Here is a 72089-nt window from a genome sequence, read left to right as displayed (position 1 = left end):
TGTCTTAGTATATCACGCTCTCCTTTTGGTTTCTTGTTTTAGTTAATGTAATTCAGCGGTTAGTGTATAATATGAGACGCGTTCTGAATAAACGGGGCTTAATGCATGTGCGTTAAGTGTCATCCAAGATTAGTCGTGCAGTCCGCACAGGCTAACCAGGGACGACACTTTTCGCTTTTATGGTATTTTTTGTTTAAATGAAGTCTCTTCTACACGAAAATCCAGTTTAGGCGGAAAGTGTGCGGACTGCACAGGCTAATCTGGAACGACACTTTACGCACATGCATTAAGCCCAGTTTTCTCAGAACGCGACTCATATAAGAAAGTTGCATTATTAGAATTAATACTTACGCTCGTCCGTAAATAATACTTACGCTCGTCCGTATTTTAGCAATTCCCAACTATACCCATCTCATATCTAGATATTTTCTATCAGAAAAGTTGTTATCATTAATAGTAATTATTTTAACATATTAAAGCAAAATTAATCAATTATTATTTTGCGTAATTTAAACAATAATAGTTTAATTTACAAAATTAAAATAAAATGTTAATCAATTTTGATTTTTTTGCAATTTAAACAAGTTGTACATTTTTTGTAAGAGTGTTCTTGTACATTTTTTACACTTTTTTTATATTTACAGAGTAGCTTAAAAAATATATTTCTTAAGATTTGAGTAGATCTATTACTATAATAAACTTTCATGAGGTATATCATGTCAATTAACATTCCCATTCTAATTTATACAATACTCTAACACTTGCACATATTAATGATAATTATCAACAGTATGTGGTCTTATCATCTAATCAGTCAATAAATCACTGATACTGCACTCGATTTTGCCCGCAGAACGGCCGCATTTAGCGCCGCAGATACAGGGCCGGATTAAGCTGTTTTGGGGCCCAAGGCTGCATATGTTTCGGGGGCCCCCTTCCCTCTAGCCCCTTCTGTATATTGAAAACCATACTTGATACTACAACTACAAAGATCATAAAACTTGAATTTGTATATATAGCAAAACAACATTGACAATATAAAAACTATTTTATTAACTGAACTTGTTATGTTACATGTAACAGATTCCAGCCTATAAGTTTCTTTTACGACAGCTGTGTAACGTCTAGTTCTCGGAGGACTTGACATTCAGTAGACAGTAGCCCAATGCTGTAACATTTCCTGAATCATGGTGTTCCGTAGATAGTTTTTCACGCGTGATTATGTTGAAAATGACTAGCTTGACAGTTATCAACTGGAATTATTCGTAAAGCGATTGCAAAGTTGTCTGTAATTTACCGCCATCTAACTTCAACAGTTCACTTATTTGGGTGATGGTTCTGTCTTGGTCCGCTTCTGAGATGGTTTTGAATGAACGAGCCCGTCAACAAAAGACGCCTCAATGTCATCTGGATTAGATTCCAATAGATGCGTTGCACATTCTCGCAGATCATCCAAGGTGAGAGACTCAAACTATGTCATGAAACTAAACAGTTTGTCAAGACCAGAATATGCGCTCAACCGCTTGGAAAGTTCAACAATTAATGAGACAATCAACTATGCATGTCGTATGTGTGAATTAAAAAATTTTCGCGTGCACTTACTCCAAATTTGCATCTGGTGTCGAACTCTTGTCCCGAAATAGTTTCCGCCGTTTCTTATGCGTATTCGCATCCTACTATTCGTTGATTGCAACAGACGCTTTGGTCTTCTCTTCAATGTCGTCAAACGTGTCCAGATGTTGGCATGACCATACGGGCAAGTCGTATACTAAACAGAGCAACTAATGGTTCTTAATGGATATACAACACAGAAAAAAAACTGATGGCAAAGTTAATCAAACATAACTAAACGGTAACAATTCGACATACATCGGGAAACTTGTAAAATTACACAGAAAATTTCTACTGCATTCCCTTCAGAGTCGTTCAATGGCATAATAAAGAACGACTATACATTGGGAAACTAGTCTGCCGTTAGGGGCCCCTTTAAAATCGGGGGCCCAAGGCTGCAGCCTTGTTAGCCTAGTGGTTAATCCGGCCCTGCGCAGATATGGCCGCAATGGCCGCAGAATAGTGATGTCCGAGTAAAAACCAATTAGACCGCTCGGCCATCCTGCCAAGTATGTATGGATTACGTATTTTATACTTTATATAAGCAATCTTCGTAGTTTCACAAAATTAAACGACAACAACAGAACTCTCCAAATGATTCAATCGTTTCGCGTTGAAACGCTTTATAATTTTCAGGTTTTTAAATCGTCAAAAGATGCATATAATGGCTATATTAGACCATGGTAAATGTTCAATATTACTGTTTCCTCACAAATATCATAACTAAACCGAAAATTTGCGAATCTGAAACATTTTTTTTTCAATTTTGTCAATTTACCAAAACGTGAAAAGATCCCTTTAAAGACGAACTTCATAAAATGCAGCAAAGACAAATTAGCGTCCCGAGCCGATTGTGACGAACATATTTTCTTACAATAACCGAAGCATTCGTCTTTTTATTAGGACCAGAGTTATTGTTCGTGTGTCGTTTGAATATATATCGTTGCAGGAATTTAAAATGAACCGTAAAACTAAGTTTAGATTCACATCGTACATGCATGTTATACATGCTGGCGAATTCGACTGTACAGCCGTTTTCGATTTCAGAATTAAATATCTGGCTTATTTCGCATTTTCGACACATGTTCTTCTGAACTTTTATTTTATATTGAAATATATATATATATATATATATATATATATATATATATATATATATATATATATATATATATATATATATATATATATATATATATATATATATATAGATCTATAATAAGTTTTTATATAAATTCATTAATATTTGACAAAATCGTATAATCTCGCTTTAACCTATTATTAAAAAGTTTATGATAACAACAAAAACAGTGTAGGTCTGCTTAGTAAATCAAAACTTATATTTACAACACTTTCATGCAGTGATCATTTAAAAAATAAGTATTAACAATGCCGTCTAACCAAAGATATATTAGTAAATTTATTTACATATTGTAGCATGTTACTACCGACACATGTTAAATTGCAAACACTAACAAGTAGGATGTGAAGCAAACTTACTGCTGAACATAATTGACTATTTGACAGCAATTTAATTCTTTAATACAAACGTTATTGGGTGGATACTTGCACATACGCCATTATATTTAGTATAAACGTATTTTCTAGGAGTCATGTTCCATTAGAACCACTATACTAGCTCTATACTGCTCTGGTATTCAATTCGTTGTTCTAAGTCTCTCCGCGTCTACAAGACCTCACTCGGAGAGAACTTCCTTCTTTAGTTATTTAGATGTCAAATATGAAGGTATCATGTACTATTATACAGAAAATACTTAACATTGTTAATATAATAATTTAGAACCCGAACCCGTCATTACGGTTTACTGTGTTACGGTGACGTATACGCTTTGTATTGAACCAGGTTATGTTTTATGCTTTTTTATTGTTTGGAGCAGATTGGAAGATGTAGTCGAACTCTCTGCTCAACCCAGCTATCAAAGTTTATTTCGTCTTGCTTCAGTTCCCAGCACGTAGTCCCCCCCTCTCCCATGCAAGAGAACCCACGCCGACCAAGTCGGAACCCGCGCATCCCGGGAAATAATCTTGATAATGATAATGAATGACATGTATTGTTATTTTGTTATGGAGCAGCTATCGAGAGTAGGAATATAAATTGTATTTTATTAACCCATTTATGCCTAGCGTCTAGGAAAAAGGCCTTGGCAAACAGCGTAAACCAAGATGAGACGCCGCATGATGCGGCGTCTCATCTGGGTCTGCGCTGTTTGCTTAAAGGAATTTCTGTAAGAAATATTCTAAATATAGAAATAGATATACTAGGCTTCCCTAATTTAGGACATAAATTGATCCAATTTAGTAGGATGGGAGAGTCCACTAGGCATAAATGGGTTGTATTTACCGGTATATAACATGTTTATGCGGCAGGATGCGTCTTTATGTTGATCTTTATTTTGCGCCTATATTTGCTGCTTAGCGGAATTTCGTTTGCAGTTATAGGTAACTGAGTGTTTGAGGCGCTATACTTCTTATTAGCTACGTTTATTGCAAATAAATAATCGATGCATTTGTGCTTTCTTCAATTGGTTTGCGATCTAAGTCGGTAGACGTCGTTTCGCCGAGTCAGTCGGTTGTTAAGGAATGGCGGACATGGGGAATATATATTCTGTTAAGATTGCTTTCTTTGGTGACAGCTAAACGGTCCGGTGACCGAAGTGGGGTAGGATTCCTAAGCGTTTTTTGTCATGCTATGTTATTGCGTTATCAGAAACATCATATTAAATTCCTTTATATACATATGGTTACATAGTAGAAACAAATAAATAATATTAAGTTACCCGCTGTCTCAGCCGCGAAATTTTCTGCTCACCGCTGTCTCAACCGCAGACAGGCCCCGCCTGTTTTTCGGAGATTCTTACAGGCTAGATTGTTTTCTCATGGTGTTTTCTTTTACTGAAAAACTTTTACAAACAATTATTAACGATTCCAGTCTCGCTGGACCAAATTCTTTATGGTCCTTATCCCGCCCCGCAGGGAAGGAACCAGGTGCAAGGCGCACAGACGGTCCCTTGCGTAGGTTCTTTCCCTGCGGCGCGGGTTATATAACGACCACTGCGTATGCTTTTGTCATTACAATTTCATTGCTTTTATAGCTCACCTGAGCACAAAGTGCTCATGGTGAGCTTTTGGGATCGCCTTTTGTCCGTCGTCCGTCGTCAACATTTTGCCTTGTGAACACTCTAGAGGCCACATTATTCCCAGATCTTCATGAATCTTGGTCAGAACATTTGTCCCAACGATACCTCGACTGAGTTCGAAACTGGGTCATGCTGGATCAAAAACTAGGTCACTAGGTCAAACAAAAGAAAAACCTTGTGAACACTGTAGAAGTCACATTTGATGCCCAATCTTCATGTAACTTTGTCAAAATGTTTGTCTTAATGATATGTTGGTTGAGTTCAAAAATTGTTCCGGTCCGTTGAAAAACATGGCCGCCAGGGGGCGGGGCAGTATTCCTTAAATGGCTATAGAGAAACCTTGTGAACACTCTAGAAGTCACCATTTTTGCCCAATCATCATGAAACTTGGTCAAAACATTGGTTTCATTGATATCTCGGATGAGTTCGAAAATGGTCCAGATCGGTGAAAAACATGGCCGCCAGGGGGGCGGGGCAGTTTTCTCAATATGTATATAGTGAAAACATGTGAACACTCTAGAAGTCACATTTTTGGTCTAATCTTCATGAAATTTGGTCAGAACATTTGTTTCTTGGATACGACGGTTGAGTTCGAAAATGGTTTGGAACGGTTAAAAAACATGGCCGCCAGGGGGAGGGGGTCTTTTTCCTTATATTTATATAGTAAAATAGCTTGTGAACACTCTAGAAGTCACATTTTTTGCCTAATCATCATGAAATTTTGTCAAAACATTGGTTATGTGGATAACTTGGACGAGTTTGAAAATAGTCGTGAACATTTGAAAAACATGGCCACCAGGGGGTGGGGCAGTTTTCTCTATATGTATATAGTGAAAACATGTGAACAGTCTATAAAACACATTGTTTTCCCAATCTTTATGAAATTTGGTCAGAACATTTGTTTCCTTGCTACGACGGTTGAGTTCAAAAATGGTTCGGATCGGTAAAAAAACATGGTCGCCAAGGGGGGGTCTTTTTCCTTATATTTGTATAGTAAAAAAAGCTCGTGAACACTCTAGAAGTCAAATTTTTTGTCCAATCATCATGAAACTTAGTCAAAACATTGGTTTTATGGATATCTTGTTATGATATTTAGGCCGAGTTCCTTAATGGTTGCGGTCTGTTGAAAAACATGGCTTTAAATGGCTTATAGTGTAACCTTGTTTACACTTAACTATGAAATAACCAATGTACATGTTGAATGAAATTTATGCATATTATGATATTCATGATCTCCATGCAGTCATCTGAATATTAATTCTGCTGATAAGATATACAGTAAAATTGACAATTTTATTTTTATTTTATTTTTGTTCCTTTCTGAAGAGGATTATTTATGTTTATGATTGGTTGGGGATGAAGTGCAACAAACATATTTTTGCCATCTGAAAACCCTTTATTAAATATTCTCAAAATGTTAAGTAGTTATATTGATTTCACAGAAAATTACTTAGGGGAGAAACAACTGTATATAACTTGAATTCTGTTTGACCTCCAATCATGAATGCATGGCTTGTCAGGAATGCACTCTTATTTCTCCATTGATCCCATTCATCCACCTTCAGCAACTAATTAATTCTCTATTGACTGTGCCTGAATTGTTCATGTGATGTAACAGGCTTGCAGCTTAAAAGCCCTTAGTCCCTAGAAATAGGCCCCAGCTGGGAACTCACATCAAAGACCTTCAGACTGATAAGAGTGGAACACAAATTGTTATGGCACACAGTTTATTGATGTCAGGTCGGTAGTTTTGGTGTGATTATCAAAGATTTGTGTTTTAAAAAGGGTTGATTGTTGTTTTAATTGGAAATATCATTGCAAGGTGAGTCTGAAAATAGTTCCAGTTTGTTTAAAAGCAAGGCCCTGAGGTGGGTGGCAGATTTCTTTTTATTGCTATAGTGAAACATTGTGAACTCTCTATAAGTCACATATTAGTTCAATCTTAATGAAACATGCTGAGAACATATGTTCCTATAATATCTTGATTTTCTTTAAAAATGGCTCCGGTGCTCTGAAGAGCATGATTTCCAGGGGCGAGCGAATTTCTTCTTGTGAACCTTATGATGATATTTATGTTTCATGAAGTACTTTTATTATTTTGAACTCCACCTTCCCAGAATAGTTTAGTTCCTTTGGGTCTCAGTTGAGCGCCTTAGGGCCCATGGCCCTCTTGCTTCAAAAACATCGCATACAATGTATTTTTATTTACGTGTGTGTTTAAAGTAGAAATAAATAAATACTATAATATAATTATATAAATATAACATACATGTATATAAAAACAGGAATCATACATTCCTGTGTTTTTACTGTAGAAATTGTGAACTCCCCCATCTGTGTTTACACGGGCTTTGGACCGTTCCGTGCGAACAAAGCGTTCGATAGTTCACAGGAAGCTACATTCAACAGGGACGCCTCGCCTGCTCCTCACCCTCAAACCGAAATGCTGCTTTCGGTCCGGGGGTGTCTTCGCCTTCTTTGTTGGACCGCTCTGTCTTCCCCGGACAGCTACCTACCAATCGTCTGATTTTGGTCGATACCTACTTATTTGGGTCACGGAACCACTACCGTTGGTAACCTTGCGTCTAAGGCTCCTTTCCCGGACTCCAGCTTCACGGAAACCTACCTAACTACTTACTCGTTAGGGTCTCTCCTCCATCTGTGTTTTCACGGGCTTTGGACTTGTCCCTGCGGGCAGTTCGCAGGAAGCCACATAACGGAGAGACCCCATTCTTCGTCTCCCTACCCTCGAACCGAAATGCTGCGTTCGGTTTGAGGGTGTCTTCACCGCCGCCGCCGCCGTTAGACTTACACAGCTGACTTACCTCCTGTGTCAAGATCAAAGACATCAAGATGCATCTGCTGCACCTCTGCACGAAGTATTGCCTTCTTCAGCTGTTTTAGTTTTTTAAGTCGCCTGCGGCTCCACAGGAAAATGCCAACCGCAACGACGAGTAGACCGATGAAGAACCCCGCAAAATTACAGAACAAGATCGTGAACGTATTCATTTTCTCACTTTGCAAGTACAACACACTGTAAAGTAGCTGTTCGGACAATGTTTGTCGTTCGACTGACGAGTCCCGGTTAGGGTCCAGTATATATGCGCAGACTGAGCCGATGTCTACTCAGTCTCAATAAGTGCAATTAGTGAGCAATCGTCTCTCAGCGAAAAGACGGACAAATTAGCGACAATCAATGCCAAAGCGATCTTAGTCAGTGTTACCAGCTGATCAGACCGGGATATCAATAAGTGTCAACACGTTCTCAATCAGACGGGACGATCAGGCGGAGGTCAATCAACGAGTACAGTCAAAATAGAAGCGCAAGAAACAACTGATTTATCGGTACACATCATTTCGTCTTTTAACATTGAAATAATTATAGATTAGGAAAAAATTTGAATGTGTTATTTTTAAGTCATAATCGCAAAGATTATTATTATTATTGTTATTGTTATATTTAATATTATTATTATCATCCTTATTATTATTATTATTATTATTAGTAGTAGTAGTAGTAGTAATAGTAGTAGTAGTAGTAGTAGTAGTAGTAGTAGTAGTAGTAGTAGTAGTAGTAGTAGTAGTAGTAGTAGTAGTAGTAGTAGTAGTAGTAGTAGTATTAAAAGTAGTAGTAGTAGTAGTAGTAGTAGTAGTAGTAGTAGTAGTAGTAGTAGTAGTAGTAGTAGTAGTAGTAGTAGTAGTAGTAGTAGTAGTAGTAGTAGTATCATCTTTATTATTATTATTGTTGTTTTTGTTATTGTTATTATTATTATTATTATTATTATTACTATTATTATTATTATTATTATTATTATTATTATTATTATTATTATTATTATTATTATTATTATTATTATTATAATCATCCTTATTATTATTATTATTATTATTATTATTATTATTATTATTATTATTATTATTATTATTATTATTATTATTAATTATATGTATTATAAGCATTATAAGTATTATGTATAAGTATTAAAAGTATTATGAGTATTATGAGTAGTATTAGTATCTGTTTATTGTTATTAATATAATAATCCTCCTTCTCATTGTATTAATATTACTGAATAAACAGAATTTATACATAAATACATCGTTTTTAATACATATAATTATAAATAAAGTGATGTCAAGTGTCAGTAGTATATTGTAAGTAACCAAACTAATATTACGGTGTATATATGTAAGTAGTTAATTGACATTTCATAACAAAATTCAATGAAATTTCCAAAAAATAAGAACATAGAACAATAACGATTTCAAACAGGAGAAAAATAGTAATTTTAAAGGCAGTAAAGACAAACTATTACGTTTAATTTACTTTGTTTTTTATAATAATAATAATTCAAATACATTCAGTGACTGCAAAGTGATACATAAACTTCTTTTAAAAATAGTATTTCGTACATTTAAAGCTTCCTTTACATTTGTACACAAGTTTAATATTTCAAATTTACTTGTTGAGGTTAATAAACTATGGAACTTAACAAAAGATGGATTCATGTAAGAAAAACGTTTAATATATTTTTGCTGTACAAAACAGTAACACGAACAAACACAAATAAAATCTTCACGGGAGATATTGTTGCGTGCATATCTTCCGGTCTGAATTCTCAATGGAGGGGCAGAAGCCCTTAGTTTCACAAGGTCTAAACGTAGACTCTTGGGCAATAAATCTAAGTAGTTCTCATATTGCTTGAATGTATGTATTCAAATTGTATTGCCATTTATTTTATTTTCAGATTTAAAATATTTCCAAAATTCATTTTGCTTTTTACTTGTTAAACTTTCAATTTCAATCATTTTTTGTTTAAATGCACCCCTTTTATTTTTGTTAATTAACTGCGTATAATGACTCTTCTTTTCACACAACGTTTTTCTATTGAAATCAGACTTAATACGATTAAAACAACAACAACAACAACAACAACATTTATTAGCTTTCAAGCATAACAATTGCTTTTTAGACATATGCAAAATACACAAGTGCGATGACATGGATGATGATAATTATGAAAATTAATAACGTTCTTTTAACATCGATAATGACATTTTCTAATAAAAATAATGAGATAAAGAATACACTGTTTTACATCAAATTCTGAGAAAAATAGTATACTTAGATGAATTAATTTGTTTCTAAATTGTTTCTTAAACAATTCGCATTGTATATAGTCATTATATTTTTCGAAAGATTAATTATTTCTTTTTTATTTTGTGCTCTCATTAACATGTCAAACTTATTTAATGTTGATTTTGAATATGTTTTTCTGATATCTTTGTATATTGGGCATATTAAAAAGAAATGGTATTCTTAAAACATCGTAAAGCGTCTTGGTATTGATTTCGAGCAATTATACACTCGCTGTCGGTAAAGTTTGCTAACAAATGAAAATTGCTTTCTTTCGTTAACAGATTCGTCTATTCTAATCCCCGGTGATAAAAACACTTCAAATTTCATAAATATTATGTAATATCATTTTCTATAATATCAAATAGAATCCACATTAATTGTAAGTAAGTAAGTAAATTGTTATTATAGTGACATGTGTAATATGACAAAACATCATATTAATATACATGTATATACAGATTGTATAGTAGACTGGTGAGTCCTCTCCCCATATATAGCTTCCACATATGTAAATATCACGAGTCGTATTAAAAAGCGCATGATCTAATTTTATTTCAAAAATAGTGTCATAATAATTCCGTATAATTTCAATTGCATTTTTAAATGATCTGTTATATAAATAGCAATACCACCGCTACATCTTCGAGCGCTTCTATGTTGAAATTTTCTAACGAAATTAAAAGATAGATAACCGTCATCAGTAATGTTACTAGATACCTTTGTCCATGTTTAAAATCAAAGTACTGAAAGTACTGGTTTGACGATGCTTTTGAAGAGGATGGATATATAGAGGATATTTATTGGATTCGGTGGCATATCGATTTTCCCAGAAAAAATGCAAAAAATATCGATATTTTCACTGTTATTTTTCACTGTTTAAAACAGTGAAATACCAGTTTATTTCACTGATATTTCTGTATAAATCACCGGAAAGCATAAAATAAATAAGCATCCATTTAAGTTAATCTACATCACCGCAATTGTGTAATTTGTATTGCTTGTCATTTATCCGCAGGTCAATAGTTAATGGTTGTGGTGCAATCGTTTTCGTTCTTGGACACTGCATCTCTTCAATGAACTTTATTTACCTAAATATCTCATATTTGAACTTAAAATTCTTTTGGGAGTAATAGTCCAGACAACTGGGTAAAACAGCTACAATATGCTAACCCATTATTTTTCGAGGAACATAATTGAGAATTCCTGTGCTAGCCCCCAATCACAGTATGTTGGGGTATAATAATAATCAAACTTTGTTTTTCTTCTCAAAAGATTGTCGTAGATTATAAGTTGATGAATATATCATCCAAGACTACAAGTTTAAGAAAGCCATTTTTTTTCATTTATTTTTATTGATAAACAAGGTTTTGTAACAATCTATACTATACATAGATAGCTTTAACAGCACAACGTGGCTCACTTGAAACTGATTGTTTGCTAGTGGTGTTTACTAATTTTTCATGAAGATCTAGAAAAAAAGGCATTGTGAGTATGAACAAACTATTTGCGTCTATTCGATCTCGTTGAGTCTTGTTACCGAGATCCTACTTTTATTTATTTGAACATTCTGATCAACTGCCATGAAGATCAGGTAAAAAATGTAAGTTTTAACATGGATTTAAATGATTTTAGTTATTGATCAAATGCTTTGAAGCACATGACCCACTTTAGAACGTGACCTGTTAATCACTGAGACTAGACCTTGTGACCTAAATGTTAAATATGCTACTTTTATGCTTGACTTTGAAATCATTTAAAATAATGTTCTAACCAATTTACAAGTGGATCAGAGAGAGAATGTGACCACTAAAGTATTAACAGACCTTTTCTTATATTTGACCTAGTTCCCTAATTTTTGATAGAATTTTAAACCAAAAATGACATAGAGGTGACTAGTTTCATAAGAATCTGGCAAAGAGGTGACACCCAAATTTAAACATTGTAAAATGATATCTTATGTGTTCACAATAAACTTTGGATAAAATACAACAAAGAGTGATAACAAAGCTCACCTTGTCATATCATAACAAGTGAGCAAAATAACCAAAACTATGACATCATATAATTGCTCAGTTACTTCCAATAACAATAAAATGTTACTTTTGAAACAAATACAATACCTTCCCTTTCTTACTACAGCTGTTCTAAAACAAGATAGCCCTGTATCGCTCACCCAAAACTCCTTCTATAGTGTCAAAAACTTATGTATGATTTGACTAAGTTGTAACCTAGCTTTAGCCTGCCAGGACCAACTTGCAAATTCAGCTTTTGATTTGATTAAGATGGACATTGTGAGCAATTTTCATGAAAATCGGGAAGATAATGTGACCTGTAGAAAGGTAAAGGAAGTTTTCTATATTTTGAACTTATGACGTAGTTTTTGACAAACTACCAACTTTCAAACTGAAACTTTATTTCATCGAGATAGCATTCAATTCTGTCCAATTTTCATGAAGATCTGGAAGTGTTCGCTAACCTTTTCTGTGATTTGGTTTGTTGACCTAGTTTGGACCACATATGACCTACTTTCAAACTTAACCTAGAATTGACAGAGATGAACATTTACCAACATAAGACAAACAAGGGCTGTTTGTAAAACATGCATGCCCCCCATATGGGCTGTCAGTTGTAGTGGTAGCCATTGTGTGAATACATTTTTTGTCACTGTGACCTTGACATTTGACCTAGTGACCTGAAAATCAATAGGGATTATCTGCCAGTCATGATCAATTTATCTATGAAGTTTCATGATCCTAGGCCTTGCTTTTCTTGAGTTATCATCAGGAAACCTTTTTACTGTTATGAGTCACTGTGACCTTGACCTTTGACCAAGTGATCTGAAAATCAATAAGGGTTATATACCAGTCATGATCAATGTACCTATGAAGTTTAATGGTCCTAGGCGTAAGCATTTTTTAGATATCATCTGGATACTATTTTACTGCTTTGAATCACTATGACCTTGACCTTTGACCTAGTTACCTAAACATCAATAGGGGTAATCTGCAAGTCATGATCAATGTACCTATGAAGTTCCATGATCCTAGACGTAAGCATTCTTGAGTTATCATCTGGAAATCATTAAACTGTTTTGACTCACTGTGACCTTGACCTTTGACCTAATGACCTGAACATCAATAGGGGTCATCTGCGAGTCATGATCAATGTACCTATGAAGTTTCATGATCCTATGCGTAAGCTTTCTTGTGTTATCATCCGGAAACCATTTTACTGAGTCAAGTCATCGTGACCTTGACCTTTGACCTAGTGACCTGAAAGTCAATAGGGGTCATCTGCGAGTCATGATCAATGTACCTAAGAAGTTTCATGATCATAGGCGTAAGCATTCTTGACTTATCATTTGGAAACCATTTTTCAAAGTTAAGTCACTGTGACCTTGACCTTTGACCTGGTGACCTGAAAATCATTAGGGGTCATCTGCGAGTCATGATCAATGTACCTATATAGTTTCATGATCCTAGGCATAAACGTTCTTGAGTTATCATCCTGAAACCATTTTACTATTTCGGGTCACCGTCACCTTGACCTTTGACATAGTGACCTGAAAATCAATAGGGGTCATTACACATCAATTTTGACTTCCATTGCAACCAAATTTAGGTTCGATGATGACAGCCAGATATTGCTCTCTATTAATTGAATGTTTGAAAAATTCGTTAGACCAGTATCATGCGAAAATGGATCTTATTTAATTGAGGTGCCCTCATTGAACTTATATTGTCTGTCGACTTTTAGAATAATGTGTAAGAAATAAATGTATTGCTTCAGATTCACGAGCTTTTTTTTAAGAAATGAAATATGCAAATGTATGTTATATATATTTTTTTTCTGTTTCTTAAACGTATCTTATTTATTTTGGACTACGTGCTTATTTTTTTTAAGAAATGAGAGATTCAAATGTGTCTAATTTATCTTTTATCCATGTCTTAAATGTGTTTTATTTATATAAGACTACATTCTATACTGCCAGTGTCATGCGAAAATGGATCTTATTTCTTAATATCCACCTTCACACTTTATTCTTTATTAGCGCCGTCTTTCATTAGGCTATCACTATTTAAAGAACAGATTACTGTGAAATTAATTAAAATGTGCAACGGTGATATTGATCCATTCTCGTTGTTAATTTAAAATGTACACAACAGTTTAGCAATAAATGAAATCAGTTATTTTGGCAGTTCATCCTTTTTTCCAGTACGGTAGCCAGGTGCCTGTGTATTGAGCTGACAAGATAGGGATCATCACAGCAGGTTGCTAATACACAGTGTAGACTTCCCCTGTTTTATTATTGTATTTGTTATTTACCTGATTGGAATAAATGAGGTGTATTCAATCGGGTCTGCTGGCGTTATGTTCAAGGTCATTTTATGTGAAAAGCTGGGTTTCGGACATAATTTCAATCGTTTTGCTTTTATACACAATTTTTGAAATAATGAATATATTGGCGCGATGAAACGTGATTTATAAATCAAGCTGACAGAATAGTTTCAGTTCTTAATTATGTGTACGGTAATTTAATTCCCATCTCTCGCTTAACTTAACGTTCAATGGCACGCGCACTTAATCGGAATTTGACCTTTAATTTGATGCAATCCACACAACAAAAATTAGCGGCCAAGCGCAGTATTCTGCGCTCGGCCGCTGATGGTGTATTGTAATATATACAATTATGATAAGAAACAGTAGCAGACAACAGGCATCTGGTTGATAAGAAGAACTGATGAATTTATTGGACGTGAATAACATTGCCAACTAAAAATGTTTTGAAATAATAAATTTGCCCAGAATAATTGTATAACATTATTCATCTAGCGGCCAAGTGCATTAATCTGTTTTACTGTTTAGTAATACCATCATTTTTAAACTGATAACGGAAATAAAGAAATATCGTGTTTTTTTGTTAAGTGTAAGTGCTTGAGTTAATTATTGTATTACATGTGCCGCATTTAAAGATACTACATCCGCACATCAGACCAAGATAGATATATTTGACATAAGACCACACCACAGTGGGGCGTTATGAGAGACAGTAACGATAAGGCTGATAGGTGACATTGACGCACAGACTGAACAAAGTTCATGTTATGTTATGTACGAACGAAAGGCCGCACGAACGTACGGACCGACGGACGAATGAACGAATGGACGGACGTACGAAGGAACGAACGAACGGACGGATTAGCGAATTGACGAATGAACAGACGGACGGATTAGGCCGGGTTTCCATGCATCCGTGTCCGCGCTCCGGGTCCGCGTTCCGTGTCCGCGTTCCGTATACGGACACGGAGTATCGTTTCCATGCATCCGCTTATTATTTAAGCCTTTCCGTGTAAAAAGCTCATTCCAAACGTGGTGGTACTTGGATTAGGATGACGTTATTAGAAGAGCACACATTTTTTATGCTGCGGCAGCACTGCAAGTTAGTAGACGGAAACGCAGACATAGGTACTTGTCACGTGCCATCATAAGAAACCGTCAAAATTACGGTACATACTACCATCTTATTAGAGACTTAGAGCTGAACGATGAAGAGTTTAGGACCTTGGTAAGTTATTCATAATTATTAACAAAATATTTAAATACTGTTATAACCCAAGGTATACAAAAATCCTAAATATCTCAATGTTTCATACCGCTATCAGCTAATTTCTCCAACACCACAGTACAGAAAGCCGAAACTAGCTGATAAGCCACTCTGGACAGGCTGAATTAATGACAATTAGCATAGTTAGATTGATAAACATTACTGATTATTCGTATTACAGACTTTAAAACTTGAATGTGAACCCGCATAGACAAAAAAGAACATAAATAGCGACTTCTTACAGCGTTATATCTTGTTTGAAATATATACTGTGTCTTTTGAAAAGCGATTATAGAGTGTAGACGATATATATTCGAATTGTTTGATGCAATGTCTTTGTCTTTGTATTCTTTCTTACGTTGGTTGTATATTTCAGTGATCCCTTACTAAATATATTATTTTTTCACTAATATTTATGCTTGAAAGTCGACCATTCATGCTCACTTCCGTCCGTGTACTGAGTCCGCGTCCGTGAAAAATCGCTCACCGAGCGATTTTTCACGGACGCAATTCGCGGACGAAAAATGCGGACGCGGAACGCGGATACATGGAATCGCTCCAACAGATTTCAACCAGTTCGTTTTTTTCGCGGACACGGACACACGGACACGGAATGCGGGCGCGGAGACATGGAAACCCGGCCTTAACGAAGAAGGGACGGACGGACGCATGTATTCAATGCGCTTTCGGTAATTCTTTTGCGCTTTCGGTACCGATACCGAAAGCGCGCGCTTTCGTTTAATCTAGTAACCCCACTTGTCACTCACTCACAGCTTCTTTCGCATATTCAGTCCATCAATCCCATTCTTACAGTAAGTCGCTTAGTGAGTTTCCTCCGGCTCAATATTTTCATTAGCCGAATTTACGGTAGATCACATACATTCTTTACATTCTATCAGTTTTATGGCGTTTGATGAAAAAAGTTATAGCCAAATTATTCAATCAGTGTAACTGTATTTCAATCGCGCACTTGTAAACTCGCACTGTCAGTAAATCGCATGTTCATTCGCGGAGTGAGTCCGTCCCTCAAACATTCTTACAGTCAGTCACTCGCTTACATAAACAGTCGCGCAGTCAGTCGATCACACCGTCGAAAAGTAAATCGCATAATTAGTCAATCACTCACTGTGAAACTCAAAGAGGATGCAAAAATCAAAATATTCATACTTAAAGAGGATGCAAAAATCCTAAAGCGTGCAACAAATGTCCTTCCTCAGACAACATATCGCAAAATCATGAATTGGCAATAGTAATTGTATAAGTGTATATAGAATGTGATAATATTGTATATGTAGTATACATGTTCTTAAACGACAAAGAACTACTTATTTTGTTATAATATAAAACTATATCTGAAACCCCAAAATCATTTAGAAGTTACCTTACAGTAAAATACACATGAATCCCAGTTCGAAAGACCCATTTTGCAATCTTCAATAGCTATGCAGTTCATAGTTACAACAATAATGTACTTTATTTGGTTCACTACTGGCCCCAATCCTGTGTATTATCCCCGTTCATTGATATCCTGCTGTGGTCACAGAGCAGCGATCATTATCGGTGATCAAAACTAACAGGTGCACAGGAAAAAAATGCATTAACCCAGTGGTAGGTCCGTTGAGAGCTTATGAGGATTATACGCATAATGTGGATATGCTGGGGTCTGTCATTTATTGACGCTGTATTTTTCAATGAACGGAGATAATACACAGGATTGATACTTTATTAATTAACTCTTTTTGCTGATATATATATAAAGGCAAATAAAAGCATTTGTAAAGTATATCAACTGACAGGAATATGTTATACATCTTCATTCTGATTTAAATCACACAGCTTTACATTACTTTAATATTTTTATAAAATATTTGATGATATGTAAATCACGTAAGAATGCTTAAAGAATCGATATTACCATTGCGTCTGATCTTCAAATTGTATTTTTGAAAACTGATTAACACGATAAGTTAATAAAGTATGTCCGTCTCTCTTATATTAAATACATTGTAAACAAGTGGTTTTATAACAACAACAACCACAACATCAAAAGTGGTATTACATAAATGGAGAATGAAATATCTTTACCAAATATACAATTTTAATTACATTTCTATATTTCTTTTTTTTGCTCATTTTCAAATGAATAATATAATGAGAATTTTATTCCGTGTATTTAAAAAATCGAATTTGGCGTGTAAACGCTTATACAAAAATCTACCAATTTTATTTTAATAGTTTGCTGACTCCTTTATCAAATAATAAATACAATCAACTGAACCAGAGGTATATTTATAGAACGGAACAGAATATATTTTAATTTGTTTCACAGGCCACATAAAACAGTACATAAGTTGTAACAGCATTTAGCTCACAAAATTTTATTTCTCAAAACAACAATTACAGAATTATTTAGGGAAGGCGATCAGTGAGTTTACTTTTTGATTTTTGTAGCATTATCAATCAGTATTTTTTTCCATTACGGAATATATCTAAAAACAGACATTTACTATTGTATGCTAGAAGCTTTATTGTAAGCTTCATTGCTGAAATAAATGTTGTTGTTGAATTTGATAGATCTCCTGCTTATTTATCTGTCTTCTTTAAAAACGCTGTGTCTATTTTTGATACATATCGGGTATTAAAATAGTATTAAAATAATACAAGACACTAGATACATATCGTTTAAGGTTGTATCAAAATAAGGTACATGAAAATTACTTTTGCCACAATTATTGGTAATTACTTTTACTATTACACACTAAAACTTTATATACATATATCAAATGGTAACATTTACGTTTATAATAAGTTTAATACACATAAAGTATTACATTTGCAAATTAGACAGATAAAACATTATTTCTAGTGAACCCTAAAAACCATCAATTATCACTAATTTTACGAGGAGTATAAGAGGTTAGCAAGTTACTGGTTCCCCAACGAACCCCAAAGTTTATTTTGGTATTCCATGTTAAGTTTTCATCATTTTTGCTTATTACACTTAATTAACCAGCTGTATATTTTGCGATCATATTATCTAAATTTAATAATTGTAATTTGCCAACAAGTGACGAAAGAGATTATACAGAGATTTGAAAGTTGAATTCATGTCATTTGTATATTAATAAATAATTCTTATTCAATTGAATAGTAAAACAAGCTAACGACCTATCTCTCCTACTTTTTGTCTATGTAAGTGGAAATTAATGACATTGATTGGCCTAAATACCCATCAGAATTTCTACGAATTGTCGGAATAGTTCTATAATATAGATGTTTGTTTAATTTTATAAAACTTTTTCTATCATAAAGAGTTGTACACATTAGCGTTTAGCAATTTTATGAACTTAATTCGATAAAACGTATAATCGTACTATTTAATCGCTTAAAAGTTTCTCTACGGTTACCTTCCCAAACTTTCGATGGGCGAGTACCCTATTTATAGTATGGGGACCTACGTACGTTCAATCATACTACACTTTTGAAACGGATATTGCAATAGTTTTTAATCACTACACAAGTGCATGTGCATGTATGTATTGTACATAGGAAATGCCATAGCGTGTAAAATAAACTGAATTTGTAGACTTATGACTTAGGTACCACCCCTAATGTTCAGTGTTATCGTACTATTTGCCCTTCCTAGCTGTATAATCATCACTATCATTATCACCGTGATTGATATAATCATCATTATTAGTATTATCATTATCACTATCATAATCCCACCTTTATGTTACCTACCCTATACTGGAGATTTTTCATGTAACAACTCTTTTTCACAATATACGATGATTTATCGTATAGACTACTGTTTGTTTGATATTTGTGACATTCTCTTATAAGTAAGCTCACAAGTTATTACAAATTGTTATTGTTTTGTAAACTGTGAACACTAATAAGATACTGTTCTATCAAGTTATTATTTAATTATCTCATTTTTACATAAAAGTTTACACCAAATGCTTAACGTTTTAAAGTAGATACATGAAGAAAATTTTTTACCATTTCGAGTATGCCCTTATTCAATTAGTTACCATGTTAACTAACAGCTTGCCTATATACTTTGAAAACTTTGAATTATATTTATTATTCCATATGAGCAACAGGAAAATGCACATTCGAAACATTTGAAATAAATATTAGCAAATACATAATGAGCCCTGCTCTGTGAAAATGAGTTTAAATGCATGTGCGTACAGATTCGTCCCAGATTAGTCTGTGGAGTCCGCACAGTCTAATCAGGGACGACACTTTCCGCATTTAAGACATTTTTCGTTTAACGAAAGTCTCTTCTAAGCAAAAGTCGAGTTTATGTGGAAAGTGTCGTCCCTAATTAGCCTGTGCGGACAGCACAATCTATTCTAGGACGACACTTTACGCACATGTACATTAAACCCCTTTTCACAGATCGAGTCTCTAGTATTTTATTCCAACGTTCTAATATTGTTTCATTAAATAAATATATATTGACTGTCGTTTTAAATGTGCGGGGTAAGAACTATACTGCTAAAAATGTTATATTATATTATACATATATCTTATAACATATAGCACATTATGCTCTAACTGGAATTTAAATTCTCGTAGCTGTTCTGTTGTTTTATAGTCCTAGGTGCTCGGATTCTTACCACATATTTTTTTTTAAACAAATAAATCATATTGTACGGTCATTACACACTTCCGAACAGACGGCACTTCTCTTTTTGTGTTAAAATTTTATTTTTAGTGGCTGTAAATCTAACCAATTATTTTGTTGACAGATAAATGTTATTGTGTGTGTATACATAATGAGAAGATGTATAAGCAATGTACATCTAACTTATTCCCGTCGGCGAGTAATATACAAAATTCATTTATGTTCTTATTTAAATAATAAATACAATGATTTACAGTTATTTATACATTTAAACTCTGTTCTTAGATACAAATCGAGTTGTTAAAAAACGACAGCATTTGTAACACATTCTAGATTATCGTCACATCAAACTGATAATTGTTGCGGAAATTGATGGATATTAATTAGCATGGGGTGTCTTAACTCGAATACTACGGAGTCCACCTGCCAGCTCTGCTGACACTTAACTTGTGTATAAAGGGAAAAAAGTGGGGAAAAAAAATTTTGCTATAAAAACACAAGTACTGCAGAGTAAGTATATTCTACACTTCTGCTATGGTGTCGCGCAGGGGGATTGTGGATATTTTTCGAGACCAGTATAGAAAATGTTAACACCTGTTGGAGCCATATGACACGTGTGACCGGATATTAATCATTAAGTTAGATGTTTTGTGTTGTTTTTCTTAGAACATGGATTGTGTGCGTTAATTCTTTAAAAAAAGTGGAAATATATATTAGTTTTTAGCGTTCTCTATATCGTCTGCGTGTCATTTATATAAAAACGCAGAAATACCTATACATTTCCGGTCTTTTTTAATTGTATATGAAATTGCAAAGAAAAAAAAAACACCGAAAAATTACACCCGTAACATATTACCCACGGACTTCAACCGGTTTTAAATATTTTCTTGTTGATTAAACTATCGGTACTATGGATAATAATGGATAATAATGCTACTATATTTAATAAAATATCACATTTACAAGTGTTGCGCATCTTAGTGACGTGTAAATAATGATTTAAATCCATTTTATTAAAGCCCGTCTGCATTTTCCTTCTTTGTCCATATCGTATGCAATTTCCTTCTTTGTTCATATCGTATGCAGTTTTCAACGTTATCTATATTGTATGCATAATCCGTAAGCGTTTTAGTGACGGCCTTAGCGGCCGGGCGATGATCGCCTGATCGGACGATCAACGCACGGTTATCGCCCAACATCGGATTCGTTGTACGTATATTTTGAAGAGCTCCGTCCGGCGTCCGTCAGTCATTGTGCGGAGGCCCTAAGGCAATCAGACGGTCGCCGGCCGATGTATATGTCCCAGGGAAACACTTTGATTTTTGCCGATACACGTATAATTAATCCGATGTCGGTCGATCGCCGGGCGATAACCGTGCGTTGATCGTCCGATCTTTTTTCGATCTCAACTCGTTTCCTCCCTTCACTAAAATTTTAAGTGAGCCTTAAAATTAATCCGGACGCCTCCCGATGCTACAAAATGACCCGGTGTCCGTGCGATCATCGGCCGGGCGCCAGCCCGATGAGCGGAAAAATACGTCGTCCGCTGATCGGTCTCTATTTGTGACCGAGGTATTAGCCACGTAGCTCACACAACAAACATCAGGTTAATATTTTAATCATTTCGGTTAGTCCGTAAAATGGAATGCCGGACAGTCAGGAAGTCGTTCGGACGGACAGTGCGACTGGTATATACCACCCTTCCGGGGGCATAAAAACAGAATGATTTGAACAAATTTCATAAGAAGACAAGCCTAGCGGTTCAGATGTTGCTTGATGAAAACGTTTGCGGACGCACGCACGAATGGACGGCATCCCAATAACTCACCTAGAGTACATTGTGCTCAGATGTGCTAAATGAAGAGGGATTGTTATTGAACTATGATTTTCATTTATATTACATCGTTTTCAGTTGTAACATTTTCTTAAACATGGTGTACTTTCATTGACAGGGGTATGCAATTTTAATATCATTACACATTAAATGTATTTATACAGGTATACCGGTACATAAAATTTGTAATTCAGTGAAGGTACTTCAGCCAAGATGGAATAACCCTTGTGCATACAAAATTTGACAAAGAGATCGAAGTAAATCAAACAACATGTATTCATAAGTACCAATGTTTATCTTGAATACGATAAAACTAGTTTTCAAGATTGGCATGGGATGATATAATAACAAGGCAAAACTTAATGACTTCTTTTTTAATGCAATACAAACAAAATATGTATCACACACACAATTCCATATTTTCTAACAATATCCACCAAGCACACATTTACTTACAGACACACTTGTGCTAAAATATTACAGTAATTAGATTTAGACTGAAAGTAAGTTTAAATACAAATACATTTTACTGCATATCTCAGAACCACGAAATTGGGATATATAACAATTTTGAATAGTATTTCAATAAACACAAAAGATGTTCGTAAAAAATAAATACCGCCTTCCCCACACTTGTAAGATTTTTTAGTGATATTATGGGCATTTCTCACTGTTGAATTGAGCTGAAAAGAATCAACAGGTCAAAAGAGTAAGTTAAAATGTGGTTACTGACCAATTATCGGCAACTTATCTTGCTACCAGTTGTTTATAAAAGTATATTTTATATTCAATATTTTACGTGACCCACCCAGTCCTGTAAGCGAAATGATCCGTAAAACAAAACTGTGTCTTTGTGTCGTATAAACGAATTTGCACTAAAACTAAATTTAGGTTCACATTGTACATGCGTGATCAGTTGTCAAACGAAAGTACGGTTGATATTCAAATGCATTATTTTTCTTTTTCTGGGATATTGTTTTAGTATGTTGATGCTGCATTAACAAATGAAGTGAAAAAACAAAAAAATAAACAACGGTTGCGATAGACACCTATAAACTGTTAGATGCCCATAATATCACTTTAATTAAGTCAATCCCTATTTAAGAAGATTAAACTATAGATATTTGAATCCAATTTGCTGTCAGTATGATTAGAAGTCACTGAAGGCTGCTCTGAAAGATGCCATTCACCAAAGTTCTTTCATATAAATTGAAAACCAATTGACAAGCAACAATTTACAGCATTTACAAAAATACAACTAACATACTAAGAAAAAAGGAAATAATTGTCCCAAATATTGAAAAAAAACAAATCTGTTCCAGTTATTTAAATGGTATAAAATAAGTTACCCATTTACCAATTTTTGAGTCCCATATAATGCAATAAAATAAAACAGAAAGAAATATATTTATAAATTTGATTCATTATTTATGCCACCAATCTGCAAGGCTGGAAAACAAATGACTCGTTAGTTTTTAAAGTAAAGGAAAGAAAATACTTAAATGTTTCAATTAAATGCATTTTTTATAAATGTATGCTTATCACAAAGTTTGTTTTTTGACAGGATTACAAATGTATACATGCAGTGTCAAAAGAACACAATAGTGAAAGTATTACTGTTTTTCAAAACAACCATACAATAAAACATTGTAAGAAAACTACAGGTATTATTTGATTTCTCACATATTCTACCACAAGCGATTAATTATACATGGAGTTAATAAATAACACAGACATGCAACTGTAAATCATATTCAATTTTGGTCGCTCCATATAAACAAATATATGCAATAATAGACCATAATTATGTACAACATATATATGACTAACTGTAAGCATGACCTCGATTTTAAACAAACAAAACATAATTATTTTGTTGTTGAAAATTAAAAAAAATAAATTTTTATACAAATACATACAAACAAATTCAATGGACATCCCTGCACGGCAGTTTAAATCAATTTCAATTTGTTAGAATTCAACCACCCCATCTCATGACGAGACAAGTAGATTATTTCCAAGCATCACTGCCACTTTGATTTTGAAGTTTATATAATTCAGACCACAAAAAAAGCACAAGAAAGTAACCAATAATGCAAATCCAGTGTTAAAGCCTATTTTTCTGCTAAACCACATTAACAATTCCAACAGATATCTAGCAATTGGTATCTCCAAACCTACTTAGTGCTGTATTATATTCCGCATAATGTGTAAAATAAACATATCTCAATTTAAAACAAAGAAAAGGAACAACATTGTAACTTTATAGATGTGTTTTTCGTACAAGAGGAACAAGACAGTTCCATAGCAACACATGTTTTATCCCCACAGCTCCCATAGTTTATTCTAAGTAGAGAAAGATCTAGGACCCAGAAAGCTAAAGGGCACAGATCTAGGACCCAGAAAGCTAAAGGGCACTGCTCAAAATGAGCCTCAGTCTGGGAAAACAGGGCTTAATGCATGTGCGATAAGTGTCACCACAGGCTTATCAGGGAAGACACTTTCCGCCTAAAGTGGATTTCGCTTAGAAGAGACTTCCTTAAAACAAAAAAATAACTTAAAAGTGGAAAGTGTAGTCCCTGATTAGCCTCTGCAGATTGCACAGGCTAATTTGAGCTGACGCTTTACGCAAATGATTTAAAGAACGCTGCTAAAAAACAGCTGAACAAAATACATGTTTGCTGATAATTTATTATAATTGAATTAACCTATGGTTGTAATGATTATGTCCATATATTCATGTTTTTAATCGTCTGCTGGTTTGAGACTAATGTGTCATTGAATCCTGTTATTAGTATATTTATAAAAGTTTGAAAATATGTTTACATTTTATGTTGACCAGCTTAGAAGGGCTGCTCTGTTTTCAACACAAAGGGGCCAGGCACAGTGCCCTGTAATAGAGCTCTAGATCTTTCCCTAAATTTTGACTTTATAAATGTCTGTCTTTCAATAGTGCAGAATCAGTGCCTGTTAGCCCCTCATCGACTAGACAGCTGCGTAGATAACCAGTCCAAGCCCTCGTACAGACCTTGACCCTGCACTGCGCAGGCTGCCTGGATATACCACTGAAATAACACACACAGGAAATCAAAATTAAACAATTACAGTTCAACCTGACATAGCGGTCACTTGGGAACAACTGTCACCTGCTTACAGCGGTCAGTCTAGATTCCTCCTATGAAAATCATTCTATATTAGACCTGAGAATAATGGTTACCTGGCTTTATCAGCCAACCACCAGTATATTTCACTCCCAAAGCAAGGTTTCAACTGTGTACAACGGTCAGAAGGCAAACATTTCTAGGTGGTAAAAGTAAATCAAATTAATCTGACTGCTGTTCCCTACCTCTGACATCATTGCTTCTTTTGTTAGTATATTTTGCGGCTCAAGAATCTGATTGTAATATCTGCCTTCTAATAGATATCATAAATGCCACCCACTGTGTGAAAACTAAGATAGCATGTCAAGAAGGACAGGTTTGTCCTCCTAAGATAATTATGGGGGAAATTAGTTGTAGCGTCATAGCATGAGCAAGTGACAAAATAAATAGATCTTTATTGCTGATAAGAACAACAATTTCCGGTAGCTAGAAAGTGTTATTATCACTTTATCAGGGGTTAATAGGATAAGTGATTGTCTATTTTGGCAAAACAATCATTGAATTGCAACTTATACAACAAACTTTCGGCATGTATGCAAATGGATTTTTGTCATGTCAAACTCAGTTTATACCAGTGAATCCACTGTTTATCATTTTGTTTGGTCGAATCGTTGATAAAGTCCGAAATTTAAAAACAGGTATGAATTTAAAGCAATTTTTAAGGTATTAATTTGTATAATAATATAGAAATTATTATACTTTTTAATCGGCGATGTGTCTTCTTTACATTACACTATGTGCAAACGACTGGGTGGGGTAACAACCTTGCAATACTACCAACTGACCAACCATCTAAAAAGTGGTCAGCTGAGAACAGCTGTCACCTGTCTACAACGGCAACTTTGGCCATTTCTCTTGACTGACAGTTGTTTTCAGGTTGGACACTATAAACAAAATTAAAATTTGCTGCACAAGCAAGACAGAAATCGTATACCATGAGGCTCTTTATATGGTAAGTTATCAATAAACCTTGAAGCATTTGTTCAATCTATTCACTCTCATGTTACAAATTTCAAGACATACATTTTTGAAGTCCTAAAACTTCCCATGTTTTAAGACTCTATAAATGCTTTGGTGGTATCTGTATTAAGTTTCTTTGAAATGAGCCTGGTGGTTGAAAAACTGGGCTAATTGCAAGTGCCTCAAGTTTTGTACCACATAAGCTTGTGCAGTCTGCAAAGGCTTTTAAGGAACAAATTTTCTGATAAATTTGATTTTTGTTAGAAGAGACTTACTATAAACAAAAAATTCCAGAAAAGCAGTAAGTGTGGCCACTGATTAGCCTGTGCATTCCACACAGGCTAATCTGAGACCACACTTTACCAACATGCATTTAGCACGGATTTCCAGAAACAGGGCTAATAGTTGCCTTATTGATATCTGTATTCAGTTTCTATCAAATATAACATGTGCTCTGCCTCCACTGAACCAGTCTGACAGACACTTAAACTTACAAAATTACAATGTCAAACAAACATTTAGAGAACACAACTAGCTAGCATCCACTGTGCTTCGCAATAACTATATAATCCACTTGTCAAGTCAAACATGAGCCTTTAAATAAATTATCCTGACCAAATAGTTACTGGTCCTGTGTTTCATCATTTGAATGTCAACCTTAAGTTTTGGAAGGAATTTATACAGAAAAATCCCTGGATTTTTTACAATTTGTTTTGCTAGTTTTGTATAGGAAAAAGAGGACCTTTACTTGACTTGTCTCATTGGAATAACAGATTGGTTTGTTACTTGCCCAAAACTATGATTGGGTTGTCTTTGGACCCCTGACTTAAGTCAATATCAAGCCTTAATCTGTGTCTAACAGATAAACCAAATGTCAGACAAGATTGCACTCAAATAGAAGAGTGTGTCTGACACTTCATTTTAGGTTGCGCAATCTTGCTTACTCACAGTTTTATTACTCATTGTGTATACTCACAGTTTTATTTCTCATTGTATTTAGTCCGAGAGCCTCCGTGATCTCAGAGCTGGCCATGGCGTTCGGTAAGTCCTGCTTGTTGGCAAATATCAGCAATACTGCATCTCGTAGCTCATCTTCACCGAGCTGAATACAAGCAAAAAGGATAATCACTGGGCACAGGATAATCAGGTACAACACTTCAAATTTTTCATTTAAAGGAAGTCTCTTATCTTAAAGTTTGGTCCCTTTTTAGCCCTGTGTGAACTGCACAGGCCAATTTGGGTAGGCACTCTATGCAAATGCATTAAGCCCAGTTTTCCCAAATGTGGCTAAAATGTATGTGTTTAACAATGACATTTCTATATCCCCTGAGATGTTGTTAAATAAAGGACCTGACATGGGCTGTCATTTTAATCGATATTTAATATAGGACCTGAAATGAGTTATAAATTAATCCTCATTACATAATCTGTCATTTCAATCCATATTTAAGATATAAGACCTGACATGAGTTGTCATTTCAATCCATATTTAATATACACTGAAACTTCAATATATCACGGTCCGTTATATCGGGTTGTCCAATATATCGCGAATCGGCTATGGCTCCCAAAAATCTGATGAGCATAATCTCTAAATAACATGCTTTAAAATCTGAGAATTTGATGAGATGAAATCCGTTTCAAAGTTGTATTTTACCCTTTTTTCACCCACCTTAATTTCTATTTAATCCGACATTCATAATCCAGTTTTAACCAGATTGTTTGCTCTCATTGTACACCACTCTAGCACCTGTGTACTTCGATGAACAATAATCCAACTTGTCAAACATCACAGGTCATTTTGGGTGTTAACCATTCTCTATTGAATTAGCTTTGAACTCCCGAAACACACCAGTAAACACATGAAGGTGTATACAATTATAACTGTAATGTCACAAGTCAATACTGACCTATCTCAGCAATCTTTGCGCTTTAGATACAGTGTAAATTATTTGCTTTTAATTGAGAGGTGAATCATGTCCCTCAGTTTGTCAAACTTTCCATGCTTTTCATTAGGTGAATGACGTCATTTTGTAAATGGGTCTAATTTGTGCATGCTTTCTTGAACAATAACATTTGACAATGGTGTTTTGGATTACAAATTTAATTATATGCATTTCAAAATACTTACATGGAATAATGATTTGTGTTATACCAATGAATAACATATGGATGCAACACACAAATCAATATGGTAAGTAAATAGTGTGTTTTGATTGCCAAACTATGCTAATGCATACATATACATGATGAATAACTTTATATCGCAATTTATATCGCGCTCCGGATATATCACGGTCGCAATCTTTGGATCCCTTCAACCGCGATATATTGGAGTTGCAGTGTATAGGACCTTACAGCCAATTCTATCATGGTATATAATGCATTGATAATGGATTACAATGATGCGTTCTGTTCTACCATTTTATTGAGCTCCTCTCTAGCCTCTTGAACACGCTCTCTATCGTTGCTGTCAACCACAAATATGAGACCCTGAAATGATCAAGCATGTGTGCACATTAGGTAAGATCTAGAGCACAGAAGAGTTTGTCATAGACGTGTCGATTTATCAACACACTTATAAATAAGGGCTGTTTGTAAAACATGCATGCCCCCCACATGGGCTATCAGTTGTAGTGGCAGCCATTGTGTGAATAAGTTTTTTGTCACTATGACCTTGACCTTTGACCTAGTGACCTGAAAATCAATAGGGGTCATCTGCCAGTCATGATCAATGGTATGAAGTTTCATAATCATAGGCCTTATTATTCTTGAGTTATCATCAGGAAACCATTTTACTGTTTCGAGTCACTGTGACCTTGACCTTTGACCTAGTGACCTGAAAATCAATAGGGGTCATCTGCAAGTCATTATCAATGTACCTATGAAGTTTCATGATCCTAGGCGTAAGCGTTCTTGAGTTATCATCCGGAAACCATTTTACTATTTCGAGTCACTGTGACCTTGACCTTTGACCTAGTGACCTGAAAATCAATAGGGTCATTTGCCTGTCATGATCAATGTACCTATGAAGTTTCATGATCCTTGGCATAAGCATTCTTGAGTTATCATCCGGAAACCATTTTACTATTTTGAGTCACTGTGACTTTGACCTTTGACCTAGTGACCTGAAAATCAATAGGGGTCACCTGCGAGTCATGATCAATGTACCTATGAAGTTTCATGATCCTAGGCCTAATTATTCTTGAGTTATCATCAGGAAACCATTTTACTGTTTCGAGTCACTGTGACCTTGACCTTTGACCTAGTGACCTGAGAATTAATAGGGGTCACCTGTGAGGCATGATCAATGTACCTATGAAATTTGCTGATCCTAGACGTAAGCTTTCTTGAGTTATCATCTGGAAACCATTTTACTGTGTTGAGTCACCGTGACCATGACCTTTGACCTAGGGACCATAACATCAATAAGGGTCATCTGCCAGTCATGATCAATGTACCTATGAAGTTTCGTGATCCTAGGCGTAAGCGTTCTTGAGTTATCATCTGGAAACCATTTTACTGTTTCGAGTCACTGTGACCTTGACCTTTGACCTAGTGACCTGAAGATCAATAGGGGTCATTTGCCAGTCATGATCAATGTACCTATGAAGTTTCATGATCCTAGACGTAAGCGTTTTTGAGTTATCATCCGGAAACCATTTTTCTATTTCAAGTCACTGTGACCTTGACCTTTGACCTAGTGACCTGAAAATCAATAGGGGTCATCTGCGAGTCATGATCAATGTACCTATGAAGTTTCATAATTCTAGGCGTAAGCTTTCTTGAGTTATCATCCTGAAACCATTTTACTACTTAAAGTCACTGTGACCTTGACGTTTGATCTAGTGACCTCAAAATCAATAGGGGTCATCTACAAGTCATGATCAATGTACCTATGAAGTTTCATGATCCTAGACCTAAGCGTTCTTGAGTTATCATCCGAAAACCATCTGGTGGATGGACGGACCGAAATGTGCAAAACAATATACCCCCTCTTCTTTGAAGGGGGGCATAAATATATGTACATGTCATTATGTGAAGCAAGTGATAAAAGTCTAGAGTTGATTTCTTATCATAACCCAAGGTGGTAAAGATATAGCAATTTCAATGTTAACTATTTTTAAAAGCTAACAGCTTTTTTTAACATGAAACATGGCAATGCAAAGAAACCACATTTTCAACATCTTAGCTATTAATTAAATTGTGCAGTGCCAAGCTAGACTTGCATGTAAGATACCAACACGCTAAATTTCCAAATAATATCTCCATTCAAACTTAGGTTATTGAAGAGAAAATGTTTTATCTGTTTTAAGTTACAGCTTTACCTGACTGGTGCCAAATTGATACCAATGTTATATACATATAAACAATCACGAACAAAACTTCAATGCAATACCTCCATCAAAACTCAATCTATTAAGCTGAAACTTTGATTAATACTTTCATCAAAAGTGACCTTGATCTTACTGGTTCCCAAGATAGGGCTGAATGTAAGGTACCTACACACAAAATGTCTTACTAATTCCCATGCTATGTCTGCATGTAAGGTACCTTGATACTCCAGATCAGGAGAGCATTGTTCTTGTTAGACTACTTATACAACAGAACACAAACTATAAACATGCAATTATTCAAACTGTGATCTTTGCCACGGCTTGAGGTGAACCTCCCACTTATGCAAGAATTAATCATACTATTATCTAAAATTATCTGCACCTATGCAGACAGAAAATATAAACATGAATGCCAGAACATGACAAGAAAATCTAACACCACACACATAATCTATCATCTGTCCAATAATAAGTTATTGAGGATATGCCATTTGTCTATTTTTAGCAACAGTGACCTTGACCCTGACCTCAAAATGTTTGCTTCAAGTACAATTTCAAGCTAAGTCAATATGCAAGCCTGCTATATACCAAATTTCATTAAGATCAGTAAAGGCAAACTAACCTTATCGACTTCAATAAAAAATTCTCAGTTAATTTAAACTTGTCATAATATGATAAAGACCGACTGTCTGAGGCCAGTTTCCTACCTGTGTGTTTTGGAAGTAGTGTCTCCACAAGGGTCTGATTTTGTCCTGACCACCAACGTCCCATACTGTGAAACTGATGTTCTTATATTCTACTGTCTCTACGTTGAATCCTGCAATGATCACACATATTGATAGAAAAAAATATGTTACCCTTTTCACATAAAATCATAAAGATTCTTGCGACTTTAAGTTGTTGTATTTCATAAATTCTGGAGAACAATTTTTGAAAGAATAAATTCAGCTCCGTACTGACTGACCCCTTAAACGTAAGATTAACAGTTGCAAGCATTAATTTCTCCACTGATATTATTTCTATTTTACACATTTATTATCATCATCACTTACTAACAGTTTTTCTTTGAAATAATAATCCAATAGTGACTACCTATAGTTGGAATGGTTGTGACGATTTCTCCCAACTTCAACTTGTACAGAATGGTGGTCTTGCCAGCGGCGTCTAGCCCCACTGAAATATATGCAAAATTGTATTACCATTGAGCATGAAACAACAGACATTACAATGGTGTTAGAGTTAGTTGGTGTTAACACTCAAACTTCATCAGTAAATCAGCAGGAAAATTTCCAGAGAAAGTCCTTCAAGACTGATCCCCATACAAGTTATGACTATGCTGGGAATGCATTTCCCAAATTGAATCCATATATGACATCCTACAATACTAGTTGCAATAATTCAACTCTCATCTTTATAACCCAAAGGGTTGTTGAGAGTTGAAAAGCACCGTCTTTTGTCCAAAGGTGCAAAATTTGATCACCATTAAATATGCTAAGAAACACTGATACTGCAAACATTTATCAACATTTACCTGTCTAAAGCACAAACTCATGCAAATGGTACCATTAAAACAGGAATTACTAGCTTTTTATTTATTTTGTTATTCTTTCGTTTGCTTTATCCACCATATTGGGAAACTGTCGTTATATTGCTGACTAAAAGTGTCCCTATCAGTTAGGTCGCAGTACACCAATCTTTATCACATTGTGATATTTGATGTAAACCAAGTCAATAACAATGTCGAATATTTTCACTGTTTGAAATTTCAAAATGAAAATGACAGCAAGAATAGTGTGTTGAAACATCGTTGTGTTTTTTAGGTTGCATGCAAAGGACAACGACAGTAGATTGCCATTCATGTAAATTTAATGTGTTTTTTTTGGATTGTATTCATCGCTTTCCTTAATTGGTAATGAACGACATCTTTTTAGTGATGCGCCCCAAATCTGTGCGCAGAACTGAAGTGAAATAAGGCCTTGCTGTTGGGCTAGCTCTTTAGCAACGCGTAATGACCAATTAAAACACTGCTGGTTCGATAACGCGTGTATCAATGTTCCATTATTTATCTGAGCGTTTGTTATCAGCTGTTTGCAGAAACGACATGTATTAAACCCACTAAAACCAGATAACAGAATGGACTCACCCGCGTCAGTTTTAATAATATCCAATATAAAATCATAACATCCATATCCACAATATTTTGAGAAATACTTCCACAATATGTCAGAATGTATTTCCAATGCTGAATACAGTGTACGCAACCCTGTTTTATTCCATGTTTGCTTCGTTCAAAGACGCGCGAAAGCTAGGATGGCATATGTACTGTCTACAACGTAAATTTACACGCTTTGCATCATAGTTGCTAAAACTAACCATAGAACTGGTATAACTGACCGTGTGGCAAAGTGACAAATTATGATGCTGCATGTGCTAATTGATTACAACATAGGTGTAATAATTGACCATTTGAGACGGCATAGAAAATCGGCGTGTTTGTCGGACGTCTTCGGTAAAGATGGCACATGAAATAATTAAATCCGGATTTGAGCCATCCAGGGTCGATTTTGAGATAAATGTAAAACCGATAAGTCAGTTTAAGGAGGTATTTTGATGGTTAACGGCTGGCACTGACATGAGCAGTAACTGACGAAACATCTTCGCTACTTTCCGAAAACCGTACCATTCTACGAACATTGCTAATGTCCGCCAACTATAAATTATCTATTAGCAAAGTAAAGCACTGCAATATCATACTTAAAACAATATGTCAACCGAATTATATATTAATTGCGTATTTGCTAGGTTACTTATTACTGGCTTTCATTTTCTGCAGACTAACAATACACATATTTTATTTCATTCTCAAACGACGTCTACCTGTTTTTGGACAGTCATTTTCGGATACGGTATGGTTCGTCGATTTTAACTTATTCCCAACGGTCTTTATAACATTATTTATAGAATGACGAATACACATGCGGTGTTACAGAAGGTCTGATTGATAAAATTTTGCATTGTACTCACAAGAAATTGCACATAGAAAGAAAATAAAGAATAACAATAAGCAAGGGCTCGAGGGGCTCTGCCCTCTATTCCCTTTATCCTACGGTCTCTGAATCTCTGCTTAATTTTCCGTATTTCGAATTTGGGACAATTGACACCCCTGATATATATTATGTCACTACAAGTGCGAGTGTTTTTTTCGTATTGATTTCACTATGCTCACAATGTTGGTCACAATGTATGTTTGCATTATCTCTTTTATTGACTGGAATATAAGAAATAAATGTTTAGACATTTGTAAATTTGTTGCTTTTTATATATTATATCTCAGTAATTTGCTTAAAGTACAAAAGATCATTGACTCTCCTGCGTTATTATTATGACTCATACAAACTTGATTTTGACTCTTGAAAATTTGGTCCCAAGAGTCATTGACTCTTGAGATTTGAGGTCTAAGGAAAGCCCTGCATGTACAATGTATAGGGATTATGCAACCGGTGATTAAATGTACTGATCAAATTTTATTTTGCATGGAATACGTACATTTAAAATCCGTTAATTCTTAAAAATGTGAAATTCCATCTTTCATCACTAAAGAAAACCATTAGTTGTCTGTGAAATTCGCAACTGTGAAGTGCGCAAGATTACCGGACTTAACTGTAAATATTTGACATCTGTACGACATCTTTATTAACTTCTGAAGGGTACATTTATTATTACTATTTAATTTCTTCCCAGGTTACTTAAGTTCTGTTGTGTTTCTGGGAAGGTCATGTTAGTTCAGTTGAAATGTTCGCACCTGGCACCAGATGCACTTTTCCTCTGTAGCTACTTCAGACTTCAGTACTTTCATTTTTATTTAAATGACAAGAGTTAAAACTCTTCATCTCAAAATACGATGATTTAACTATTGTTTTGTAAAGGCATTTGAACGACTGTTTCATAACTGTTTTTGTGTTATATTAATCATGACATTCTACAAAAATAACCCTGCATTATGAACATTACCCATCAAAATCCTCATTTGTTTTTTGCCGAACAGGCGGTTGAACACAGAAGACAACGTCAAACCCATCTTGATTACGTTGAACCGGAACTTTCTTCAGTTAATGAAGATGCACAGAATACAAATTAGCTAAGTTGTAATAGATCACGCGTGTATCTTTTAAAATAAACGACAAAAACCTCTACTGCCACGTCAGTTTCGATGAACACAACAAACCGGAAGTAAGAATGTCACTCCAATCTTCCCAGAATTCCTATATCATCGTGGTCAGAGAGACGCCCCATGTAAAGGTTACACAAAACTAAATAATTAATTAAATTTATCATCGCGATTTCATTCCGTAGTTAGTCCTTAAAATTTCGCCTTTTTTGAGGGAACTTATTTAGATAGACATAGAGTGTCTTAACACTGTGGTAAAGAAATACCTCACACATATTTACAGTGCATTTGGATGATAGATTTTTATTTAAAACAGAAAGTAAACTAATTTCGACTGATTTACATCGAACTTTTCGCATTAAGGCAATCGCCCTTTACACCCTATGATTGTCTCTTGCTCAAGAGTAACCGCGCATTGTTGTTTCCACATGATTGTGATGATTTAGTTGAACTCATGAAAATCATAATACAAAATGCTGTGCAGTGTGCTATTTTATTGAATAATTTGCACAGATACGGAAAGATATTACTGTAGATAAGAGGTTCCTTTAAACGATATTTATTTAAATATTACATACTTAAGAAATGACAACAAGCAGATCATGGTTTATTGTCAAATAACTCGCTGACGGAAGTGTACATGCACAGGGCAACAACTCGAGATTTTTTCCAGGTATAAAAATATCACATAAACGCTCTGTGTTTAGTCAAGTTCAGTATATGTTTTGGAACGTGATTAAGATTGTTCTCCTGCTGGAAATACGGACGTTTCACTACGTTTATATTATATGTATGTGTATGTTTGTAACGCACGCCCTACGTTCTGCCTACCGGTAATCCGAAGAATCATAATCAACATAAGGAATAGACGTTATTATCGTTCAAACTATGTTTATTAACCAATACAAAAGTTTAAATTTGATAAACATAGGAATTCCATCAGACGTGTATCGCGCCCGGGGGTAACTTCCTATATACGGGTATATAGGGGTGTGCCAAAAATATAAGGGTGTTTTTCGAATAAAATTATAGATATGGGTATGGTTTTGAGCATCTAAGTATAGATATGAGTATTGAAATCAGAAATTTGCTTGTATATAAATGCATATAGATTTGAAAGTATCAGTATCAAAATGGGTATATATAATAGCAAATTTAATAAGTATACAGTATTGATATGATAGAGATTACAATTCTAGTATGATTCTAGTATTGAAATGGGTCCAGTTTATCAAAATTCTTGTATTGAAATGGGTCCACTTTCTCAATGGTATCGTTTAGAATTGGGTCTGCTTTGTCAAAAATCTTGTATCAAAACGAGTCTACTTAATCAGAGTTCCGGTATAAAAATGGGTCACATTTCGGAAGTCTCAGTGGGACACCCCTAACATAAATTTGGTTACCCCCCCCCCCCCCTCCCCCGGGGACCGGGGTATCGCGTATAATGCGTAACAAAACTTGTTTGTTTTCACTAACCCTACCGATCCGCACCTTTGTGTCGTAAGAATGTGTGTTGTTGTTGTTTTTTGTATTCCATGCTGAGTTTTTTAAATCTAAATTTGATTAAATTCTGTCTATTCGCTATAAAACTTGCGATTTGTTTGCTATATTTTATCATATTTACTTAATTAACTTTAAATAAACACATAGAAATTAAATAATAATGTGTGATAGAGATATGGAAGATTTCTGTATATCAATGCACACGCTTCGAGCAAATCGTTAAAAAGTTTACGAACAATATAATGTTGCCGACCTAAGTAACTAATTTTTATTTTTGTTTGGAAATAATTGACTAGTTTTGGCCTCTCGAACCGAGGCATTATAACTACTAACAAACTTGTAGTAACGTATGAAGTCGCTAGGTAACAATATTAGCATGCTCATGATGCTTGGCTGTCTACAATAACGTGTTAGTCATAGTGCAGGGCGAAACTGAATTTGTTGTTATTGAAGATCGAATATATAATTTAAAATCTTTGTAAAATTCTCAATGGACATTGGTCACATTAACATGACTAATATAAACGCTCCGCATTTAGAATATTAGAGGGGACTATTGTTTTACACTAAAATTATTTACGAGCCAACAACGCGTGATAACTCTGGCTTGGAAAATGTTGCCTCTTGAACTGGACCTGGATCGTTTAAAAGAATATTAAACAGGGTGACTTGACTATAGAAGGTTAATATTTATTTGGGTGACTATGCATTAATGTATGATTTTTACATAAACTTTGTTTAGGTATTTGTTGGCGCGTCGCACCAATCGTGATACATCGACTATCTTCGGAACCTCCGTCTGCTGATCCAGAGTGGCGTCGCACGTCAGAACGCACCCACAACAGTATGAAACGCTAAAAATGAGACGTGGCCACGTGCACTTGACTTACGCGACTGCAGAAGCGTGGCAGGTGTTTGGATACTTTTCATTTATATATGATTACATAACAAAGGAAAGTCTGGTTTGGGACTTTTTGTCAATAGTGCATTAGCACATTAAAACACGAAATTCGATCCATTGTCACGTCAACGTGTCGTGTTTGGGGGGTTCGTCACTATACCAATATGGGAGGTGTTTGTCTACCCTCTTTTGTTATCGCATTGGTAATGTCTATACAACCAGGGAATTCTCGACAGCATGAGTAGTTAAAGATACTATGATATCAAATGCCGCTAAAAAGGATAACACGAATATTGTCTTTGTTCCGGCTTTTATACCAGCCCCGTCCCTCCCACCATGAGGCTTTATCAAGACGCGCTGATTATGTCTGTGTACCTTTTACTTGTTTACATGCAACGCAGTGTAGTCAATAATGATAATGGAAAAATGAAATAGCGTACTTAAGCATACATGACTGCATTCGCGATACTGAGATTTTAACCCATTTATGCCTAGTGGACTCTCCCATCCTTCTAAATTGGATCAATTTATTTCCAAAGTTAGGGATGGCTAGTATATTTATTTCTATATTTAGAATATTTCTTACAGAAATTTCTTTAAGCAAACAGCGCAGACCCAGATGAGACGACGCATCATGCGGCGTCTCGTCTGGATCTACGCTGTTTGCTGATGCATTTTTTCTAGACGCTATGCATAAATGGGTTAATATATTACATGTACCATCAAGGGATCTCTAATGACAGCATATATTTCATAAAAGCACTATTCGATTCTAGTCTAATCGGTTCTCAGAGACATATCAGTTCGCATTGGGTATTTCATTATTTCCTCTCAAGAATAAAGTAGTCATGATCAGACTTTGGTTTCTGCGTCGGTGGCGGCGTCGTGACGGCCGCCAGGGTTTCATATTCGTGGCTTTGGTTTGTTGGCCTATTTCTGTGCATCGCATCATACGGCTGTTCTGAACAGTCGCTCGATCTAGAGCCGTATATCTTGACAATGGTTCCCGTTGGCAGCGCGTCCGCCGTGATCAGTTGCCGTCGGCGAATATCGTTGAATATTCCCGTTTTCAGCGCGGTTGTTTGTACTTGCGGAACGTGTATTTTGGAAAGTCGAGAGTTGAATAACTTTCTGGTCATCGTTCACCTGTTTTAAATGCAAGGAAAATTGAATTAACATCGGGATGGGTCGATGAACATATGCGCAATGTAATCAAACGGACTGCTTCGGCCATATGGTGTAAAAACTGTAAATTTTATAAGAGGAACAAATACCATCTGTTGTCATACTGCCACTGGCATAACATACGTGTTTTACAAATGTATTCAATTTTAGAGGCATGGAAGCGAACAACATAAGTTGGGGGGGGGGGGGGTGCGGCAATATTGGACTACTTTTTATATTATGCATTACAACCAATATTGTTAAAAAATTAAGCTCCTCTCACACTAAATTTGTTAAAGTCTGAGTTTTAAGTCAGTGCAAAAATTACACGTATGCTTCAAAATATCTGAGAAGGGAATACATAAGTAAACAATTATAGAATAATGCAATTAGTTAAAATTAATATTTCCGCTTTTTTGGTAGCCGGTGTAATCCAATAAATGAATTTAGGCGCAAACGCTTTCGAGCACAAAAATATTAACTTTTGACGCCAACAAGACGTCAAGACTCCCGCGAAAAACACGAAACTTACGAAACCATGAAATACCGAGTACCACCCCCCCCCCCCCCAAAAAAAAAGGAGAAAGAAAAATAGATAAATACAAAAATACATTTAAATACATGTGTTTTATTTGTCTCCCTCAATATATACTTTTCTGTCATGAATCCTCTGTAAATTGAATCCCACTATTTAATTATGACAAAATATATATTCTCACCTCTGTGACGTGAACGAGGCGTGTCTTTGTGACATCGGAGACGAGAGCTTAGCCAACTGAAACATTGCATTAAGGAAAAATGTAAAATGCAATCACGTATTGTGCGGACAACGGTCTTAAAACTTAAGCAATTATGTTTTTGAGTCGTTGTTTACTCCCCAACTCTCTGTTCACAATCTGTAAACAGCAAACTCTTGACCCAACCCGTTTCAGGGATAAATGTGTTTTTTTAATATATATAAATTACATTGTCAACTTTCGAGAGATATACTGGTTACAGGCATACTTTAATCATATGCATTATGTGCATTCAGTCTTAAAGCATTGTAAACAACAACGATCATTCCAGATTTCAACCGACGATCAGCTAGAAAGACAGACTAATTATAGTGATAGAACACTGAACTAATTATAGTGATAGAACACTGAACCTGAGTGCACGCATATCGCATTATTGCAATTCAATTAACATCGATTAATGAATGATATTAAGAGTTTTCATGTTTACATCAATTCAATTTCTTTGTGTATATCACATTAGGGAACAGTTAATGGTATTTATAATGACGAAGTTAGCATAAACTAAAAACGACAATTAACCCGTCGAGTCTTATTTACCCGGTAACCTGGATCAAAATATGGTTATTGAATTTGGTCAAAACCTGGTTTAGACATCTACGCCGTTAACAATCTCTAAAATAAAGGTTGAGAAAGTGTAGTATCAGAACATCAACGAAATTGGAGTTTTATATAATCTCAAATATGTATTGTTGTTAAGTCGAACACTCATTCAGGTACTCAACTGTACTCGGTTGGGTAACTCTCATTTATTTGTATTTTAGATTTTTTTTAAACGACACACATACACAAGTTTTGGTTCAATATAATTATAGTGTCAATATCGGCATAACTTCCATTAAAGAACGCTTTATTTATTTTAATATTAAAAGATAATGTGTAAATAATGATATTAATATCATATATTCTCGCTTCAAATACAATATTGTAAATATAAAACACGTTCTTATGACCGTTTTGTACCAGTCAACATGTACTTGTGAATATACAACATGTACTTGTAAATATACATCATGTACATGTGAATATACAACATGTACTTGTGAATATACAACATGTACTTTTAAACATACATCATGTACCGGTACTTGTGAATATACACCATGTACTTGTGAATATAAATCATGTACTTGTAAATAAACATCATGTACTTGTGAATATGCAACATGTACTTGTGAATATACAACATGTACTTGTGAATATACATCATGTACTTGTGAATATTCAACATGTACTTGTGAATATACATCATGTACGTGTGAATATACAACATGTTATTGTGAATATACAACATGTACTTGTGCTTCACATGAAGCTTGTAAATATACAACATGTATTTGGGCTGCACATCAATATTGTAATTTATTATTATTATCCCAAATTGAGTTAATTGCTGTTGATTTAATGTGTTGAGACTTGTTAAAAACTTTTTTATAATAACAAGCCAGCATAAAAATGTGATGCAAATCGTCGACAAGAAATTTCAAACACTTTTCTTTAATCCATTATTTTATATAGCACAATCGATGTAAGCAAAACATGCCATATTACTAGTCCTATAGTTGTGTATCTGTCTATTGCGTGTGACATCATCTTCGGGGTTCTAATGGAACGTTCGACATCAACTTGTCCACCAGCCACGATGTATGTTTTCCCATTTGGCGATATATCACTTTCCCTTGTAATTGCGTTGCTGTCAATGTTGTTTGATAGGGCGTTGTCGTGTGGCTTGGCAACCACAGCGATCCTGGTGTCGCGCACACAAATTGACGACTGCAGCCTATTGATGGCATCGGGCGCTTTCTGATGGAAATAATGCAGCGAGAGAACAATCATCACAAGAGAGACTCCGCTACCGATAAGTTGCAGCAGGGCATACAGTCCGAATAGCGACACCTCGTCCGAGGACTCAGGTAACGACCCGTTGATGATGTTGGCGAACACAGCAAGGGACAGGAACAGGGAGATCCCAAGGGTGACTCGCTCCCCGCTTTCGGTCGGCAGTAAAAACGAAAGAACGTTTAATAAGGACGTAAATATCACCGGAATCATAATGTTAAGTGTGAAGAACATTGGTTTTCTCTTCAATTCTATCTGAATAATATGATGGCTCCATCCATCTGCGCTGATCTTTGACGTCGCTCGACCACGTAACAGCGCCCACTCGCTGTTTTCGCTGTATTCACCGAGGGATATCGTAGCGGAAGATTGCGTGAGTACTAACAGAGAACTGTTCAGTGTCCAAGAGGATAAATCAAATTGGCATTTCTGTGTGTCAAATGGAAACTTAGCAACGTTCAAACGGCACGCTACAGTGTATGTGTCATATGGCCAAATTACGACCTCACCCGTGTAAGTAATAACTGCGTTTCCACGTTCATCGACAAAATCTGATGGTTTGATGAAAGAGCCTTCGACTTTTATATCAGGTCGCCATATGTCTTTAATTTTCACGTTGATTTCATGTATTCCCGAAAAATCATTTGGATCCCACTGCAGAGATACATCACGCCAAGTTATTTTAAAATACGCCATCAGAGAAATGGTTTGGCTTTTCTGATTTACACCTTCCAAATTTATCGGAACCATTTCAAGATTCTTCATTAATATATCGGATGCGTTTCTTCTTGGCATAACGTTAGTATTATAACGCTCAAATAGTGTGTTATGCAACTCCCATTCCGTTTGTGTGCCATTTACTACAATGGCGAATAAAAGATTGATATTCATGATATGTACGGCATTCATTCTGTCACGTTTAGCGCAGAGTGTTTACTGTTTATATATAAAATAATATCCAAAATAAACAGCCTTTATTCTGTCACGTTTAGCACATAGTGTTTACTGTTTATATAAAAAATAATATCCAAAATAAACAGCCTTCATTCTGTCACGTTTAGCACAGAGTGTTTACTGTTTATATATAAAATAACATCCGATATGTACAGCTTTCATTCCGTCAATGTTTGCAAAGAGCGTTTACTTTTTGTAGAAAGAAAATCATCCAATATTTCCACGGTCCAAAACGATTAATCACAAACAACCTACACCAAGGATACGGTAATTACTTTCTCTGAAGTTCCATTATAACACGAATTCAGAATTTAATGTTAGCATAATGGTGTGTGTTTAATTATGAACTGATCACTAAGGTATCTGATCGTTTGTCCCTTAGGAAATACTCATCATTGAATCATGCGTTGTCCGCGACCAATCCATGTTAAATTCAAGTCACAATCAAGCATTTAATTCTGCAGATCAAATAACTGTCTCCACATCCGGGAGAACTTCTCAACCATCGCCGTTATTAATATTCAAAACAAACCCACGTTATGAAAAAATCGTTAGAGGAATAATTTATCGAATTCCTATTTCAGTCATGTGTAAAAATCCAGTGAATCATTTAATTCGTGACATTTTTCACACAGCAATTTGTGTGTGTGTGTACAATTAGTAATGTCCAAACGAAATGCACAAAGTTTGAAACGCGGTACGACTTGTATGGCGCCAAACGCGGTACGACTTATATGGCGCCCAACGTGGTACGACAAATATAGCGTCCAATGTGGTACGACAAATATGGCGTCCAACGTGGTACAACTAATATGACGCCCAAAGTGGTACGACAGATATTGCGTCCAACGTGGTACGACTTATATGGCGCCCAACATGGTAAAACTTATATGGCGCACAACGCGGTACAACTTATATGGCGCCCAACGCGGTACGACTTATATGGCGCACAACGCGGTACGACTTTTATGGCGCACAACGCGGTACGACTTATATGACGCACAACGCGGTACGAATTTGATGGCGCACAACGCGGTACGACTTATATGGCGCCCAACGCGGTACGAATTATATGGCGCACAACGCGGTACGACTTATATGGCGCCAAACGCGGTACGACTTATATGGCGCCCAACGTGGTATGACTTATACGGCGCCCAACGCGGTACGACATATATGACACCCAATTCGGTACCACTAAAATGGCGCTAAACGCAGTACGACAAATTTGGCGCCCAACGGTAAAAGTTATATGACGCCCGACGTGAAGGTACGACTTACATGGCGCCCAAAACGGTACGACAAATATGGCGTCCAACGTGGTTCGACTGATATGGCGCCCAACGTGGTACGAGTAATATGGTGCCCAACGTGGTAAAACTATTAAGACGCCCAAGGTGGTACGACCAATATGGCGGCCAATGTGGAACGAAAAATATGGCGTCCAACGTGGTACGACTTATATGGCGCCAAACGCATTACGACAAATATGGCGCCAAACGCGGTGCGACTTATATGGCGCACAAAGCGGTACGACTAATATAACGCCCAAAGTGGTACGATCAATATGGCGCCAAAAAATGGTACGAGAAATATGTCATCCAGCGTGGTACGACTCATATGGCGTCCAACGTGGTTCGACTGATATGGCGCCCAACGTGGTACGAGTAACATGGCGCCCAACGTGGTAAAACTTATAAGACGCTCAACGTGGTACGACTAATATGGCGGCCAAAGCGGTACGACAAATATGGCGTCCAACGTGGAACGACTTATATGGCGCTCAAAGCGGTAAGGCTAATATGGCGCCAAACTCGGTACGACTTATATGGCACACAACGCGGTACGGCTCTCATGGCGCCAAACGTGGTACGACTAATACGGCGTCCAACGTGGTACGGCTGATATGGCACCCAATGTTGTACCTTTTTTAATATATGGCGCTTGAAGCGGTATGACTCATATGGCGCATGACGTACCACGTTAAATGATTGCATGTGTTCTGGTGTTTTCAAATGTCTTCATTAATAGATAACAATTTGGCAAAAGTAATCATTGTTTTCAATTCAATGCATTCATAATTTTATAATATATAATACATTTTATAATAACGAAGATATCCGTCTAATCTGGATTTTCGTTTAGAAGAGACTTACTTTAAACAACAACAAAAAAGCGGAAAGTGCCGTCCAAAGTTAGCCCAAGTGTACTGCACACACTAATCTGGGACGACACTGCTCGTACATGCACACGCTAATCTGGGACGACACTGCTCGTACATGCACACACTAATCTGGGACGACACTGCTCGTACATGCTGGGACGACACTGCTCGTACATGCTGGGACGACACTGCTGGTACACGCTGGGACAATACTGCTCGTACATGCTGGAACGACACTGCTCGTATATGCTGGGACGACACTGCTCGTACATGCATTAAGTCCGGTTTTTCCAGAGTGGGGCTCATATATATTGAACATGCTCCATGGCAATATTCACAGTGGGGACAACGTTATGACATTTCTTAATTCACGTGCTTTATCTTTCTGAGTTCGTTCTGTTTTAACAAGAATATATAGTATATACTGCTGATATGAATAATATTGTATTGATATATCTTAGAAGAAAACACGGGCTTCGAATAGAAAAAATATTAACTGCCGTTTTCACTTGTTCAAAGACTTTGTATAAGAGAGATCCATGTGTTGTCACAAAATATAACGAAAACATTACAAACACTCCAAATTAGATAATCGTTTAGCGTTTGTAATGCTTCTTAATTTTCAATATTTGAAATTACTCATAGACAAAAGTGCATTTTCAGTCTACGTCATTTGTCTTATTTCACTCCCTGATGAATGGTATTATTATTATTATTAATATGGGACAAAGTTGGAAAATTGTCATTTCGAAAATCAGACAACTTAAGTTCAATACGACATCCCAAAGGAGGTTCCTTAATGCAGACTCTGTGCGTCCCTTCCTATGTATTCCCGGGCACAAATACTCGCTGCGTCCCTACCTATGCATTGTCGGGCACATTGACTGTATGCGTCCCTAAAAATGCATTCCCGGGCACACAGAATCGGTGCGTCCCTACCTATGCATTCCCGGGCACATATATTCGGTGCGTCGCTATCAATGCATTCCCGGGCAGATTAAGTCGATGCATCCCTACCTTTGCATTCCCGGGCACATTGAATCGTACGTCCCTACCAATGCATTCCCAGGCATACAAACTCGGTGCGTTCTTACCTACGCATTCCCAGGCACACACACTCGGTGCGTTCATACCTACGCATTCTCGGACACATTGACTCGGTGCGTCCTTACCTATGCATTCCCGGGCACACACACTCAGTGCGTTCCTACCTACGCATTCTCGGGCACATTGACTCGGTGCGTCCTTACCTATGCATTCCTGGACACGCGAGGCATATGTCAGACGTCGCCATTAGTCCCAGCAAAAACCCAAGTAGCCCACAGCCGACCAGCACTAGAAGCCAATCCGGGTCTCGAACCAAACTCTCCGCGATTGTAGTCTTTTGTGTACCTGGAAGTGACAAGCAAATGTTCATCCTTTACAAACTCATTATATTTTTATGTAAATAGACGAACATTCCAATTTTGTATTATTGTTTAATAAGTTGTTGAATTTAATTATGTTTATATAGTAAACAATGTAAATAATAAAACATTCGAGTCCCCTTCTGAAAGTGGTAAACATTGAAGCGAAAAGGCCCCAATTTTGTTATAAACTCATCCAGTTCTAATAATTAAGAACGGCATTTTTGGTCTATAGGCCGATACACAACGGTCATGATAAAATTATTGTAAACTCTAACATTATGTAATGAACATTTATATTTTATAGTAATTTTTGTAATTTAAATGAGAACTATATTTTATGAAGCTGGTCTCAGGTTCGGGACTACACTTTGTTGCTAAGTAGTAATACAACGATGTTTTTTGAAATCTTTGTCTTGTCGGGTAGGAATATCAACGAATATGATGGTTTCATGGACAAAATACACAGTGATACATTTATAAGAAGTTATTGAATTATCTGCATAAATCATTACGATCTACATACTTGGCGGCCATGTTGAATTAATGAATGTTCCTGAATGACCGTCACGATCTGTTTTTCACGTGTTCGTATCTGAAACAGAACGAAAAAGCATTTGGATCTTGTATTTCTTTAAAGATTGGAAGTTTGTTAGTTTATATTCCCCTTTCGAAGAAACGGGAGTATATTGCTTTACACCTGCCCGTCTGTCGTTCGTTCGGATGGTCGGTCGGTCCGTCGGACTCGTTTGCTTGTTTTTGTTTTTATTATATTTTTGCGGAAGGGGGGTCATACATTTCACCAAGGTTTTTTTGTTATTACACGGTTGATGTTTTTTTTCAAATGTATTTCAACCAGTAAGGTCACACACCTTCCAGTAAACTGAAAAAAGAATAGAGAATTTCCAAAAAATACTCTTTGTTTGTTATAAATAGTTTATAAATAATTTTATTAAGAGGTCACAAAATAAAAAGTAGACTGAGGGACAGAACTAAAATAAAAGCATTGAATATGTAAAAGAAAGTACGGAACATATTTCGTTGCATTTATCTCCATTGGTTTAAACATTTGTAATGATAAATACAAAAACTGTAATAGGTGAGCAACGATTGCCATTGGTTTATAATTGATTTTGACCAATAAGAATGACCATTGCATTTGAAAAAAAAAATCTATTGGCCTAAAATCTATATTGACAGATACGAATTCATGTAAAATTTGAGCTCTGATTCCCTTTTGTATTTTTTCGGCGTAAGCTGCATAAGCCAGCTTTTCACCTTAGCCTGACCTTTGTAAGTGTCCAATAAAATTTCCCGCGGCTAGGTACGAATAAATACACTTCATTTATTCCATTGGCTGATTTGAGTATACCACCAGAACATTGGAAACATATCCGCGTCTTTGTAACACTGTTTTACTGTATGAAACAATTTTATCTCGAATGAAAAGGCTTAATAGATAGAACAGTTTTACACTCAATTCTCGACATCAATACAGTTTGTGCGTACACCTTTTATTTTCAGAGTATTACCAGCGCAAGAGCGTTTATACTTAAAAGGCTATGTTCTCATATTAAGTACTTACTTCATTATTCCTGTCAACATGTTAACATGTAAAAGTATAAAGAGCAATGGAAGCGAGGCCTCACTTTAAAGCATTGCATTTCAACCCGCGAGGTATATCGGGTCAATTCGCGGACATTCAGAGTTTATATACAGGTCATCACCGGAGTTGGCGGCCAGTAAAATAATCGTTATATAATAAAGACGCTATCCGTGAACTAGGTGACCTGGAATTTTCTTTAGACCAGAAATATGTTAAATGAAGATATTCAGCAATATAATTATGGTATGTAAATAATAGATTCTTAATGTGTTTTCAACAATACAATGATAAATATTATTGCTGATAAATTTAACAATAATTATTCGTCCATATTGCCTAATGTACTAAAGTGATATTATGAGCATGTAACAGTTTATAGGTGTCTATCGCAACCGTTGATTATTTTTGATGTTTCTACTTCATAAACACTTATATTAATTAATGCAGCATCATCATACTAAAACAATATACCAGAAAGAGAAAAATAATGCATTTGAATATCAACCGTACTTTCGTTTGACAACTGATCATGCGTTTACGAGTTGAACCTAAATTTAGTTTTAGTGCAGATTTGTTCATACGACACAAAGACACGAAATTGTTTTACGGATCATTTCAGCTTACAGGACTGGGTGGGTCACGTAAGAATATCGAATATAAAATATATTTTTATAAACAACTGGTAGCAAGGAGAGTTGCAGATAATTAATCAGTAACCACATTTTAACTAACTATTTTGACCTGTTAATTCTTTTCAGCTCAATTCAACAGTGCAAAATGCCCATAATATCACTTTAAGCATTAGCACGATGATAATTGATACTGTTAATAATCGAATCAAATAGCAATGCCCGACAAACCACTAAAACAGGTTTGTTCGAAGAACGCGCCTATAAATACGGATACTTCTCGTGTGGCCGGTTGACTCATATGTTTAAATTTCACTTCCATTCTTCTTTTGGTTTTCTGTTTTGTATCTATAGGTTTATGACCAGCAATATGTTATAATGTAAAATAAGCCGCGAAAACTCCCCGTAACATCCCGTACTGCGTGTGATGCAGCTAAGAACTGCACAGAAAAAGACATTCGCTATCCTTGATCTCATTCATTAAACTATTTACGCCGTATATCTTTTTTAAAGATATTTCTTGTTTAGAAAACAACTCCTTCGAGACTTCAGACAGTGACCTTTACTCACAGTTAAATATGTCGTCGCACATGTAGATCTCCCCAGGGCCACACAAAGTCCAGCCCTCGAGTACCAGTTGCTCCCCGGGGCTCGCGCATGCGTGCAGGTACGCCCGGAGGCTCGCTTCCGCCGCCGTTCGGAGCACGTTGCGGACGTAGAAATCCTTGGAACTAAAACTGAAATTAACGTTGTATGTGTATCTAAGTGTGTGTTATCATTATCATCACCACCAGCAGCAGCACTATGATGTCGTATTCGTAGTTCTGCTGTAAAAGTTACTTTTTCTTCATCATCGCCATTTTCTTTTTTACAATTTTCTTCTTTTTCGTTTGCTATGCATAAAATTCGATGTAAAATATTGAATTAAATTTGAGAAAATGTCGATCAGATGGATTTTTTTTCAGATGGCCGTCATAAGAGAAAATATTTTTTATTTAGGTTCAGTTCTTTTCCTTGTGCATGATAAACAATGCTATTAACATTTGAGACTTTGTGATTAATTGATATAAGATGTGTATTTCCGGGGGAAAAATACTTGCAAACCAAAGACTTATTGTGTATTCTACCACAACCTGCGACTTGTACTCTACAGACAAAGAAGGCAAAACAGTGTGATATATTCTACAGCAAACCATAGGCGGAGTCTAATGTTGCGAAAGTTCTTGCGAATTGATAAGTCAAATGTGTTGAAACTCACAATTTCAGCAAACTTGACAAAGAAATGATTTTTTCAACAAATAAGTAAAACAGATTAGCAAGGACTTTGCGATAATTATTTCGATTTCTAACATATCCTGATCATATAAGCAGCGATTTGGCGATAATCATTTTGGTTTCTAACATATCCTGATAATATACTCTGTACTTTGTCTTCTTGTTGTTCATTTACAAACCAACAACGGAGTGTGTGTGCGTGTCAGTTTAACGTGCTGTATACGTAAGCTGTTGGTGTTACACTCGCACGTATTACGCGAGAGAAACGCGTCTCAGCTCTTGTCTACACAATGGGGTCTTTCATGGCGCAGGAAATGAGTGAACGACCACCGGAAGTCATTTTTACCAAAGTCTCTTATAGCAAACATGTTTTCACGAAAATTTGTCATAATACATGTATCATATACGCACACATTACAGAACACATGTTGAAAATATGCCAATTTAAAGATTGCAAGTTGTTTTTGGCCTAAGATGCACTCAAATATGAGGTTGCAGTCAGGGATCGTTAAAAAAGAGATTCCATTGAATTAATAATGGTTTAACAAAACATTTTGGTGATGTACAAAAGTGGTATCTTGTTTGTCTGTAAATGTAATATTGGAATATACATGCACTCTCGTTATCTAATTTTCCTGACCTATAAACAACAACAAATTCAAAAACGTTTCATTGGAAAGGCTACTTTCTTTCGTTGCCGCTTATACAAGAACATGTTGTTGTATGGCAAGCGGTTCGACGCATAATCCCAAGAAACTAGGTTTCTCATGAGAACCTAGGTTCTCAGAATGAGGACCTAGGTTTTCAGAATGAGAATCTAGGTTCTCGCTTGAAGATTGCACATGGCTTCAAGAACCTAAGTTTTCAAATGAGAACCTAGGTTTTCATGAGAACCTAGGTTCTCATGAAAAACCTAGTTTCTTGAGATTATGCGTCGAACTGCTTGCCATATCCGTGGTTTTTATTTGGGAACAAAGGTTCTCTGAGAACCTAGGTTCTCTGAGAACCTAGGTTTTCAGAGAACCTAGGTTCTCATGAGAACCTAGGTTCTCATTATGAGAACCCAAATTCTCATGGAACCTAGGTTCTCATGAGAACCTAGGTTCTCTGAAAACCTAGGTTTTCTGAAAACCTAGGTTCTCATGGAACCTAGGTTCTCTGAGAACCTAGGTTTTCAGAGAACCTAGGTTTTCAGAATTACGCGGCGGACGGCGTAAACTTGCTCGTTTGGAATACGGGACACATATTATTCAGGGCGCAGGATCAATGGGGTTCACATATGATTACACACGGGCTGGACAGAATGAAAACACGCCGTTAAGAACTTTATTTGTGCATATATCTCAAGTTATTGAAATATGTTTGCAAAGTCTTTAGTGCATAAGTTTTTCTTGCAGTGTTGCCGATATCTTACGATTGAATAATACATTATTACACATTATCAATAGAGATAAAACTTTTATTTATACCATAATGATTGCTTACTATATCACAGACATACTTAAAATAGAAAACTGTACCATACAGTCGTTTGAGGCCCGAACAAGGGAACTGAATACCTGAAACTCATTTAATGCTGTAACAATGTATTATGTAACGATTGATCTGAATTTGTTTCAATTTTTAGTCTCAAAATAATATTTACAATTAAAGATGTATTTCATAAACAGTTTAATTTTTTATTTACGTGTTCAGACCAATGTCGACCGATTACTTTACAAATTTCATTCCTCAAGAAGTTTCCTCCAAGTTTCGTTGAATATTACTGAGCATTGTCTGAACATTGTTCAAAAAATGTTTTTGGGGAGTAACATTCACGGTTTCACGCCTATTTCTTATCATTTTACACATATGCCGCCAGCGTGTACCAAGCAATGAGAGACAACTGGAGGTTAATTATGGCAAGCGGTTCGACGCATAATCCCAAGAAACTAGGTTTCTCATGAGAACCTAGGTTCTCATGAGAAACTAGGTTTATGAAATCCCAAGAAACCAGGTTTCTCATGAGAACCTCGGTTCTCATGAGAACCTAGGTTTTCATTTGAAAACCTTAGTTTACGCTTGAGAACCTAGGCTCTCATGAGAAACTAGGTTTTTCATGAGAACCTAGGTTCTCATAGACACATAGAACGAACTTAGGTTCTCATGAGAACCTAGGTTCTCATTCTGAGAACTTAAGTTCTCGTTTGGTATCCTAGGTTTTCACAATAACCTAGGTTCTCATTTGAAAACCGAGGTTCTCATGAGGACATAGGTTCTCATTCTGAGAACCTAGGTTCTCATGAGAAACCTAGTTTCTTGGGATTATGCGTCGAACCGCTTGCCATATTGTTGTATTTGTTTCAACATATAAATAAAACATAAACTAGAAAACGCTAATACTTAGCCTATCGATGTTTTTACATAGATAATCATTACAAAAATTCCTCGTCAAGGCTGTTGAATTAGAATAATTGTAAGAATAATTTTGTGAAACTAAATAATTATAACACACGTACCTGCAAATGCTTGTTTCGTCGAAGTTGTCAATAATTCTTAACAATCCGGCCATTGTCTCTACAAAAATAGTTAATAGTTCATTATATTCATGTACGTTGTACAGACTGATAATTTCCATGTTTCAAATATAATATTTACAAGTTCGCGTGCTTTCAAAATTAATAGTAATTACAAATACATCACTTTTATCATCTTAATTATCACCATAACGTAAGGCCTCATTCATATCATCATCATCATCATCATCATCATCATCATCATCATCATCATCATCATCATCATCATCATCATCATCATCATCTCCATCCATGCAACGAAACCTTATAATTAAACTCACCGTTAGTTTCAATACTTGAAGATGAAGTAGTATCCATGTTGATTGTTTGAACTAAGCGGTTCAGCTTCTCGACTGGGAGTGATATTGCTGTACTTACCGGCAGCGTAAGTCAAAATAAAAATAGTTCGTTTCCGTTCTCTGCGCAAACAAATGGCCGATATAAACAATACTAATTATTTATTTTTAAATTCGACATTTACATTTTTTTAAAGTTACTATAGGAGCATGGGATTGGCATTCTCAGCGAACAGTTTATACCAAATAATAATGATTGTGTAAACATTCCATTTCATAATGTATATTGTTAATGTGTACATAAACGAATACGTATTGTTGTTTTTACGTTTATCTTGTAGAATTTAATTGTGTTTTGTTTCTGGAAAATGAATGAAATATTATAAGTCTAGATAACTTAATCAGATACATGCAAATATTTGTTCATGTCAGGAATCATAACTTTAACTTGCTATTTATTCACGCAACGTGCTCATTTTTTAAGAGTGTGTTTTGCGCAATGAAGACATGTATACGTTGCTGATATAAGGCACATAATAAGCATGGTATTATTAAGGCATTATATTTGAACACCCAGACTGAATTGCTATATGTGTAGCTGTAGTTAAGAACTCAGTTTTCATAAACCTCCATATTTGACTGGTTCGATCGAGCACATCGGAAACTAACATAAAAACGATAGGGGAGGTAACCGCTACAGTCCGTTTAAAAGTGCCCGTGATGATTTCGCTCCCTTAGAAATCAGAAATCAACTTATATACAAAAAACTGAACAATTAGAATTATGTAAACAATAAAAAAAATAATTATTATTACTATTATTTATTCTTAAGGCAAAATTGAGAACGAGCTCAACACCATTCATACTACAGTGGTTAGAGCTGAACACCATTCATGAAAAACTGCATTTGAGACTGTTTGTGTGCATATAATTTTCAAGAACATCGAAAAAATGCTTGTTTTATGCAGGGACCTATACACGTTGTTAGCTGTTGTCTTATTACGTGTATTGTTCCTATAATCTCGACTCTGAGACAACGTTTATGTATTTAACCGCAACTTGTTACATACATTCATGTATAGCGTTTCAAATTATTATAAGTAAACCTTTTCTACGCTAAAAACCCTGCCTAACTACCATAAGCGTATATTGATCATCATCATGTGGCTTGTAGAGATTTTATAACGAGGCAGATCTTCGACAATGAAAACTCATAACAATGGTCCCGGTAGTTTAAATATCTGTTTAATGTACTATATATGTGGGAAGCATAGGGAAGAGAAAGAAAAAAGTTTATCACGTTAAAAGAAACTTACTTCATTATGTATGATTATATAATTTCCTGGTCTTAATGGTTTATTATTGGCGTTTCCTGCATAAGTCAACTGTCTATTTACCATGGCTTCAAATAATTGTTCTTCGTTCTCATCGTAAACTTGGCCATTACAATTAAATCACTGAATCACTAAATTCTAACAAGATACTCTCTGATCTTCGTATAAACGAAGACCAACTTTGCCGATGTATTACTGTCCAATCAAAGAAGTCGTTGTAAAACTATCCGATCAAAAGTGTCCCTGTAAAATGTGGCAATAAACAACGCAAAAACAGCACTGCAAAATATAGCTCTCATGCCAATTGTATATTTGTTATGTATAACACTGTGCTTTTATTCGTGCCCATCCGTATTCCAAATCGCAGTTTTGAACTCCAAAATATTTAAATGATATTATAACTGTTTCTCGAAATCATAAATATAACTTAAGATCTGCCACCCATTACGATGTTGTTAATACCAAAGCGAATACAGGCTATAAGAAAAGAGCTTTTTCATACCATAGCATGGATATTTGGAACAGTATACCAATTGGAATAAGAATGGCATGCTCTATCTCTGCATTTAAAAGGCAATATAAAACATATTTATTTTCTAAATAATGATGTCATGTTATTTTATAATCAATGATATTTCACGTGTGTCTGTCTAAAAGGCAAAATGTGTGTTATGTATGGGTGTAAAAAAATATTGTTTGAATGTTTTACTTGTTACAGACCTATATATCTATGTTATATTAAGAAGGCCACATTGTAAAAAAGTATTGATTCATCTGCATAATATGTATCATGTGTCATTGTCAGTATGTGTAACCTTCTGTAAATAAAGCTTTTATTATTATTATTATTTTATTATTATTAATTTATATTGGTTACTTTTGATATGCGGTATCAGACGACTCCGAAATGGCGTAGGAAAAGGCGAGCTTGCCGAGCAAGTGTTTACTTACAAAAAGTATTTACCAGCACCAGAAACACAAGAAATACATGACCAGAGAATCTGAAATAAAATGTATTGCACAATATCATTTAAATGTATAAAATTATAAACACAAAACACTGTCAAACAATGTTTTGACATTCGTCGCCATTTGCAGTGCTCTCTAATAAGTTTGCAGCAATCATAAAACCTTTCGCAGTCAAAGTAAAAACACAAATATGAACTTACAAAACACTAAATTATAGTTTACAAACGTTCTTAAATTGTATTTTCTATGTACAAACATATATAAGATGAAAAACAATCATATTATACAATTTCTATAAAAATGTAAATTTATTCAAAACAAAGTATTTGTTTTATTATGATGACACCACGCGCGATTTAAGTCCAGACAGTTGTTGTTGCGATTATAAGATATATTTACTGACGAACATATGAGAAGCGTTCTGAGAAAACTGGGCATAATGCATGTGCGTAAAGTGTCGTCCCAGATTAGCCTGTGCAGTCCGCACAGGCTAATCAGGGACGACACTTTCCGCCTAAATTGGATTTTTGCTAAGAAGAGACATCATTTAAACGAAAAATGTCATAAAAGTGGAAAGTGTCGTCCCTGATTAGCCTGTGCTCACTGCACATGCTAATCTGGGACGACACTTTACGCACATGCATGATGTCCAGTTTTCTCAGAACACGACTCATATTTGCTTCTGATACACTTCTCATATTCCCGGAGTTCGACAGGAAAGCAATCGGTACCACACATGTCTGCTTGGTGGGCATGCGGCCTTATCAAAACAAGCTCCTCCGTGCGTGACTCTGGACTCGAACGCAAGACCTCCCAATACGTAGGCGAACGCACTGCCGAAAAGGTATGGACACCATAGTAGGCCAGTTCCTTCCCGAGAGCATGTATCATGTATTCCATTGCCGGGGGACTACGTCTTATCCAAGATCGAGGGTGAGACGCGTTCTGTGAAAACTGGGTTTATTGCATGTGCGTAAAGTGTCGTACCAGATTAGCCTGTGCAGTCCGCACAGGCTAATCAGGGACGACACTTTCCGCTTTTATGGTATTTTTCGTTAAAAGGAAGTCTCTTCTACACAAAAATCCAGTACAGGCGGAAAGTGTCGTCCCTGATTAGCCTGTGCGGACTGCACAGGCTAATCCGGCACGACACTTTACGCACATGCATTAAACCCAGTTTTCTCAGAACGCGACTAAGGGTAAGTGTAGGGGTTAGAACGCGTGAATGCGTAAGCTTCTTTCACATAATAATTATAGTTTGCGCACGGTTATTTTCGTATTAAAATTTTTGTGTGAACACATCTTCTGTGAATGTGAAAAAATATTGCTGCGATTTGAGAAGAAAAGAAACGTAGTATTCGTACTTTCACAATGAGATTCGTTTTTTCTTTCAGAGCGATGATTGAACATGACTTTAACTTCAGTCTCATATGTATACTAGGCGTACCACCCAACGCATATTTACATATGTTTACATAATGTGTTTTAGCATAGCATACAATACAAACGTAAAGCAGATTTCAACAATTTCACGTTCAGCCGCCCTCGACATATAAGAATTAGGATTCATATTTAAATATTGCATCTCATGATCAGCGAAAGCGAGCGTACGCGGCTTCCTACCCTAGACACGTTCCTGTTATTTACTGGCCGGCTGTTTCTCCAGTATAAAGTATGCGTGGTCGGCGTGAAGGTCGTTTACGGCGTACGGTTCCGCTTCCGGTCCGGAATTCGCCGCCGAGTTGGGCTCAAGAACGAAATAAACGTGGTCAGGCTTCATAGATTCCGATGGGTCGGTTCCCATATGAACCGGCTTGACCTTATTGGTCCCCGGCTCAAGAATGAAGTAAACGTGACTGGGATCCGCGCTGATCGCCTCTTCCGGTCCAGATACCAGCTTCACCTCGAGATTCTTGCTAGAGCCCGGCTCAACGATGCGGTACACGTGCTTGTTTTCTTCCGGTTCATGGAAAGACGCGGGTTTCTTCGTTTCAAGATCTTCGTAGTTGTTTGCATTAGTTTCGCCGGGAGCCAAGTTGTAATAAGCTAACTTCCGGCCTTGTTCTTTAGGAGGTGCTTGGTTCTTCACTGCTTTAATCGGGTAGCTCGCGTTGGTAAACGTTTTTGTTTTTGACTGTAAAGAACGTAAACATTGGAAATTAACCCATTTATGCCTAGTGGACTCTTCCATCCTTCCAAATTGGATCAATTTATTTCCAAAATAAGGGATTTCTAGTATATTTAATTCTATAATAAGAATATTTCTTACAGAAATTCCTTTACGCAAACAGCGCAGACCCAGATGAGACGCCGCATCATGCGGCGTCTCATCTGGGTCTACGCTGTTTGCCAAGGCCTTTTTTCTAGACGCTAGGCATAAATGGGTTAAAATGCAAAACGCAAAGTGTCATATCGATAGGATGATTCTATCTTTAAAGTAACATGTGTTTATTCGAAATTTGATTTTCATTTTTCCTCTGCCTTAAAGGGATCTTTTCACGCTTTGGTAAATTGACAAAATTGAAAAAAGTTGTTTCAGATCCGCAAATTTTCGTTTTAGTTTTGATATTTGTAAGGAAACAGTAATACTGAACATTAACCATGCTCTTATATAGCCATTATATGCATCTTTTGACGATTTTAAAACCTAAAAATTATAAAGCGTTGCAACGCGAAACGATTGAATAATTTGGAGAGTTCTGTTTTTGTCGTTAAATTTTGTTAAACTACGAAGATTGCTTATATAACGTATAAAATACGTCAAGAATGTGTACTCGGCGGAATAGCTCAGTAGGCTAAAGCGTTTTTACTTCAGGACTCTGGCAGGACTCCAGGGGTCACTGGTTCGAAACCTGCTCCGGGCAATGTTCTTTTCCTTTTTTAAATTTTATTCTTGATTTTTTACTGGTGCTTTTACGATCCAATGATTATATTTATCAATATAAAGCATTTAATGAATAAGTTAAAAAATGCCAAAATCTGTGAAAAGGCCCCTTTAACCATACTGAACAATTGTTCTTTAAGTTACCCAAAGCATTATTATGTAATAAGTATGTATTTACAAACAATGAAATCTTCCTTTCTTACTCATTCATTCAATGATTGAATTATTCACTCATTCATTAATTAATATATTCACCCATTCATCCATTCATTCACTCTTCATTAACTCATTCATTCTTCTATAAATAGCAAACATTACGTCATCAATTTCTGTGTAGTTGCTACTCCGTACGACCGGCTGTGTAGGTACGTGAGTACTTTGGGCCGTGCAAGATCGTCGACATTTCTTCACAACGCCTGCCAGTTTCCTTAAAATTTCAAGATCAATCATTAAGACTAATAATGTGCACGTAAAAAATAACCGTTTGTGCGCACACATAAGCAGACGGTATTGGTGCTAACGACAGCGGTACATTTTTGTCCCAAGGATAAGCATTGATGGATTTTTAACTACAAGTAACTTAGCGATGTCTGTGTTCATGGTGAGACTGAGTCTCCAATGTTTTTAGTCCGAGGTCAAGGTCAATCGGGGTAATAACTTTTTCCAGAATCGATGGATTTCAAAATAAATGTAGATGTGATAAGCATGGTGCGACCGAGTATCTTACACACAAACCAGGCACCATATTCCACGCTAAAAGTCACAGTGCAAACAACAGGTTGTCAAATGTTTCATAAAAAAAACTTAACATTTACTTCGATCGGTTCCATATTACTTTCGATGAGTGACTTTTTTCGTGATGAAGTGGCAAATGCAAGAAATATGTCTAGGTTAAGATCACAGTTCAAGGTCAAATCAAGAAATAAGATCTAAATACATAATGCGGAGAATAACTGTGTCCAGCATGGTTTAATTTTAAATAACTTAGAACAAGTAATAACAATTGTGAAATGAAGTGCGCGGCTATTTTGAAGTGTGCGTTGATACTGACACGTACAAAGCTTGGGTACAAACGGAAGCAGTACTTACCTGTACAGTTTGGGTACAAACAGTAGCAGTACTTACCTGTATAGTTTAGGTACGAAAAGTAGCAGTACTTACCTGTATAGTTTGGGTACAAACAGTAGCAGTACTTACCTACACAGTTTGGCTACGAACAGTAGCAGTACTTACCTGTACAGTTTGGGTACGAACAGTAACAGTAGCAGTAATTACCTGTACAGTTTGGGTACGAACAGTAACAGTAGCAGTAATTACCTGTACAGTTCGGGTACGAAATGTAGCAATACTACCTACACAGTTTTGGTACGAACAGTAGCAGTACTTATCTGTACAGTTTGGGTACGAACAGTAGCAGTACTTACCTGTACAGTTTGAGAAACGAACAGTAGCAGTAACGAAGATGTGACTTACCTACACAGTTTGGGTTCGAACAGTCGCAGTGCTGACCTGTACAGTTGGGAAAGTAACAGTAGCAGTGACGAAGATGTGACTTACCTACACATTTTGGGTACGGAAAGTAACAGTAACGAAAACAAGACCTACCTGTACAGTTTGGATACCAACATTTACGAAGCCGAGACTTTCCTGTACAGTTTGGGTACGAACAGTAGCAGTATCGAAGACGTGACTTACCTGTACAGTTTTGGAACGAACTGTAGCAGTAACGAAGACGAGACTTACCTGTACAGTTTTGGTACGAATAGTAGCAGTAACGAAGACGAGACGAATCCGACGACGTAGAAAAGAAATGATAGCCCGACCGCTAAAACCAGGTTGCAATCTGGAGCAGACGATACCAAATATACAGGAACGCCAATAATGATAGAGTAGACCATATGGGCATAGGTTATTTTGCACTTTGTACTATTTTTGGTGAAATAAATGATAATCTGTATTTTCTTAACTGTTGTTACTTCATTTCAATGATATTAATTCTCACAAAAAGTAGCTTTGACTCAAAACTGTTTTCCTTTGGTTTTAACTCTCCCATATGTGCCCTATATGTTATTGCTGGGGAAATATACGATATAGATTTTAAGTGATCTTCCTTCGCCGTATCGTACCAAGCAAACAGTCATATGTGTGTCCATTTCTTTTAAGGTCACACCTCTTGGTTTTAAGGTCACACCTCTTGGGAGCTCCCCCCCCCCCCACCACCGCCATCCCATCCAAATGATCTGATGTCGGTTACGATGCATTATATATCCCTTGTCAACAAAGAGGGTCAAAGTAAACTAAATATTTTTTCCTTGAAATATTGAAGCTTAAGTAATGGAAACGCACAAACTGTACGACAATTGTAAAACCTCGACGTTGTCACGATTCAATGTTAACATATATAAAAGAATCTGGAGCAAAAAGACTATACACAATTATAAATAAAATTAATGAACAACCATCAGTAAAAGCAAAATGGTGTACTAAACTTAATGCCACAATTAATGAGAAAGAATGGAATTGCATATTTGAGCTACCCTTTTTAATAACCAATGACGTAAAAGTGCAGTGGTTCCAATATAGAAAAAACTCACAGAATACTTGGAACAAATAGTCTCTTAAATAAAATAAAAATTACTAATGATCCAATACGTTCTGTTTGCAAACAAAGTGATACAACTTTAGAACATTTATTCTGGGAATGTCAGATATCCAAAACAATTATTGACGAAATGTTACCCGGACAATCTTTTCCATTTATTGATCAGACAATTTGTCTTCTTGGATATTTAATAATGTCTGCTAGTACCATAAATAATGCAATTTTATTTTTAAAGCTATACTTATACAAGTGTAAAACAAATAAATTCATTCCAAGCATAGCAGGAGCCAAGAAATACGTAAAATATTAATATGATACCTTGAGAAAAATTTTAATTTCAAAAAACAAAATATAGCATCCTTTGCTAAAGAATGGGAACTTTTTATTACCATTTTATCACAGACTTAGAATTTAAACGTGAGGATTGTCGTAGTTACACCTGTATATCTTTTCTTTTTCTTATTGCTATTTTTCTTTCAACACATAATTAAAAGTATCATAATAGGTACCCTTAGATGTTTTGATTTTTTTTTGCGTTTGATCTCTTCATCTCTGATTGCGTCACACAAGTGTGTTTTATGATTTAATATTATACATGTATTTTTCTTTAAATATAACGTGTTGAAAACTTTCTTTATTAAATCTATATTTTGTTAAATCTGCATTATCAGACAATTATACATTTCGCAATTCAACACTTACGTTATCTTTCATATATATGTGCAATATAATATAGAAAGAATAATTACGTACTATCATGCACAATTATATTTAGTAAGTATGTAAAACACCTTCTTTGAAGTGTTTTATTTTTTAAATATGTGTTGTATTTGAATGTTTTTAATACAACTATGTTTGTATACTCTCTTCAAGTACATGTAAATGAACTGCTACATATAAAACATGTATGAATGTATTACTTTATATTGAAAATAAAATGTTGCAGTCGAAAAAAATAAAAAAAATATTCATCTTTTTCAGAACAGTCTTTTCCTGTTGTTTCTGAAAAATATAATCATTTATAAGTACAGATTACTATTGTTTAGGCCATGTTTTGATGCATGTGTACCAATAAATAAATAAGTATCGATTTATTGAGTGATAAATTGTTATGTATTGTGAAAAACAAAATTCCGTGACTAAATCTACAATTTCAATATAATTTCTGACTTGGTTAACAATAACATGTACTAATAAAGTTTTAGAAACTTGACCGAGATGACAATATCAATTGTTATTTTCGAGATTAAGAAAGTTGTTTAATAGAGGACTGAAGTGGTAATTTCCCACTTAACAGAAACTAGTTTATGCCAGCATCCCGCAAAAGAGTCTACATGATGCGAAAAAGTGCCGTATGTTCGTCGGTCCCATAAACAATAGCTATGCCCATATCAGAATTTTTATGGGACCCATGACATCCGTTCAATACAAGTACCAGCAAGCCATATTTGGACACGGTATAAGCTTTTGTATGGGTTGAAGGGGTTGTTATACCATTAAGACCCAGTCTGCACCCATAATCGTGGTAAAGGTACTTTAAAATACAAATGGGCAGCGCTCATAGTAAAAGGGGCATAATGTATGTGCGTAAAGTATCGTCCCAGATTAACATGCGCAGTCCGCATGAGCTATTTAAGGGACTTTTTGCTTTTGTGTAGTTTTAAGAAAGTGTCTTTTAAGGGAAAATACAGTTTAAGTCGAAAGTATCGTCCTTGATTATCCTGTGTGGACTGCTTTAAGCCACGTTTTCCCAGAACGAGGCTCAAATGTGTTCCCAAAATGGGCCCAATACCTGCTTAAGCTTCGGAGCGCGGCCCAGTTCAATTTGGCCAAAGTCGAAGTATGTTTACATACTTTTTCTAAATTGCGCAGTTTACCAAAAAGTATTGGTCCGTAAGATAGGAGAAAAACAACTTTGCACAGTTTATTGTCTGACTTGTAAGACGTTATTCACGTACATACAAGTACGTGCTATACAACTAATTAGCACGCATGTTTCCGCTAATTGATATGACAAGATTATTTATAGATCCGAATGAACATGCGCCAAATACAACTATTATAGGTTTCAGTAAATAGTGAAAATTCCGTAAATGTTACCTTAACAGTATAATGGTTTATTAAACAATACATTCAGAAGGCTAAAAGCCCAAGTGGACACAGCAAGCATACAGTGTTTACAAAGTACACAGGTTATTATTATAAAAAATATAGTTATACAAAGAAGTAAAATGTTTGATTGCTACGATACATACATGAATTATTATATATTACACTAGTATAACACAAAAGATAAATAACAACTCACCATCCATCTTGTTAGTTTAATCCGTCGTTATCGATCTAGCATGTCTCTGAAAGCAGGGAAGTAAATTGTCAGAATGAGAAAATCAATGGTGAGTGTTCTAAATACGCGCATGCTTGTGTTGGTTTCAAATGGGAATATCGACACGTGCGCCTCGCTTTGGGAAAATGGGGCATATTGCATGTGCGTAAAGTATCTGCCCAGATCAGCGTGAAAACGGGGCATAATGCATGTGTGTAAAGTGTCAGCCCAGATCAGCGTGAAAACGGGGCATATTGCACGTGCGTAAAGTGTCTACCCAGATCAGCGTGAACACGAGCGTGAACACGGGGCATAATGCGTGTGCGTAAAGTGTCAGCACAGAACAGCGTGAAAACGGGACATAATGCACGTGCGTAAAGTGTCTACCCAGATCAGCTTGAAAACGGGGCATAATGCGTGTGCGTAAAGTGTCAGCACAGAACAGCGTGAAAACGGGACATAATGCGTGTGCGTAAAGTGTCTACCCAGATCAGCTTGAAAACGGGGCATAATGCGTGTGCGTAAAGTGTCTGCACAGATCAGCGTGAAAACGAGACATAGTGCGTGTGCGTGAAGTGTCAGCCCAGATCAGCGTGTGCAGACACCGCATGCTAATCGTAGACGAAACTTTACGCTTCATGCTTTTTTGGTTTAAAGGAAGTCTCTTCTAAACGACTATCATCTAAGCCACTATCCAGTTTATATGGAAAGTGTCGTCACTGATTATCATGTGCGGAATGTGAATTAAACCAAGTGTTCACAGAACGCGGACGAGGGAGAGGATTTCTTAAATTTGTCAATAAATTGCATACGTCGGAAACAGTCGCCACTGTTAAGTAGCCTCCGCCAGCTATCAGTTTGGACAAGGCAACCAAAACATGATTGTCTTGTAAATTGTTTAATAGTCCACATAAAGGTCTCATTAGCAAACGTGCACTGGTTCCTTTGGATCAAAATTATATCGTTGAAGTCTAAGCAGGCTAGCTCCGGACTACATATCTAAGTACCGCCGAGTCGATCCCCGGCCACATAATCTTGAGGGGATTTATATCATTTAAACTATACGGTCATTCTAAACCTACATCTTATTCAAGTAGGGCATTTATCAGTTACTGACATAAGTATGTGTACTCGTAAACAAGATTATCCCGGAAGAGTGTGAGTGGGTTAAGTGACCACCACTGAAATAATGTTGAAATCAAAGCGCTGAAGGCACTGAAGTTGTTCGCTGGTGTCGTCCTTGATTAGCTTGTGTGCATTGCACAGGCTAATCAGTGTTCACAGGCTAATCTTATTTGACATGCATTAAGCCCCATTTTCCCTGAAAGCAGGCAATATGTACAGATATCAATGATAAACACTAGACTGGCCAATGTCGACTTACAAGCTGGTAAATACACCCACTGCAGTAGTAGAGCAGACGCTCATAAGCATTCGTCGTCTGTTGTGCAGACAGGCAGCGGTAATCCTTCCTAGCTTAATGAGTTACAGTCCTTAGCGTAGCTAAGCTAGCCTAGCACATAATGATTTGCAAAACATGCGCTGTAAACTTAGTCGGCCGCTAACGCGACCAACTAAAAAGGCGAAAAATTAAACTAAACAAACAAAACAACGCGCAGCCTTTTTTCGTGCTTGGCAGGTTCCTTACATAATGCAGCCTTATGTGCTGAATTACCATTACTTACAAATTGTGAAACACACACACATGTGTATTACAACTGACCGTAGGATCGTTTGTCCGCCCGATCAAGGTAAAAAATGTCATGATAAGGCTCATAACATGTATGCGATATCAACTTAAACGTTCAGTTAAGCTAACAAATTGTAAACTTTAGACTGAAATAATATTCATAAAACAAACAATATGATTATCACACCTTTAAAACATTTGCGAACACTTATCTGGTTACCAAACACATAAACATTCAATGTTTATACCTACCGGTGGGTCGTTTGCTTAACTGGCAAATGAAGTTTTGAGCAAATAGACCCAATGATCGTGTTTTCGCAAGAGTAATATATCTTTATTTAAATGAGCATCGCAATGGAAAAATGGGACTTAATACATGTGCGTATAGTGTTGTTCCAGATAAGCCTTTGCAGTTCGCACAGGCTAACCAGGGACGACACTTTCCGCTCAGACAAGTTTTTCCTCTAGTAGAATAATTTCATAAATGCTGCATGGCTTCCTTATTAGCCTGTGCGAACTACATATGCATTAGCCTGTGCGAACTACAGATGTATTAGCCTGTGCGAACTACAGATGTATTAGCCTGTGCGAACTACAGATGTATTAGCCTGTGCGAACTACAGATGTATTAGCCTGTGCGAACTACAGATGTATTAGCCTGTGCGAACTACATATGCATTAGCCTGTGCGAACTACAGATGTATTAGCCTGTGCGAACTACAGATGTATTAGCCTGTGCGAACTACAGATGTATTAGCCTGTGCGAACTACAGATGTATTAGCCTGTGCGAACTACAGATGTATTAGCCTGTGCGAACTACAGATGTATTAGCCTGTGCGAACTACAGATGTATTAGCCTGTGCGAACTACAGATGTATTAGCCTGTGCGAACTACAGATGTATTAGCCTGTGCGAACTACAGATGTATTAGCCTGTGCGAACTACAGATGTATTAGCCTGTGCGAACTACAGATGTATTAGCCTGTGCGAACTACAGATGTATTAGCCTGTGCGAACTACATATGCATTAGCCTGTGCGAACTACAGATGTATTAGCCTGTGCGAACTACAGATGTATTAGCCTGTGCGACCTACATATGTATTAGCCTGTGCGAACTACACATGCATTAGCCTGTGCGAACTACAGATGTATTAACCTGTGCGAACTACACACGTATTAAGACCCATTTTCCAACAGCGCTGTTCGGATATATTTATATATAATTTTATATTCTTTATGTTGAAATATAGAATTACAGAACCAACATTCTATTTTACATGGTCTATAATGTGTATAAAGGCGTAAATAAACGCTGCAAAAATGGGAAAAAAGAGCAAAGAGTGTATTACTTTGATTATTCCAAATATAACGCAACTATCCGATAGTTTGGGTTAATTAATGGTTTCCCTTATAATGAGGAAGCGAAAACGTAAATATGCTGCAATTGTTAAACAATTTTGCTTTCATGTTCTAGTATTATGCCGTTGCCGCGATGACAAATAAATATTACGTATTGTGAAAAGGTCCGTTTCCTTTTTCCCTAAGGACGTTAACTGCAACATTGTCATTGTTTAAGTTTGTCTTTACATTTGTTTCATTGTTTTTTGGCGGCCAATAAATACCGGTTTAGATTTCTGATGCAAAGACATTAATCAGCGGGTGTGTATACCAACTAACTATTAATTCACATTGATAGACCCTTGATAAACCCTAATGACATAGTAAAAACAATTGCTAATTGGTCGAATAACAAAGATCCCTATATATATTTTTGCAACTAAAAACGAAAACTATGTTTTCCATATTAAGCTCGTGTTTGGGACCTCTGTTGTGTTGTTAATGATTACTATTACAAATGAAGTTGTTGTTGTTTTCTGGCGGAAGATCACATCAGTCTATGGATGATGACAGCCCCTGGTGTCATATGCAATACATGTACAGTACACTTCTCGAAAATGAAATTCGTGCGCATCATGCGCATTAAAAGCAGCATTAAATAACGGATATGCAAGTGCATATTTCTGTACTTTTTCTGCATTTTTAACTTATATCATCCAAGTAAAATGTATTTATTTAGAAAAAATAAACGTAAGCGTTTTTTGCGTTAACGATTGTTTTGTGTAATATACTAAAGTTTATTAAACTGATTGTGTATGCATGTATACATAGCAACTTAAGTGAAATCTTTGCAAAGCTTTTATTTAGCGGTCATCAAATGTCTAAAGTGAACAAAATAAGCGTGGGAACTGAAGATCTCGAGTAAACAAGACAGCGAGTGCAATAATAGTAAAATATTTTTGGAGAACAAAGTAACTTACATGCAAATTCCATATGAAATGACACACTTTGAGCCTTTATTTCTCAATTTTGTTATCGCCTTAGTTTCAGTAACTTTAATATCACTTATCGGACTCTTAAACAATACATCGAAAGTCATCCAATCGCACTAAATGGTACTCTGCCACTATACTAGCCACTCCGACTTGAATGTTTTCCAAATATGTACATGTTATTAAGCATATTGATAAACCTGTCATTTAAAGGCGTTGAAAACACAAGTTTTAGGAGGTGGAAAAAGAAAAAGGCTCAAAATTCTGCCAAAATTCATTTCTTTCTCATCATCTTGACATTATGGCCATTCAATTGTGAACGTTTTGAGCGAGATCCATGTAAAAGTTTAAGAGAATAACAATTCAAAAGCTGTGGAAAGCACGGGCATCTGTCCGTAAGTACGTACGTAGGTACGTACGGAAGTAGGGACAAGTGCTATGCTTTGTGCCTCCCACTTCGTGCTGGCAAAACACTATTATATTGATGTTTCATTAACCACTCTTCCTCCGTAAGCCTAGTTAACACCCCATCATATTGCCCAATAACCCGGTTATATCAACTTTATGACGAATTGTATAAATAATGTTACATTTTTACATGGTTCCGTGAAGTTGAAGCGGGTATTAACTTATAGCTTTAACTTTAACTTAGTTTCAAAAAACACTTCCCTTAATTAAAACTTTGTTTATATCACAGTTTTTGTTAGAATATATAAATTACCGGGTTATATTTCAGAGGTCAACTCATATATTGAATGGCTGGAGAAATCTTATTTTCATTTATCTTTATTTGATTGAATACAAGAGACCTACCCGGTATGCGACGTTTTGACGCCGATATCCCAACTTACAGGAAATAAGCGGTATAACTAACAATTTCATCAGATTGAAAATCAATTATGACAAAACAAACCTTATATGGATTGGCTCCAAAAAGTTTAGCATACAATCAATAAAAACTAAATATAAACTAGTCTGGGGCACAACAAACTTTAAAGTTTTAGGAATATTATTTGATGTTGATTTAAAGAAAATAATAGAAATAAACTTCACGAGTAAACTGGAAAAGCTGCACAATATCATAAATTTTTGGAAAAGAAGAAATTTAACACCCCTAGGAAAGAAAACAGTTGTTAAATCACTACTACTTCCCCTTTTTACACACCTGTTTGTAGCTCTTCCTAGCCCAGGAGAAAAAGTTTTAAAACAAATAAATAGCCTTTTTTCCAATTTTATATGGGATGGACCAGCAAAAATTAAACAAACTATTGCTATTAAATCATATGATGATGGAGGAGTTGCCATGACTGATATATATGCTTTTGAAAAAACTATGAAAATGACATGGTTAAGGAAAATTGTATCAAGTAATGGAAAATGTTTCCAACTTGTATATTCTATGTTTGATGTGAAGAAAATGTTTAATTTGGGGAAAAAATACGTAGAAAAAATTATGATAAGTTTAAAAAATTGTTTTTGGAGAGATGTCCTTACATGTTACATTGAGTATATTAATAAACAAAATGTCAGTAAGTGTGAAGATATCCTTGATATGACGTTATTTTATAACCACAATTTTAAGATAGGTGGGAATATTATATATAACAAAAAAATGTATGATAGGGGAATTAGATATGTAAGAGATATAAATTGTATTTGGATATAATCAAAACAAACTTGTCTATAAATGTTTTAGCTATAATACAGATATACCCACTTGCCATTTAAAATGGAATACACTTTTTAATAACGTTGAATGGACAAAAGTGCATGCACTTGTTTTTATTATATCTAAAGACACTTACACTCAGTGGTTCCAGACAAGAATTGTTCACAGAATCCTAGGAACCAAATCTTTGTTATTTAAAATGAACATTGTTCATGACAATTTATGTTCTTTCTGTAAAGAAAATGAAGAAACCCTATTACATATATTTTGGGACTGCATTTTCACAAAGAGAATTGTTAATTATGTTGTAGACTTTTTAAGATCCCATAATGTGCAAAAATGTACTGATATTTCATGTCAAACAATGTTGTTTGGTTGTACAAGTATTAACACGACTGATATTAATATTCTTATTCTTGAAATTAAAAAGTATATATTTGTATGCCAGAAAAAGGGTCTATTACCTTCAATAAGGGGGCTGAATAATTATCTTTGCGTAGCATGGGAGATTCAATCTAATACTAAATGTAAAGAAAAGAAACTACTTAACTGGTCAATTGTAAAACTTTTTGTAGATCAATAGAACAGTGTTATTGTAAATTGTGTTGTTTACTTAAAATATTTAATACCATGGTCGTTTGATTAATGTTTTTAATTGTCTGAAGTCAAAACGTTTGATTAAAGCTTATGTTTTTCTGAAGTCCAAACAATTGTTGTTTTTTTTTGTTTCATAACATCGCATGTATGTGTCTGTGTATGTGTGAACTGTAGGATTGTGTCTATATAATGGAATGCATGGATTTTATTTACCTCTATTATATTATTCGTTTGAATTGTTAAACAACTATATTATATACTAACAGAATAACATGAAAACTAATGATACACTTTGTAATGTATGGAGGCGAATAAACGCTATAAATTCAAAAAAAAAACAAAAAAAAACAAAACAAAAAAACAATTTCATCACATGATCAACAAGCAAATTCGTTGAATTGATATCCCCCGCCAATATGCTGCTGGACACAAACGTGTTATATTTGACACTCAAAAAAGCATTTTTCAAGATACAAAGGGCCATAACTCCGTTATTAACAGATGGTGTACAATGCCATTTGGCGTGCATCATCCTCTTATCGATATTTATACTCATACCAAGTTTCAATGAAATCCGCCAAAGCACTTCCAAGATATGGCTCCGGACGGACGGACGGACGGAAAGACGGACGGACGGACGGAAGGACGGACGGACAACGCCAAAACAATATCCCTCCGCCGATGGCGGGGGATAACAATTTGATCAACAATTTCGTTTACTTTTACAAGTCTTAAAGTCGCTTTTTGCAATTTTCTAAATAATTATTTCAAATGCGCTAATTCTCATTTACTTGATGCCCAAGAAACCGAAAACTGAGTTCCATTCGATAGAATATTATACAAAATATAGTATTACATTTTACTATCACGCTATCATTTGAAAATTCAGTGTAAGTTGGATTGAATTGTTTTACGAATCTCAGCAATTATGAAGTCAGTTTAAGCATGACATACCCACTCTGATATCGACAATTGCCCCCCAAAATATATATTTAGGTAGTAAATGTGTTCACACGTGCTCATACTGATGGTGACGTCACGGTGTGCGACACGAACGCCTCGTGCACCGGATGGACAAAGATGTGTTGAATAACTCGCTTGTATCGTTTTGTTGTCAAGAATTTTATTTTGAAAATAGTCAATTTTTCTGCAGTGCTACGATTGGCATAGAGAAAGATCATGAACAGAACAATGAACATCCTCTTCCGGGAAAACTGTTGGAAAGGTTTGTTTTAGCCTACTGTAACTAGGAATGTTATCGTTACATGTCCACAATTTGCGTAACGTCATTTATTTTAATTATTTTGTAATTGTTTGTTATAATTTGGTTATTATTATATATCTAGTCTGTTGTATTTTTAGCGTGCGTTTTGTATTTACGCGCTGATTCGAGATAAGGAGCATATCATTTATGATTTACAATTCGGCTAACGAATAACTTGAACATTGTGGTTTAGCAAAATTATAGGCCCCTTGAATCAATTGTGATCTTAAACGGGATATTTGAATATACAAGTGGTTTTTGCGTTTTAGAGAACTTTGTATCTACTGTAGTATAAGATTTCAGATACTCTTACTTTTCAGATATCCTTTTTTAAAAGCCAAAACAAAGATTTATAAATGAACAGCATTCTTTATAGATCTTTGGCCAAAAGATCTGTAATCAACAGTAACCTATTATTCTCTATATGGTCAGGCTCTTATAAATACTTATAGCGGTTAATGTATTTTATCAACACGTTTAGTTAGAGTGTAGTATTACCGTGATTAAAAATATAGGGTGTACCATGTTTCGCCCCATCACTAATTCGCCCCATACCGGCTCGCCCCGCCTGCAATTCAGTTCGCCCCGCTTGCAATTCAGTTCGCCCCACCAGGTTTTCACATTGCCCCGCCCATCTGCGATAACCGATTCACCCCATATCTCAAATATCAGTGCCTTATATATTTACGACCTTGGTGAGTAGGAGTGAAAATATTATTCGAGCGCCTCGTTATATTGAATGATTAACATTCGTCTGTAACGTTACATATCTTGGAGTAATAACGTGATAAGATCTACCTAATTTAATGGATAGTCGAATTAACGCAGTAAGCGTTGGTCTTTTATAACGTCTCGTTCATCAACACATATGGTAATTGAATATGCGACAAATGAAATCATAATCAGCACTTGTTTTGTTTTTATAAAAAGTTTACTATACGCGTTGGTTCACGTATCACACTAAATATATTAAACTTTAGAATACTTGTTAGATAAATAGAATCGAATACAATTCCTTCTACGACAATAATAAGGTGAATTTCTTTTATTCAATCCTAATGGGCGTTTGATTTCGGGGAGTTCTTTTATAACCTTGTCACCTTGTTTCATGTTGAATTGAAGATATAGTGGTTAAAATTATATGATAATCGGATAATCCACGGACGCTAAATAAGAATTATGTTATATATGTCCCTGGACAATCCTATTTACAAAATGTTCAAGAAAACAAATCCAATTATTACTTCCCATTGAAAATGATGTCGTTTAAAAAATCAGACATTAGCAAAAATGTCAGAAATCAACACGCTTTATATATAAATATATTTTTGCATTGGCACAAAGAAAAATGTTTATTTATGGGTTGGGTATTGGCAGATTAAGTTGATGGACTTGATTTGAAAAAACACACGACTCCATACGTCAATTTTCAAGTTGCATGTAATATTTTAAAATTATCACAGTATGAAAAATGTTTTAAAGGCTTAATATAACATAAAACGTAAGCTAGTGAATTATTTTTAACATATAATTCAACAGTACATGCATATTTATACACCTTCATAAAGTAGACAACATAAAAAAGAAACTGATTGGCTTTTACAAATTTGCCAATCGCAAACTCGCTTTCTTGTCTGATATGAGGCATTATAATTCAATGCATTATTTGACATTTCCGTCAATTGTATTTTCATTGCATGTGAGCGGAAGAATCACGCAGAGACTGGGGCATATGTTATACACGTGTCACTCATAAATCCATAAATACCAGATACTTGCAAATTATCTCCCGAGGTTGACAGTCGCTGTAGCCAACTTCATTTTCCTCTTATCAAGGCGTATGCGAATGTTTTACAAATATTAAGGTAATCTGGAAATCTGTTATTGTGTGGCTTAATTAGCATATTTCGGAACACAATAGAAACAGATATTCAATAGTAAATGTATTCGTAAAAGTTAGTTTTCTGTATCTTCATTTGAGTTTTATGTGGCTCAATAAGCATATGTCAGAAAACAATAGAAACAGATATTCAATTGTAAATGTATTCGTAACTGTTAGGGTTATGTATCTTCATTCGAGTTAAAAAAAATGTTGTTGTATTTATCTAAAAATGTTAAAAAATATCAAAATTAAAAACAATTTATTCGTTGAAAATTCTTCGCTGATTAAAATAGTCAACACTGTAAATTCCTTTTGCTTGTATATTCACATGTGACATTTGTAACTTGTACACTTCAACACCGTTATATTTACGGGGGTTTGTAAATGCTGATGATATTGAAAGAGTTTATAGAAGATTTTTGAAACGAATACTTGGTATCAAAATGAGTACCCCTTATTCAGCTGTGTACGGGGAACTAGGGCGATACCCATTATATATAAATCGCTATGTACGAATTATAAAATATTTTATAAAATTGTATACTGTTAAACAAACTAATTGTATATTATATAGTACACTATGTTATATGAGAAATGGTGCTGAAAATATATTACGATGTAACAATTGGATTACCAAAGTACAAAACACTGGTTTTGTAGATGTTTTGATGTATCCAGAATCAGTAAATGCAAGTGTATTTATTCCGATATTTAAAAATAGACTTATTTATATTTACATAGGTTTGTTACTAAATGATTTAAATGTTAAAAGTTCATTAACTCTATACAAAGAATTGAAACATCGATTTGAACTATCTGATTACCCTTACATAATCCA

At 35.6% G+C, this 72089-nt stretch overlaps 3 protein-coding genes across 4 annotated transcripts; all 3 read right to left on the bottom strand.

Annotated features, from left to right (window-relative positions):
- Positions 1 to 22346: 22346 nt before the first annotated feature.
- LOC127881339 (ADP-ribosylation factor 4) lies at positions 22347 to 34708 on the bottom strand. The gene is made up of 6 exons (XM_052429101.1): positions 34457 to 34708; positions 31538 to 31618; positions 31153 to 31262; positions 28530 to 28601; positions 27085 to 27210; positions 22347 to 25052 (listed from the first exon to the last, which is right to left on the bottom strand). The coding sequence occupies exons 1-6, from the start codon at positions 34521 to 34523 to the stop codon at positions 24966 to 24968; spliced, it is 543 nt and encodes a 180-aa protein (XP_052285061.1). The 5' UTR covers positions 34524 to 34708; the 3' UTR covers positions 22347 to 24965.
- A 5671-nt stretch (positions 34709 to 40379) lies between these two features.
- Positions 40380 to 41672, bottom strand: LOC127832248 (neuronal acetylcholine receptor subunit alpha-3-like). The gene has a single exon (XM_052357573.1). It carries the CDS (start codon positions 41610 to 41612, stop codon positions 40476 to 40478), a length of 1137 nt encoding a protein of 378 aa, XP_052213533.1. The 5' UTR covers positions 41613 to 41672; the 3' UTR covers positions 40380 to 40475.
- A 12364-nt stretch (positions 41673 to 54036) lies between these two features.
- LOC127830966 (uncharacterized) lies at positions 54037 to 65896 on the bottom strand. 2 transcript variants are annotated; one of them, XM_052355917.1, is made up of 5 exons: positions 65828 to 65896; positions 61800 to 61845; positions 58633 to 58732; positions 57208 to 57316; positions 54037 to 56139 (listed from the first exon to the last, which is right to left on the bottom strand). In XM_052355917.1, exons 2-5 carry the CDS (start codon positions 61804 to 61806, stop codon positions 55645 to 55647), a joined length of 711 nt encoding a protein of 236 aa, XP_052211877.1. In that variant the 5' UTR covers positions 61807 to 61845; positions 65828 to 65896; the 3' UTR covers positions 54037 to 55644. The 2 variants fall into 2 exon arrangements, with proteins under 2 accessions (XP_052211877.1, XP_052211876.1); XM_052355916.1 differs by lacking the exon at positions 65828 to 65896 and having other exon boundaries at positions 61800 to 61936.
- Between the last annotated feature and the right edge of the window lie 6193 nt (positions 65897 to 72089).

The sequence above is a fragment of the Dreissena polymorpha genome, chromosome 5 (genome assembly GCF_020536995.1).
Source record: "Dreissena polymorpha isolate Duluth1 chromosome 5, UMN_Dpol_1.0, whole genome shotgun sequence".
NCBI classification, from domain to species: domain Eukaryota; kingdom Metazoa; phylum Mollusca; class Bivalvia; order Myida; family Dreissenidae; genus Dreissena; species Dreissena polymorpha.
Note: the sequence above shows the minus strand (reverse complement) of the source record. Positions and strands in the feature narration are given on the sequence as shown.

Coding starts and splice junctions, on each gene's coding strand:
- LOC127832248 (XM_052357573.1), bottom strand. CDS start 41,612: ATGCCAAGAAGAAACGCATCCGATATATTAATGAAGAATCTTGAAATG.
- LOC127881339 (XM_052429101.1), bottom strand. CDS start 34,523: ATGGGTTTGACGTTGTCTTCTGTGTTCAACCGCCTGTTCGGCAAAAAA. Junction 31,263..31,537: donor CACAACCATTCCAACTATAG/GTAGTCACTATT, acceptor TGATCATTGCAG/GATTCAACGTAGAGACAGTA. Junction 25,053..27,084: donor ATACAATGAGAAATAAAACT/GTGAGTATACAC, acceptor GTGTTATTTCAG/TGGTATATCCAGGCAGCCTG.
- LOC127830966 (XM_052355917.1), bottom strand. Junction 57,317..58,632: donor TTCGTACCAAAACTGTACAG/GTAAGTCTCGTC, acceptor TGAAATTTTAAG/GAAACTGGCAGGCGTTGTGA. Junction 56,140..57,207: donor ACTACACAGAAATTGATGAC/GTAATGTTTGCT, acceptor CGTTCTTTACAG/TCAAAAACAAAAACGTTTAC.